Source organism: Oncorhynchus kisutch, linkage group LG11, assembly GCF_002021735.2.
Source record: "Oncorhynchus kisutch isolate 150728-3 linkage group LG11, Okis_V2, whole genome shotgun sequence".
In the NCBI taxonomy this organism is placed as follows: domain Eukaryota; kingdom Metazoa; phylum Chordata; class Actinopteri; order Salmoniformes; family Salmonidae; genus Oncorhynchus; species Oncorhynchus kisutch.
In genome coordinates this window covers 64665453-64731274 of record NC_034184.2, presented here as the reverse complement: position 1 = coordinate 64731274, position 65822 = coordinate 64665453, and the positions used below count along the sequence as shown (strand labels likewise).

Sequence of the window (65822 nt, the reverse complement as noted above, 5' to 3'; positions counted from 1 at the left end):
GTGTGTGTTTGTGTGCGTGTTCGTGTGTAGTTTGACTTTGAATCAATCAACCGATCCGCATTCAATTGTGCAGGGTGTTTGTTTTGCATCAACTGATAAAAGAGCCCACTGGATTACGTAACTCATTGATTTGATTTTTGTTGATCTACGTGGTGTTGTTCCCTCTGGAATTAGTTACCATTCAATGATTTACTACACAAGAAAGGTTCCGAAAAAGTAGTCACAGCACAATAACTGTGCGAGCTCTGAAACATTATTGCAAAGATGCATTTATTGATCACTTGAGGAAAGTTCATTGGAACCCGGTACTTACACGTCTAGATATGGATAAAGCATGGGACTGTTTTAACTGTATTTTTAAGCATTGTGGATATAGTGGCTCTATGGAAACCCGAAATAATTAAACCACGACCTGAACCTTGGATGAATCAGGAAATCCTTGAGGCCATTAAATACTGCATTTTTAGAATATAACAGAACCTAAGAGGAAGATTCACTAGACACTGAACCCTAAGGAACAAATCTAATCAGATGATTGAAGATGATTCAAAATCAGTGAGGGTAGGAATAATCCTAGGAAGTTGTGGCAGTCACTAAAACTGTTGGGATATGGTGAAGAACAGAAAACAAATAGCAAAAGCTTGGGTTTTGAGGTCAATGGAGAAATCATGTTTGACAAAGAAGTGGTAGATGACAATCTCAATACCTTTTTCACAACAGTTGCCTCAAATCTGGTTGAGAAGCTACCTGGTTGTAGTCGAGAGTATGGGGAGGGTCAGGTCTTAGGTTATTACTCCAAGATGGATGTACAATTCGATGCCTTTTCCTTTACAGGAGAGTCTCAGGCTGAATTGTCAAGAGACTGTCTGAACCTTGCTCCAAAGCTTAAAGCCTCGAAAATATCGCTGCCAGGTTTCTGAGAGATGGTTACTGAACTTATTGCCCCCTTGTGTCAACAATTTAATCAACATCTATACGGATATGAAACACAATACAGTAATCCCTATCCACAAGAAGGGCAGCAAAACAGACAAGGGCAACTATAGACCTGTATCAGTTTTGAGTGTGCTGTCTAAAGTGCTGGAAAAAAGTAATTTATTAACAGATAGAGGAAAATACTAGCAAGAATAATGTTTTATACAAACTACAATCTGGTTTTTAAAAATCCCACTCAACTCACACATCTATTGTTTTTAACTGACATTATCAGCAAAGAAGTTGACCCGGAGACATTTCTGTGGAATGGTAATGCTGGATCTGCAGAAGGCATGTGACATGGTTGATCATAGTATCATGCTCTACAAGTTTAAAGCCCTTGGTTTTATTAGCAGGGCCATGGCCATTGAGGTATACACCAAAAGGTGGATGTTAATGGGAAACATTCTAGTGTAAAGGATATTAGGTGTGGGGTCCCGCAGGGGAGCATCCTTGGCCCACTTCTGTTCCTCCAATATGAAATCAGTCTGCTCTCATAATTAGTGTTTGCATGTGGAGGGCTCTGCTCTACTGGTGTCCCGTAAGAACAAAGCCTCAGTAGAAGAGATATCCAATATCTGTAAATGGCTTTCAGATAACAAACTTTCTCTGCATCTTGGAAAAACAGAATCCATCTTCTTTGGTTTCAGAGTAAAGCTTGCAAGGTCTCCTGGTTTTATTGTCAAAGTGGGCAACTCAGTGGTTACAACAAAAAACCCAGTCAGCTACCCTTGGTGTGAATTGGATGGGTACCTGACTGGTGAGACTATGGCCCTAAATGTTTGAACAAAGATAAAGCAAAAAAAAATATTCCTAGCTCTGACCTCTAGTTCAGTGTCACTTCGATTACGCGTGCACATCATGGTTCACCAGCATCCCTAAACATCTACAGAATAGCCCAAACAAGCTGGTGAGAGTTGTACTTAAACCACACACCCGTACTCATCTGGTGTCATGCTGGCATGAATGGATCGGGAGACAGACGCAGGAATGCGTAATATTTTTTTTATTACACCCCAAATTACGGCATGCCGTGTAAGGGCACGGGGACGAAGAACAAGCAAACACGTTACAAAAACACAGGGTTGAAACCCAAACAAAAGAGCGAGGAGTACTTCGAAAAAATACACACGTACACAATGATTAACGCACAGGACGAGACCTGTAATCATCTGCGCAATCCACAAGGGCACGAAAACCCAAAACACACAGCACAGGTACTCATACGCACCAATGGACATTGTAACAATAATCGACAACCCAATGGAAACCAAAGGGCACACTTATACAAGTACTAATCAGTGGCAATAGGGGACAGGTGTTCGTAATGAAAGTTCTGGAGGGATCCGTGACATCTGGAGGTCGAGCATTTTAATTAGCTAGGCTGGCTATCAGTAGAGAAAACAATCATTTTAATTCAACTTGCTCTGGTCCATAGAATTACTACTGAATCAGCCCCCAGGTACCTATCGAATAATTGTACTTATTTTAGAGATGTCTACCAATAAAACACCAGAGCAAGAGACTCTGGTAATGCCTGTTTTAAAATTAAGAGTCTATCTGGTAAGAACACCTTTTTATACACCGGTTCTGTTGAGTGGAACAAACTACCACAGCAACTCAAAGCCATGCCGATCAAAAGCAGGCTAATAATCAGACAATATGATTGATATGATATTTTTTCTTTGTATCTGTATGTAGTTCTCTAGGCTATGACAATGTCGTCCTGTCCTTTGTTTAATTATTCTTTATACACTACCGTTCAAAAGTTTGCGGTCACAGAAAAGCTCATTTTCTAACCATTAAAATAACATAAAATGTATCAGAAATACAGTGTAGACATTGTTAATGTTGTAAATGACTATTGTAGCTGGAAACGGCAGATTTTTTATGGAATATCTACATAGGAGTACAGAGGCCCATTATCAGCAACCATCACTCCTGTGCCAGCATCCCGGAGTCGCCTCTCCACTGTTGATGTTGAGACTGGTGTTTGCGGTTACTATTTAATGAACCTGCCAGTTGAGGATTTGTGAGGCATCTGTTTCTCAAACTAGACATTCTAATGTACTTGTCCTCTTGCTCAGTTGTGCACCGGGGCCTCCCACTACTCTTTCTATTCTGGTTAGGGCCAGTTTGTGCTGTTCTGTGAAAGGAGTAGTACACAGCATTGTATGAGATCTTCAGTTTCTTGGCAATTTCTCGCATGGAATAGCCTTAATTTCTCAGAACAAGAATAGACTGACATGTTTCAGAAGAAAGTTATTTGTTTCTGGCCATTTTGAGTCTGTAATCGAACCCACAAATGCTGATGCTCCAGATACTCAACTCATCTAAAGAAGGCCAGTTTTATTGCTTCTTAAATCAGGACAACAGTTTTCAGCTGTGCTAACATAATTGCAAAATCAATCAATTGATCAATTAGCCTTTTAAAATGATCAACTTGGATTAGCTAACACAACGTGCCATTGGAACACATGGGTGATGGTTGCTGATAATGGGCCTCTGTACGCCTATGTAGACATTCAATTAAAAATCAGCCGTTTCCAGCTACAATAGTCATTTACGACATTAACCTTGTCTACACTGTATTTCTGATCAATTTGATGTTATTTTAATGGACAAAAAATGTGCTTTTCTTTTAAAAACAAGGACATTTCTAAGCGACCCCAAACTTTTGAACGGTAGTGTATGTGTAAACAAAGTATGGCTAGTAGGCTAGCTCTAATGTGTAGCCTAGAACTACTATGTTAATATTTGTTCATTTTTTAACCATTTATTTAAGAGGACCACAATGGAAATACTTTCAAACTTTTTGTATCATCATTGATGATTGTAAATGCATTATCCATGTGTGTGGTTGTTTTGTGTTATAAACTGTCAAACAAATCTATCTATACCCCCTAACCTCTTTGGGGCAATTCCAGTTTTAATGTGATGACATACCAATCAACCTTCAAAGCCAAGCAGCAAACCCACTTATTGCAACTTTAAGAGAACACTCTATAAAAGCACACTCTGTCTGTGCCACTACTGAAGTAATCCCACCCGATTGGTGGAACACCTGCATTAACCTATCCAATCATGTCTAATCAGTGATCACTTACACTGAGAAAACCTGTTGCACTTAATATATAATATATAAATATATATTTGGGTACAGTTACTTAAAGTTATTTTGTAGTCATTACTCAAACCGATAGAGTCAATATGACCCTGTAGGGGTCCAGATTTGAGTTATCAGCTTGAACATTTTGAGTAAGCCATGCCGCTAATATAATTTCCCAGTGTGCCTGGCCTTTGCGAGTAAATTGTAGCGTTACCACCCTTGACTGTATTTGTTATCATTATGGTAAATGTATATATGACAAAACATTACATATCTCATAAGGCCTTATTTTGAGGCCTAGTTTTACATTAATACAGCGGCCTGAAACTCATGGTTTACCGACCACATCAGGCCTGCATGTAGGTTTGCAAAATGTTGATAACTTCCCCAAAAATTCCCACATTTTCAAAAAATCTTCCAAATGGGATTTCTGTATAACCTGGGAAATGAATCAGAAATGTGCAACCCTACCTGAAAGTCACATTATCCTGGCTTGCAAAGTGATGTGTAATACTGGAACCAGGCCAAAGTTAGGATATCCAACAGTTGAAATTTGTATTCACCCGCACCCTGCATTCATAATGACTGCCAGGGTTAGGAACCGTGTGAGGAGACTTCTTAAGCCATTTAAATTGGAACAAGCATTTCACTACTTTGTAAGAACAATCTAACTAAATGTTTGGATTAGTTTTAGAAAGATTTATGTTATTTATCTTTGTGTAGTATTTAGATTGATCAATCACTCACTCAATGTACATGCAAAAACACAGATATTGAAAACAATTCCAAAACATCTACTTGCAGTAGAACATGCTGGGGGAAAAGTTCATTTGTTATCATAACTAAAAAAAATAGAGTTGATGTGACTTCTCATTTAGTTTTGAGACAGTACCATAAACATTTTAAGTAAGAATGACTTTGAGTAGAAAATGCCTTGGGGTTTACGGTGTATGCATTTCAACGTTAGAACACAGCCACAGTAATGGATGCCACTGAGATATGCTGGATTGTGGACGGCTGAATAGCTGGTGCTCGTCTGCATTGCATCGGAAGGTTGATTGAAATGAAGCCACTGATGAGGTCGTTGTGGTCACAGGTACGTGGTCGGAATGTCTGACTGCTCCAGCGTTGACATCACCGCCTGCCTGGCCATTATTGTGGAAAGCTATTGAGTAATGACTAACCCAGCTGTGGCAGATTGCAAAGATGAGCCACTTATAAACAGAGACGTGGAGTGTATTGGTGCACACTATTCTCAACAACGTCGTCATAAGGCTATCATAGCCATGTCATATGAAGTTCAATTTATGATGGCCAGCCATACAATAATGCTGTGAAGTATGAATACTGTAGAGATGGGGGCAGTGTTTAACCTAATTTAGAACTCACGTATCCGTATTTATGCTCCATAAACTATTTAGCTATTAAGGCCTAGATTCAATCAGATCTAGTGTTAACCTGCGCTAGCCGACACCCGCATAGCTGGTGTTTTGGTGTTGTTGGAAGTGTAACTGCATTAGAGCTTTCAATGGCTGCTCTTGTGGTCATTGTCACGAAGCCACACCTGTTGCACCTGCGTTTAAAGTTCAGAACGAGAAAACGGATGCTATATATAAATAATGATACTTAAACTGAAAATCATTGATAATTATCATTAACAAAATTATTAGGATTTATATCAGCCTAATCGAGGTATAGATCACATCACACATGCCTGTGGTCAAACTTGTAACATGGCTTGATGGGATTTCTACTAATGCGACTCGGTGCATCCAATGGCAATGTCTGCGATAGGTACAAAACCGGGTGCCACTTGTGGATTTGACAGCTCTCTCAGTATGAGGGTGTCGGGAAGCACGGATTTGATTGAATCTAGTCCTAATTATTATAACTGTTATTGGTAGCCTGTATTATAGGGAAAATTCACTTTCAAAACTGCAGTGTACAATGAGATAAGACAGGGAAACACAGTATTTACCTAAATATTTCAGTTTGTTAGTTATATAATTATTGGCAAATTATGATAATATTGTCACAAAATGTATTGCGCATCAAAAGAACATACCGCTATGCCAAAGGACCTAAGAGTGAGCTGAAGCCACAAACTACTTGACACTAACGGCGGCCCACTTTCATTGAGACCAAACTACTAGTGTGACATCTTACATAAGATGTAAATAAGCTTGATTCCCTGACAGGTAACCTTGAAACTGCTCCCTTTCTGTGTAATTGGAAGCGTATTTTCGCCCACTGCTGGAGCCTGTAGTATAAGCTAAGAAAGGGCGGAAGGTAGCCTAACGGTTAAGCTTGTTGGGCCAGTAACCAAAAGGTTGCTAGTTCGAATTCCTGAGACGACTAGGTGGAAAGTCTGTCGATGTGCCCTTAAGCAAGGAACCTAACCCTAGTCACTCTGGATAAGAGCGTCTGCTTAATGACTAAAATGTAATAAGAGGGACGTACAGTATTTAGCTAGTTAATTCAGTTTGTTGGTTATGGTTAATGAACTTAAAAGCCTTTAGGTAAAAATACAATTTAATATGGCGCAATGGTGAATGCACATCTTAAACATACACTGTACAAAATTATAAATGGAAAATGCAACAATTTCACCTTTACTCCACACACAGAGACGTATACAAAGCTCTCCCTCGCCCTCCATTTGGAAAATCAGACCATAACTCTATCCCCCTGATTCCTGCTTACAAGCAAAAATTAAAGCAGGAAGCACCAGTGACTCGGTCAATAAAAAAGTGGTCAGATGAAGCAGATGCTAAGCTACAGGACTGTTTTGCTATGACAGACTGGAACATGTTCCTGGATTCTTACGATGACATTGAGGAATACACCACCATCAGTCACTGGCTTCATCAATAAGTGCATCGACGACGTCGTCCCCTCAGTGACTGTACGTACATACCCTAACCAGAAGCCATGGATTACAGGCAACAGCCGCACTGAGCTAAAGGCTAGAGCTGCCACTTTCAAGGAGTGGGAATCTAACCCGGAAGCTTATAAGAAATCCCGTTATGCCCTCCGACAAACCATCAAACAGCAAAGCGTCAATACAGGACTAATATCGAATTGTACTACACCAGCTCTGATGCTCGACGGGTGTGGAAGGGCTTTCAAACTATTACAGACTACAAAGGGAAGCACAGCCGAGAGCTGCCCAGTGACACGAGAACACTAAGATAACCTGCCTAAATGACTACCGACCCATAGCACTCACGTCTGTAGCGATGAAGTGCTTTGAAAGGCTTGTCATGGCTCACATCAACACCATCAACACCATTATCCCAGAAACCCTAGATCCACTCCAATTTGCATAGAGCACCAACAGATTCACAGATGATGCAAACTCTATTGAACTCCACACTGCCCTCAAAAGGAACACATCCAGACAAAAGGAACACCTATGTGAGAACACCATAGTGCCCTCAAATCCCTAACCAGCACCCTGGGACTAAACACCTCTCTCTGCAACTGGATCGTGGACTTCCTCATGGGCCGCCCCCAGGTGGTAAGGGTAGGTAACAACACACCCGCCACACTGATCCTCAACACTTTGGCCCCTCAGGGGTGCATGCTCAGTCCCCTCCTGTACTCCCTGTTAACTCATGACTGCATGGCCAGGCACAACTCCATCACCATCATTAAGTTTGCCTAAAGGGAGGAGATCAGGGACCTGACCGTGTGGTGCAAGGACAACAACTTCTCCCTCAACGTGATCAAGACAAAGGAGATGTTTGTGATCTACAGGAAAAGGAGGACCATTCTCATAAACGGGAATGTAGTGGAGCAGGTTGAGAGCTTCAAGTTCCTTGGCATCCACAACACCAACAAACTAACATGGTCCAAGCACAACAAAACAGTCATGAAGAGGGCACGACAAAACCTATTCCACCTCAGGAGACTGAAAAGATTTGTCATGGTTCCTCAGATCCTCAAAAGGTTCTACAACTGCACCATCGAGAGCATCCTGACGGGTTGCATCACTGCCTGGTTTGACAACGACCACAAGGCACTACAGAGGGTAGTGTATACGGCCCAATACATCACTGGGGCCAAGCTTCCTGCCATCCAGGACCTCGATACCAGGCGGTGTCAGAGGAAGGCCCTAAAAATGTTCAAAGACTCCAGCCACCCAAGCCATTGACTGTTCTCTCTGCTACCTGCACGGCAAGTGGTACCGGAGCACCAAGTCTAGGTTCAAGAGGTTTCTAAACAGCTTCTACCCCCAAGACAAAAGACGCCGGAACATCTAATCAAATGGCTATCTAGACTATTTGCATTGCCCCCCGCCCCCCTTTTACACTGCTGCCACACTTTGTTATTATGTATGCATAGTCACTTTAATAACTCTACCTACATGTACATATTACCTCAATTACATCGACTAACCGGTGCCCCCGCACATTGACTCTGTGCCGGTACCCCCTGTATACAGCCCCGCTATTGTTATTTTACTGCTGCTGTTTAATTATTTGTTCGTTTTATTTTATTTTTTTGTGTATTTTTCTTAAAACTGCATTGTTGGTTAAGGGCTTGTAAGTAAGCATTTCACTGTAATACACCTGTTGTATTTGGCGCATGTGACAAATACAATTTGATTTGATTTGATACAACCACTGTCACTATCTTTGGTCCCTAAGACTGAAAAGCTCTGTGGGTGTAAACAAACCCAATGCTGCTGAATCATTCAGTACATGAATCACATAATGAGGACTACAGATACAGAACCGTCGTTGATATCCTCTGCCCACTCCTCTCCCATCCCACATAAACACAACTAGAGGTCTACTTGATGTGGTAGCTAGAGGCCCTCAAAAATGTAATTCAATGACTCATAGAAATCATTGAGAAATTTTTGCCCTCCTCAGTTGCATAAAAGTTCTATAGACTTGCAGTGCCCTCCCCTTGAGTGTGTGTGTTTGTGTGAGAGTTTGTATGTGTGTGTGCATGTGTGTGCTTTGGCCTGTAGAGTATCATATGCCGCATGCATCAGTTGGCATGGTTGGTGTAAGGGTTTGCACCATAAATTAAACAATTTTGCTACCAATTACTCTTGACCTAGGACAACACAATATATATCATTGATATTCCATGTTTTAGCATAGAATATAGCCTTATGGGAAAACCACATGATTTGATATGTTGAAAAACATTTTGGCACGGGTAAAATTGTCCTTCACACCTTTCCTTTCACATGTGAAACTATGTGGTTTTGGAACTCTTTACATGTGATGATATTTCACGTGGATTTTCACATAACTTTTCACATGTGGTTTAGAACACTGCAAACAAAATGTTTTCAATTAACATATTTGACAAACATGACTACATTGTGTATGTTTATACAGTAATTAGTATTCAACATGTCCTCACCTGGGATTTGAACTCACAACCTCTTGATTTATGGCATTCCCATTTTCCTGATACACCACCATGATAACTGATTTCACCTGTATTCTCAGCTTTCTCAGCTTTGTTGAAAATACACTCAAGAAAAACTATTATATTTATCATAGTGATTCAGGAGCAACATAAAAACATAATAATATTCCCTACCAACATTAGACAACTAAACAGAAATCCTCAAATTGCTGAAATAAGAACATTAAAAATGATGAGAGAATAGTCAGATTAACTGATAACTAAAAATTGCAGTGCAGACGTCACTCTTTTGCAGAGATGTATTGTAGTTAATGAATCTGTATGGGGACTTCTGAGAAGGCTACAGACTTTGTGACACAGCAGAAAGATCAGCAAACCCCAAATCCAGAGGTTGTGGGTTTAAATCACAGATAGGGTCATATTGAAAAGTCAGCACTAAGTGATCATGTCAAATAATATCATATTGATTATAGATGTTTACACTATTTTAGCTGAACAGTGTACCACTTACCTTAAAACCCCCATACCATTTAATGACTTCCCTAACAAAAAGACACATGTGAAATAGCAGCTGAAATGTTCACGTGAAAACAAAGGAGACATGTGAGGGGAGTTGTTCACATGTGAAAATCTAACTCTCCCATGTGGAAGAAAAAATAATTAAAATGTGAAAAACATTCAAATATTGTCACGTGTAGTTTCATGTTGTCACATGTTGTTTTTACATGTTATCACATGTTGTTTTACATGTTGTCACATGTTATTTTTAAATGTTGTCACATGTTGTTTTTACATGTTATCACATGTTGTTTTTACATGTTGTCACGTGTTATTTTTAAATGTTGTCACATGTTGTTTTTAAAGGTTGTCACATGTTGTTATCATATTAACGTCGCATGAGATCACATGCATGTGTTTTTTCCGTGGGTAAACAGTGGAACAAACATATAGGCTTCTGTATTGAGTGCCCGGAATAGACAGTTGTCCAGCCACCCTAACCTGTGGGTGCCCCCTTTTATTGTTGCTTTTTAAGTAAATTTAAATTATTTTATTTATTTATAAATACTTTCTAAAATGGCCTTGTTGTTTAAGTGCTTGTAAGTAAGGATTTCACTGTAAGGTTACTGTAAGTTTTGTAAGATTTTTACTGTAAGATTTCACTGTAAGGTTACTCAGGGGGCAGTGACTACTTAGTGACTACTTACATCTGTTGTATTCGGTGCATGTGACAAATATAATTTGATTTGATTTGATTTGGAGTATACCACCTCAGTCACCAGCTTTATCGATAAGTGCATAGACGACGCTGTCCCCAAAGTGACCGTACGTACATATCCCAACCAGAAGCCATGGATTACAGGCAACATCCACACCAAGCTAAAGGCTGGAGCTGCCGCTTTCAAGGAGCGGGACACTAATCCGGACACTTTGATGAACCATTAAAGAGGCATAGCCTCAATACAGGTGTCATAACTGTCCTGTGAGGATCCAGATGGGTTGGACCAGCTTTGCAGTGGATGACTTCGGCCAGACCCCCTCTCGCCCGCAGAGGGGGGGGGGGGGGGGGGGGGGGGGGAGCTGGTGGGGGGTTACCAGCTCACACCCTGTTGTAAATCAAGGACAAGAACATTCAGCTCTCTCTCTCTCCAATGTTCACCGCAGGAATGTGCCTTTGTTTCACAGACATTTTCCCACCGAAACCCACGTTCTAGAGCAAATTCTGGAACAATATTTCTGACATAGAATGTGGAGAATGGTCAGAGCGACCCAAAGACCACTAATGTAATTTTGGTTGTTGTTTTGTGATGTCATTAAAAATGTTATAAAGAAAATGCTGTAACTTGGAAAGTATACATACTATATGTGTGACGTGTCCATCCGATGCGTTGTGAATGAAATATGAAAAAGTATGAAAGTGTTTTTGTTAAGAGAGGGATGTGATTTTAGAAAGAGTGAATAAGAGTGAATAAGAATTCCCTCTATAAGAGTGAATTGTTTCACTTTGTACAACTAAGTAGTCACTGCCCCCTGAGTGAGGTCAGAGAGTGTGTCAACCTCATGGAACTACCCTTTTGAAGAACTGTATATAATGATGGGTGAAGAATTAACATATCAGACCAGAGAGACGTTGAGCTGCAACTCACATCCAAAGTGGTTTGAACTCTGAATCTCAACATGAGGTAGAGATGATAAAGTCACCTCCCGCAGACAATCACTGGTACGGCTGATTAGCTGTCCTAAGTAAAGTATCTAGAAAAGCTCATTTAAGTGGGACGATTCTACTACCCTTCTCAAATCCCCATAGTACGCTAGCTTATCTTCCAATAACCATCTTCCAGGGCAAATGGAAGGAGAATAAACTCCATAGTTCTGTTCAGGACTACACGACAAGTCACCGGATACCGGACAACAGCAGAAGAGAACAACAACAACAACAATCAACAACAATCAAAGCCTTACAAGAGTGCCGCAAAAAGGCCCAACACCCTTTCCAAGAAGGCCTGGTTCCAAGAGAAATACACGAAGAATCAAGACATTTCACATAAATACATTCATGATCTCTTACTAAAAGTGGGTGGCGGGTTTGTGTGCAAAGTATATGATTACTGTGAGAGTAGTCTCTAAATGTACCAAAGTATTGTGTCTCTGTCCCTCTTTGCTGCCCCCCCCCCCCCCCCCACTCCATTGCTTTTGTAACAAGCCGCCATATTGTGTCAGTCTGCTAGGGACCTGTTTCTAGTGTATTAAGTGTGTATGTTTATCCTGTGTTACCATTTAGTTAGCTAGTAAATAAACAATTATATCAATTTGTGTAGTACTGAATCATAAGTAAGGCTCGGGTTTTTGCAGATTGCAGATGCAGGAGGTTACGACTGTTCAGAATGATGATATGATACAAGGTTATGATTACTAAGTTGACTGTTTATGGATGTGATAGGTAATTTGGGAGAGATGTTTGGGAGATGGGAACTCTTTAAAGAACCACTCTCCTGGTGCCCCAAATTCTATTGAGTTAATTGTTACATTATTAATTTAATCGGGTAACAATTAAACATAGTTAGTTGGTTAGATAAATAACAGTCATCAGATTAATGAAAGTAAAGTCACAACACAGGACTCAGATTAAATCCTACTACACCGGCTCTGACGCTCGTCGGATGTGGCAGGGCTTTTTAAACTATTACGGACTACAAAATGAAACCCAGCCGTGAGCTGCCCAGTGAAACTAGCCTACCAGATGGGCTAAATGCATTTTATACTCGCTTCGAGGCAAGCAACACCGAAGCATGCATGAGAGCACCAGCTTTCCAGACGACTGTGTGATCACGCTCTCCGTAGCCGATGTGAGCAAGGCTGTGGGGCCAGATGGATTACCAGGATGTGAAGTCTAAGTCCAAAAGGCTCCTTAACAGCTTCTACCCCCAAGTCATAACACTGCTGAACAATTAATTAAATGGCCAACCGGACTATTGGCATTGACCCCCCCCCCCTTGTTTTTACACTGCTGCTACGCACTGTTTATTATCTATGCATAGTCAATTTACCCCTACCTACATGTACAAATGACCTCAACTAACCTGTACACCGCACATTGACTGGGTACTGGTACCCCCTGTATATAGCCTCGTTATTGTTATTTAATTTTCTTGTGTTACTTTAAAATATTTTTTTTAACTTTAGTTTATTTAGTAAATATTTTCTTAACTCTATTTTCTAAAAACTGCATTGTTGGTTAAGGGCTTGTAAGTAAGCATTTCACGTTAAGCTGTTGCATGTGACAAATACAATTTTTCGATTTGATTTGAGTATAGTGCAAAAGCCTTCAACATGCTACACTGTACCCTAAAACATGTGGCTGTCTCAGTGTGCTTATTGTGTGCCAGCCAGGACACCGACATTATCACAGTCACGCCGTTGCCTTTGGTTACGGCCAAACCTGTCATCTATCTGTGTTCCCCGGGTAATATGACAGCTCTGATTAGCTACTAATGGCAGCTAGAATTTAGAGGGAAAAAATCCCCCTTTTTCGTCCGTCATTAACTCCCTCAGAGAGAGATGGTCTAGTGGGCACGATCTGAATCCCCCTGTTGTCACGCAACACAAAAGAGAATATGGTACAGAGCTGGCAGGGTCCAGTCCAACATCTGACATAAGAAAAGAAAGAAATGAGCGAGTGACATATCGGATTTGTATTGTGTGTGTCTGGCAAGCGTACAGACGTGGGGTGCGGCTCCCAAAAACTGTCACTCTGCATTATGTGCTCCCTGAGCGTTTTCTTTTTTCCTCTCCTCAGACGTGCATTTGTGCCTCTACGTCACTCTATGGCTGGCCAACAGGATGGATGGGGGAATGGAGGCGTTCTCCTTCTTTTCTTCGCCCCACTTTTCTTTAATACAGTATGTTGGGTAGAATCATCTTCTCTCTGTCCCCTACTGCTGATCACATCACTCTCTAGCCTCTGAAACTGCTCTTTGTTGTTGCTGTCTGACTCACTGAATACTATCGTCAAACAGAGTTCATAGGATGCCGCATGCATTCTGCATATTGGGGCCACAAATAAAACACTTTTAAACCTAGTGTGCATGCTTTTTATCTTTATGCAACCATCTCCCATGAGGCACCTGTGCTGGTTTGAGGACACCTGGGGGTGTAAACAGGAGGTAGTGACCCTAAAAATAAAGGTGACTGTTTCTTTACATATTTTCTTTCTGTCCATGGAGACAGAGCAAGAGGTAAGCGTGAAGGGGCATTACACCAAGCCTTTCTAAAACAACAACAGACAAATCACATGGATCCTATCATAGGATGGTCAACCTGTAACACAGATTGTCAACTCATCCAATGAGCAATAATACACACGTGGAGCTATGATGTGGTCACTATGTACGAGGCTTTAGCCAAGCTCTATTGCTGAAGGTTGTATCTGAAAGCAGCCATCTTGTTTCTCCCAGGACAAAATTGCTCTCAGAGCGCATCATGACTCTCTGGCAGCGAGATGGCCCTCCCTGCAGCTACATTGAAACTGCTGTCTGTGCCTGACGCTTCTCAGAGAGAGAAAGAAAGGGAGCGAGATGGAGAGTGAGAGTGAGAGTAAAAGGCAGAGCCAGCCTGCTAAGGCCCCCTACTCCCACAGAATACATTATGCCCCCCGCTTTTAAGCTGGTGAGACTATTACCCAGAAGCCCCTTGGAAGTTCTTATCAGTGACAGCCAGATGGAAAGCACATGAGCAATGTCAATACCTCCAGACTTGATGATCGAGAGGGCAAAAAATTCAGCGGCTACAGATTTGCATCCGTTTCAATCAGCAAAATAAATTGCATTAATGACTATGTATTTGATCACTTTAATTTTTATACCAAGATGCTGGAAGGGGAGTGGTATGGTAGCACCAATGTATGTGTGCGATTTAAATGCTAGTGCCTTAAAAGTGGGAGGCTTGTTCTTCTATTTGAATTGTGCACAATTCCATTTGTAAGGTTTGTCTGTGTGTGAATGCCTTCCTTTGTGATAATGTCTTTGCATCTTTCTAGGTTTGTCTTCGAGACATTAAGATAATTAAAGGTGTAGGCACAACACGTTCCAAATGGAAACAGACATTGAATATCTCACATAAAACCCTCAGACAGAATCTAATAGGCTGTGGTAGGGCTGTGCATCCAGGTATGTCTATATGTGTCTGGCCAAATCAAATCAACACTGCATATTCTTCTGGATACAACAGTGCCCTCTAGTGCCACATTGATAAATAGTTGTCACATAGCCAAGTCAGTTACTACAGCAACCCTGCAGTTACCCAAGGGTGTTGTGCTCACTAGAGCGGATTCAGAGGCTGGCCATGAATCAAAAATGTCAATGAGGATGTTGTGACCCTGACTGGAGAAGACTGATAAGGATGATGCCTAGTTTGCTAGGTACAACGCTAACCTTTTCTTTATAACGCCACCTCAATCATCAAGGGGGTAAATACCCATAATGCACCACATGGTCCTTTTGTTTTGGATTGACGTCGACATGGTGCTCTGACCCACTTTCAGCAGTGGGCAGGTTATTTTAAGATTTCACAATGGAGAGCTGCCCACAGGGCAAAAAAAAGGTGGATTGCCTGGCCAATGACTTACAGATATGCAAAGCAGATGTCCATGTAAGGATGATCCTAATGAATACTAATGCAAAGAATGTACAAATTCGCTTGTGCGCACTCAGTCAAGAGTAATTTGTGAAACATTCAGCATTTACATATCTCTAAGAATAGCATTAAGTTATGACAAAACATGGACATGAGGACATCTGGTGTGCACAATGGCACAAAATGTCAAACTCGAGTCCCCAAATTACCTCAAAGATGTGGCGCTTCATTGTTCTATCAGGTGGCTTTAAATGGTCATTTCCAACCCACTGCTGACATGGCGATGAAATGACACGTCAGTTCAGCTCAGGGAGATACATCATAGGGGTCAAAGGTTGATCCTGTGGGCAATTCATCTGCAAAGACATGGAGAGGCGACAGACCACATCAGATAAATAACAGATTATCAGCTTTGAAACCCACCAAGAGAAAATAGAAAACCAATGGCAGCTACTCCATCAAAGAATGGCTGGGTGGGACTAGAAGCATTTGCATTGCTCTATTTCATCATTGCTTTACCAACTTATCATACCAAGGGCCATTTGATCTGTAAACATACTTGCTATCTTGCAAGAGTGATATTTTACTCTACATGACTGAACAGTTATCACATTTTCACAGTTTACACAAAAATATGGGAAACAAGTCCAGCTGTACAGTCAGTGACAGTCCCTTTCATATCGCAATTCTTTACATTGCCTTCACTGTAGGACATGTATTTATAACTAGAACCAACGTCCTGTCCCGTGGTTTATCAGCCTCTCACTTCTCTTTCATAGGTTATAATAGATCAGTGATGGCTTTAACATTCAGGAATCAATACCATTATGAGGACCAACTCCGTTGAAAGTCCTAGGTATCTGTAGCTGATTTAGGTATATGTCAAAATACCACAAGCTTGGACTTCTCATTTCATTCTTTTTCTTAAAGAGCATGAAAAAAAAATCAATGCTTGGCTTTAAGAACATAACTGAAACTATAAATACAGTATTATGTTGCTGCGTTGAAGTGTCAAAAAGTGCTACTGATATCTAATTTAAAAGACCGTACTTAAAATGAAAATGTAGCGAACTGGTGTCCCATCACAGTATTGAATACAGACAATTGGAAATCATATGTAATTAGAAGAATCTTGAATTCCAACCCTATTTTGATGGTAAACATTGCAATAACCCCATTAAAGCTAGAATCCTTAGTTGCTACATCCATATTTGGACTTAAGTTAATGATATATGCCCATTGATTCTTAAAGAATATAACTTATCAATGCCTCATGAGCTTAGTTCTCTCTCCAATGTTTGTAAACAATGTAAATGTAAACAAAAAATGTATCGCCTCAAAACATGGTTAAAACTACCATGTTGATATCATGGATGGTCAGTCCTTGCATCCATAGCTTTGTCTATGAATGTGAGAGTGGCTACATTTCTCCAGGCCCCTCCCTCAGCTTTTACCAAACAATTTAAATGTAACCTTTATTCAACTAGGCAAGTCAGTTAAGAGCAAATTCTTATTAACAATGACCAAAACAGAGGCGGGGTGTTCCACTTTGTTATTGTTTCAACTAAGGATTCTCCCTTTAAATGAAAGGAGCATGTATCTATGTTTATTGACATGCATCCCCATTATGTGTGCTTTTAATGTGCTATGAAATACTGAAAACTCCTGAACATGTTTAAGTATCCAATTACAAGCCCCGCATTAACCACTGCAGCACAACATACTATAATGAAACAGGGTTTTTGCTGTTACTCAAGTTATCTGACAGTAGAAGGCAGCAATGTCATTCAACTCTTATTTACTTGAAAGCTCCAAATCAATTGCTGAAGTGTAAACAGCTTATTTTCTCACATTTTGTCTTAGAATCCTTCCATTCTCCATTAGAAGCATTTACTAACTCATTTACTAACAAGTAACTGGTAAATACCAAGACTATAGGATCTGTCATGTGGCTGGAATTGTAACAAATCCAAACAATTGATCCCACAGTTACAGATCTGGTAGAGGGTATTTAGAGGTCATTATCAGCTCCCCTTAGCAAGTGCATGTAAATGCTTTCTATTCAACCATTAGCTTGGATCAGAAAGGGGGTGGGGCATCTGTCTGTTACAAAACTGGACAAGAGGAGGAATATAAACATCGCACTCATCAGGCACATGGGCCCCAGACCGTGCCATTGCACCTGCCATAAAATTCAAGTACCAAACAAACAACCACACAGCCACAAAGTGAAGTCCCAGCTGCACTCGGACCAACGTGAGTCAGAGAGCCAGAGAGAAGAGAGGGGATGCATCAGGCTCGATTAGGCCGACACCCATCACTGATCTCCTCCACTGCCCCCAGTCATTACTGCCACATACACAGCTGCCACTCTTAAAGACCGGCAGGTGGACATGTTGTTTATTTGCCTGTTTCTGGTCAATTGACCAACACCTGCAAACACATCTACAATATGGTATGAATATGTAGACATCTACAACATGGAATAAACATGTAGACATCCACACCATGGTATAAACATGTAGACATCTACAACATGGTATAAACATGTAGACATCTACAACATGGTATAAACATGTAGACATCTACAACATGGTATAAACATGTAGACATCTACAACATGGAATAAACATGTAGACATCCACAACATGGTATAAACATGTAGACATCTACAACATGGTATAAACATGTAGACATCTACAACATGGTATAAACATGTAGACATCTACAACATGGTATAAACATGTAGACATCTACAACATGGTATAAACATGTAGACATCCACAACATGGTATAAACATGTAGACATCTACAACATGGTATAAACATGTAGACATCCACAACATGGTATAAACATGTAGACATCCACAACATGGTATAAACATGTAGACATCCACAACATGGTATAAACATGTAGACATCCCCAACATGGTATAAACATGTAGACATCCACAACATGGTATAAACATGTAGACATCTACAACATGGTATAAACATGTAGACATCTACAACATGGTATAAACATGTAGACATCTACAACATGGTATAAACATGTAGACATCTACAACATGGTATAAACATGTAGACATCCACAACATGGTATAAACATGTAGACATCTACAACATGGTATAAACATGTAGACATCCACAACATGGTATAAACATGTAGACATCCACAACATGGTATAAACATGTAGACATCCACAACATGGTATAAACATGTAGACATCTACAACATGGTATAAACATGTAGACATCTACAACATGGTATAAACATGTAGACATCTACAACATGGTATAAACATGTAGACATCTACAACATGGTATAAACATGTAGACATCCACAACATGGTATAAACATATAGACATTTACAACATGGTATAAACATGTAGACATCCACAACATGGTATAAACATATAGACATTTACAACATGGTATAAACATGTAGACATCCACAACATGGTATAAACATATAGACATCCACAACATGGTATAAACATGTAGACATCTACAACATGGTATAAACATATAGACATTTACAACATGGTATGAACATATAGACATCTACAACATGGTATAAACATATAGACATTTACCACATGGTATAAACATATAGACATTTACAACATGGTATAAACATATAGACATTTACAACATGGTATAAACATATAGACATTTACAACATGGTATAAACATGTAGACATCCACAACATGGTATAAACATGTAGACATCTACAACATGGTATAAACATGTAGACATCCACAACATGGTATAAACATGTAGACATCCACAACATGGTATAAACATGTAGACATCCACAACATGGTATAAACATGTAGACATCTACAACATGGTATAAACATGTAGACATCCCCAACATGGTATAAACATGTAGACATCCACAACATGGTATAAACATGTAGACATCTACAACATGGTATAAACATGTAGACATCTACAACATGGTATAAACATGTAGACATCTACAACATGGTATAAACATGTAGACATCTACAACATGGTATAAACATGTAGACATCCACAACATGGTATAAACATGTAGACATCTACAACATGGTATAAACATGTAGACATCCACAACATGGTATAAACATGTAGACATCCACAACATGGTATAAACATGTAGACATCCACAACATGGTATAAACATGTAGACATCTACAACATGGTATAAACATGTAGACATCTACAACATGGTATAAACATGTAGACATCTACAACATGGTATAAACATGTAGACATCTACAACATGGTATAAACATGTAGACATCCACAACATGGTATAAACATATAGACATTTACAACATGGTATAAACATGTAGACATCCACAACATGGTATAAACATATAGACATTTACAACATGGTATAAACATGTAGACATCCACAACATGGTATAAACATATAGACATCCACAACATGGTATAAACATGTAGACATCTACAACATGGTATAAACATATAGACATTTACAACATGGTATGAACATATAGACATCTACAACATGGTATAAACATATAGACATTTACCACATGGTATAAACATATAGACATTTACAACATGGTATAAACATATAGACATTTACAACATGGTATAAACATATAGACATTTACAACATGGTATAAACATGTAGACATCTACAACATGGTATAAACATATAGACATTTACAACATGGTATGAATAGCTTGTCTTAAATTACTTTTTTTCCTGTTGGTTGTGATTACGATCATATGCCAATACAATTGAGGAAAATATCCATCTAAAATGTAGGATACATCTCATATTTGACTGGAGGAGGAAGCCATTTGTGACATTTCTGTCCCTGAGGAAGTGAGGAGAGATGAGAGCTGGCCGAGCTGTATGCCTGCCCCTTCCCCAGTGCCTCCCACAATACCAGCATGCACCTGCCACCTCAGGTTATAGTGTGTGGGCTCTCTGTGATGTTTGCTCTTGCCGGCGCGACTGAGACGCCTGGCTGACCACAGCAATACCGCTCCACCTCCTCCTGGCCCCTCATCCACAATCAGCTCTATTGTTAGTGAAGGAGGGAGCGATAGAGAGAAAGAGAGGTGAAAAGGAAGAGCGTTGGTTGAAAGGGCAAGAGAATAAATGGGCAAAATAAAAAAGAAGGGGAAAGAAACACAAGGCCTACAGACAAAATGATCTCCAAACAAGAGACAGAAATGAAGGAAATTGGGACTGATACAACCGGGTTGGGAGGAGAGACAGCGAGTGAAACAGGGGGTGGGGTGATTTAGGGCAGACAGAATTACGGACTGAGGGGGACGTGAGAGTGAGAGATAGGGAGGGCCCGTGTGTGAATCAGAGTGACAGTGAGTCACGCGCAAAGATAAACAGCCCGGGTGCAGCCCTGTAATGGCTTTGCACTGGTCATTTGTCACTCAGATTGAATAGCAAACAGCGGGGTAGGCAATGGCAAGGCTATGCACTGCCACTTACTATTGCCCAAGGATGTCTAATAGCGAACAGCCCAATCTGTCCATGCAAGCACTGCAGATTATTCTGGTCACAGGACAAACAAACAAAATGGCCCCCCATTGAAGGAACACTTCCAAGACTCAGAAAAGCTTAAGCAAGTATGAAGTGCATAACTTATCCACAAGGTGGGAAAACAAATTAGTACACAAGTGAGCACATTTGATGGTATGGAATGGGCTTGATATTGCACATGTGGACATAAAAAATACAAATAAAGCCCACAGGTCTGAGTACTCTACTGTAGAACTCTAATGATTGGTCATGAGATCATGTTGATGTGATGTCACAAATACAAGGAGGTACAGCCAAGAACATTCAAAACTGCATGAGAGTATTGCTAAAAGCTTTATTTCTCAAACCATTCAAAGAATTAAAATATGTTTTGAAGAATCATAGTTTGAGAGATAAGTGAACAAACTTGAAACAAAAAGTGAATATAGCCCAGTGTCAACAGAAGAATTGTCCATATTAGCAATTATAATTCACAACAGTACATTGGATATCCCATCCCTAGGTAGGACTAACAGTAGTTCAATGCTTGTTCACACCATCAATTATTAGCAGGTATTCTATTTATTCTCCTAAATTCTGAAGGTTGTGAGTTAAAACACCTAAAAAACGCAATATTTTACTAAGCTAAGTCAATGTGTAAATCACAGCCCTAAAAATGGCAGCATGTTCCAAATGCATCAGTATACACATACCAACTGTGTTGTTTTCAAAATATCAAACCAAATAAATACTTAGGTGCAAGAAATAAAATAATATCAAAGCGCTCTCTGGAAGCAGACATAGTGTCCACCATTTTGGAAAAATACTCCTGGAAAATGTACTCAGGATTACAGAAGTAGTGGTGTAAACATCCATTGAAGTGAGTGCAGTGCCATCTGGTGGATGTTTCTCATCACATATTTCTAGTCTCCGTTTCTGACCATCACAATGAGTTTACTGTCTATTTGTCCTTGGGTCTGCAAGGGAAAGGGCAGCGATATGGAATCTTCAGATGAGTTATTATCAACATTAAGTCAAATATAGAGGGATACTTCCAGGGAAAAACACTGTCAAACAAAAGTCACTACTTCTAGTCATGTATGCTACAGGGAAAACCCATTCTGTGGCTATGGCTAGCTGCTACCGTGTCTGTTCAGTACCGTGTTTGTTCAGTACTGTGTTTGTTTAGTACCGTGTTTGTTCAGCACAGACCACTATGAATGAATGGCAATTATTGAGTGAGGAAAATTCCTAAGCAAAAAGTCATGGTCTTCTGGGAACATGTGTGAAGTGTCCCCGCTTAAACCTGTTGAATATTTTTTCATACGATATCAAAAAACGATAGAAAAACAATCATTACTTTTAAAGAAGGCATTCTAGATACACTAATAGTTACATTACAATAAATAAAGAGAGGCAGAGAAATCCTTCTCATTGTGATTATATCAACCCAGGACCCCAATTTTAAATTAAATATGTCTCCAATCTCTCAAACAATTGTTCTTCACTTCCAGTCCAACTCACCCCTCAAAGCCCCCTAGCTACATCATCAGCCCATTAATAGGCTCTCAGCGGTGCCCCCTAGCTGTTGGTGAGCAGAGTGCATGACCCTAGCCTTTTTCACAGTGATGGGCAGGAGCTCCCCTGTGGCTTTCATCTGCTCAATCTTCCTGGCTAACGCCACGTCAGTCTCAATGACTAGGGCACACTTCTGGGCGTAGCTCACCAGGGTCTCCTCTCGTGGGCGGAACATCCCCACCAGCGGCAGGGTTTCCTTGGCTGCCAGGTAGAGCTCAGCGATGGACGCTGTGTTGGCAATGGTGTTCCTGTCGATGCCGTAGTGACGGAAAGCGCCACTCATGCTCTTCTTCTTGATGAAGGCCGAGAGGACTTGTTTGTAGCGGTGGATCACGTACTGAACACCAGTGGCTGAGGAGAAGAGAGAGAAACAATGAGGAAGGGGAAGATGGTATGTCCGTGCGAGAAGTGCTGAACTGTATGAAAACTGATTTGGAATGTGGGGATTGAAGAGTTGAAAAATTGTTAAATGTTGAGGAAGACAACTTACCCTTTTGTCTTAAAGAAAATAGGTATTGCATGCAGTCTCTGTGGATCCAGTCAAAAAAAATCCAATTGCTCTTTTTAGTTGCTGCTATAATTTGCAACTACATTTCACTAAAAGGCTTTGGCTTGATTTCTCAAATCAATATTTTAGTATAAAAACATATTCTGAACATTTAATTCTAACATTATTATAACAATTATATGATGAAATGTTGAATATAGTTCCTGACGTTTTGATACTTTTCAAACAATAACTATTTTTACAAGGTAAATTGACTGACATTTACAGCAATGACCTGGGGAATAGTTACAGGGAAGAAGGGGGAGGTTGAATGAGTCAATTGGAAGCTGGGGATGAATAAGTGGCCATGATGGTCTGAGGGCCAGATTGGGAATTTAGCCAGGACACCGGGGTTAACACCCCTACGATAAGTGCCATAGGATCTTGAGTGACCACAGACATTCAGGACCCCCGTTTAACGTCCATCCGAAAGACGGCACCCTACACAGGGCAATGTCCCCAATCACTGCCCTGGGATATTGTTATTTAGAACAGAGGAAAAAGTGCCTCCTACTGGCCCTCCAATACCACTTCCAGCAGCATCTGGTCTTCTATCCAGCGACCGACTAGGACCAACCCTGCTTAGCTTCAGAGGCAAGCCAGCAGTGAGATACAGGGTGGTATGCTGCTGGCTAACTGAGTCAATAATAGAATTATCAGATGGATTTGTTTTATATTTGTGGGCAGAACGATTTAAAAAATGAATGGGAAAAGTACAAACCGATCAGATGCTGAAAGCGAACTTGTACAGTACTCATAGGCATGATAAGAATACCCTTTTTTAGCATACCTCTCTTCCTGCTGTAGTCTTTCCCTTTCTTTCCTCTCCTCCTGTCCTTGTGGTGTCTCCGCTTCTTGTGGTCGCTCGAGGCTCCGGACATAACGGTGGAGACAGACATTTCTGAGCCACTTTCATTACTGAAGGAAGAGCTGGATGATGCAACCCTCTCTCTCTTCCGGGGTTTGGGTTCGGAATACAGTGACTTCCCCGCTTTAGGTGCTGTGATGAAACAAGACGGAGTGATCCGCTTTTATTCCCACCTTTCACTTATTTCTTACATTATATGGAGATACAGTATAAAATAGAGGTAAATACATATTTAACAATGAATTAGGTCCTTATGATAACATACAAATCCCCATTTAAATAATACATACAGATTCCACTGTCCAGTCCACTGTAACTACAGCACCATTCAGGACTGGGGGCACTGACCTTCAGCGGCTGACGTGGCGGTGGTAGTGAAGGTTGGGACAGAGCGCTGGCTGGTCAGGTTCTCAATCTGGCTCCTGAGGAACTTCCTGTCCTGCTGCAGGTCCTCCACCTGTCTCTCCAGGGCAGCAATGCGCTCCTGTTTACCTTCCAGCATGCACTGCAGCTTGGTGATGGTCAGCATGACCCGGGGAGGCAGGCTGCCCTCAGGCTGGGAGGCCGCTGGAGGAACACCCAGGGGTGAAAATAAGGTGAATTACAAAAAATAAATAGTGGTAGTATGCCGTACCGGTATAACATGAGCATATCATAATCATTAAAACAAAATGTCAAGAAAACTGTAGACTATTACACCACTTTTTATCTTTACCCTATGTCAGAGGCATGAACAGTTAGCGAATGGACTTTAAAATGGGTGGTACAGCCTACGCTCCAAAATGCGATGTGGTTCGACAACATTTTTAAAAACATTTTGCCAAGGCAAAGATGAGTGGCCGACACGAAGATGCGCAACGACAGCAGTGGACGCATAAATTCTGGCCTAATGACGCTTGCCTTTTGGTGTTCTGTGTAACAGATATGTTTACGATTAGGCCCACTATTGATTTAATATGGATTCTATATGTAATTCTATGATTAGGCCCATAAAACATTTTTGTTATGTCTACTTTCACCCCTGGGAACATAATACATTTAGTAGTGAGAAATAGAAGCTAGCTGCACACTGACGCAATACATGGATTATTAATGAACCAAAGTATTATTATACAGTAGTCATACAGTAGTATTATTGGACATATCAGCCACCAGTGTGTGAATACACACAACCCACTGGAAGATCTAGGACAATACATGGATTATGGGTAATAAAGTCATCTTAAGGCATTCTTACTGGATACAGCACTGCTGGGTGTGTTGTCCTGCTCCACATCGCTAGTTGCCCCAGAGGTCATGCTCTCCCACTTGACAACTTCCAGGTCATGCTCCTGCTTTAGCCAGTGCTGTGAGGAACCCACCCGGGCCTTCCTCCTCACGGTGCTGGAATCGATCTCTACACTGGGGGAGTACACTATCGGCTCCTGTTGCCACACAGAGGACATCTCTAGTCTCTACTTGGGAGGGAGATAGGGAAGAAGAAGGCATGGCCAGTGTTGCAATGCACTGTTTGGTATAACTTTCTAAAATAACACATAAAATTCCCTCTGAGTAATAACTTTAAACCTCCACTAACCTTGACCCCAGGCATGTGTCTGGTGCACGCGCGCACACACACACACACACGCTTGAGGTTTCCATGGAGATGTCTACCCATACACCTACCTAGAGATTTGTCAAATTTACTCAGATGCTCAAATTCATAAAAGTAGTAAAACCAGTAAAAATATAGGCTTTTACATTACAGTCAGTGAGTCATTATTAATCATTAACTATTCATTAGTTACACAGTTAATTATTACAACTGAAAGTTGCGTACAAAGGACAATGCATTTGATCTTTCAGTAATAATTTACTTACTATAGCAGTATATTCATTACGTAGGCGTTTTTAATATAAACAAGTCTGTCAAATGACTATGTTTTAAGATATGACTTTAAACCGTTGGTTGTATTGTGTCAACGCATTATAATATGCAACCATTTCTTTATGAGCGATAATTAACCTTTCAAGATGGATGCAAATGGCTGCAAACTAGGCAGCAAAATAGAGCCACTAATGAGCCTTTGTGACCTTACCGTCTTGAAAAACCTTTTACTTCCAGATATTTTAACACTACAAACCGAGGTTTGGCAGTTTGCAGGTTACTTCTTTCCAAAATAGTAGTTTCGTCATGCAGGTGTCCAATGCATGCGTCTCAGCAGATAAGAGCATCCTTCGTAGTAGCTTAGCCTGAATAGCCGCTTGTGGTCGCTATATATCCGTTTTTTTTTACGGATACACTATTGGAGGTGACGCGAGCTGCTGTCTCTTTGTAGTGGTGTCAAAGACAAGGAAAAGGTTATAGTGCTATCCAAGATCCGTGGAGCGTCCCTACCCTACCCTGACCTTAACCCCTACCCTTAACCTAACTCTAACCTTAATCATAATCCTTACTTTAACCATTTTAAATGTCCATTTTAATGGGGTGATGGCAGAAAAATGCTATTTGACCTGTGACAATGACAAACATGAGCACCTAGGGAGTTTGAGTGTAAAATTGCCAAGTCTACACTAATGTTATACACACTACCAGTCGAAAGTTTGGACACACTTACTCATTCCAGGGGTTTTCTTTATTTGTACTATTTTCTACATTGTAGAATAATAGTGAAGACATAAAAACTATGAAATAACACATATGGAATCATGTAGTAGCCAAAAAAGTGTTAATCAAATCAAAATATATTTTATATTTGAGATTCTTCAAATTAGCCATCCTTTGCCTTGATGACATCATTGCATTTCAATTGACAGATGCACCTTGTTAAAAGTTAATTTGTGGAATTTCTTTCCTTCTTAATGCGTTTGAACCAATCCGTTGTGTTGTGACAAGGTAGGGGTGGTATACAGAAGATAGACATGGTCACGCCCTGACCTTAGAGATCCTTATTTATTCTCTGTTTGGTTAGGTCAGGGTGTGACTCGGGTGGGAAAACCTTTGTTGTTTTTGCCGAGTGTATCGCCGTCCAATGGAGCAGATGAAGGCAGCGAAGGCGGAACGGTGACGATACAAAAAGTTACCTCAACGACAGAAGTGCATCGCCGTCCAAGGGAGCAGATGGAGGCAGCGAAGGCGGAACGGCGACTATACGAAGTTAGCTCAACGACGGAAGCACGGGAGATTGCCGGAGGTAGGGTTTAGACCGGAGCCAACTCCCCATGCTTATCGTGGGGAGCGTGTGACTGGTCAGGCACCGTGTTTTGCGGTGATGCGCAAGGTGTCTCCAGTGAGCGTTTACAGGCTGTTGCGCTCTGTGCCAGCGCCCCGCATTTGCCGGGCGGAAGTGGGCATCCAGCCAGGACGGGTTGTGCCAGCTCTACGCTCGAGACCTACAGTGCGCCTCCACGGCCCAGTGTTTCTGGTGCCTTCTCCACGCACCAGGCTTCTAGTGCATCTCCCCAGTCTGGTGAGACCTGTTCCGGTACCACGTACCAGGCCTCCAGTATGTCTCACCAGCATGGTAAGCCCTGTGGCAGCTCCACGAACCAGGCTTCCAGTGCGTCTCCTCAGTCCGGTGAGACCTGTTCCGGCTCCACGTACGAAGACTCTAGTGATGATCCATGGCACGAAGCCTCCAGTGACGATCCATGGCCAGGAGCCTCCAGTGATAATCCATAGCCCGGCGCCTGTAGTGATGATCTATGGCACGGAGCCTCCGGTGATGATCCATGGCGCGATGCCTCCGGTGATGATCCATGGCCCGGAGCCTGCAGTGAAAATCCAGGGCACGGAGCCTCCAGCGACGGTCCCCAGTCCGGAGCCTCCAGCGACAGTCCCCAGGCAAGAGCTTGCAGCGATGATCTACGGTCCGGAGGTTCCGGCGACGATCCCTGCACTGGAGGCGCTGGAGGTGGGTACTGTCACGCCCTGACCTTAGAGAGCCTTATTTATTCTCGATGTTTGGTTAGGTCAGGGTGTGACTCGGGTGGGAATATCTGTTTTTGCCGCGTGTGATTCCCTATCAGAGGCAGCTGTCTACCGTTGTCTCTGATTGGGGATCATATAAAAGTTGTGATTTTCCGTTTGGGTTTTGTGGGGTGTCATTTTCTGTTTAGTGTCTGTGCCTTGATGGAATTGTTCGCATTGGTTTTTCAATTTGTTATTTTTGTTTGAGTGTTTCTTGAAAATAAATATCGTGAACACTTTCCACTCTGCGCTTTGGTCAACTCTTCCTTCCAACCGCCGTGTCTTTGTGAGAAGCAGAGTAGGTGAACAGATGAGCTCCGCATGTGTGGTTTCCACCGTGAAGCATGAAGGAGGTGTGATGGTACTTTGCTGGTGACACTGTCTGTGATTTATTTAGAATTCATAGCACTCAACCAGCAGGTCTACCACAGCATTCTGTAGTGATACGCCATCCCATCTGGTTTCCACTTAGGACTATCATTTTCCTTTCAGCTGGACAATGATCAAGAAACACCTCCAGGCTGCATAAGGGCTACTTGACCAAGAAGGACAGTGATGGAGTGCTGTGTCAGATGACCTGGCCTCCATAATCACCCGACCTCAACCCAATTGAGATGGTTTGGGATGAGTTGGACCGCAGAGTGAAGCAGCCGACAGGTGCTCAGCATATGGGAACTCCAAGAGTTCATGAAGATGGTTGAGAGAATGCCAACAATGTGCAAAGCTGTCATCAAGACAAAGGGTGCCAACTTTGAAGAATCTAAAATATATTTATTTGTAACACTTTTTTGGTTACAAATGATTCCATATGTGTTATTTCTGAGTTTTGATGTCTTCGCTATTATTCTACAATGTAGAAAATAGTTTTAAAAAATAAAGAAAAACCCTTGAATGAGTAGATGTGTCCAAACTTTTGACTGGTACTGTATAAATAATTGAAAATGTGATTATATTAGGCTTATGTTCAAAGACACACACGCACAGAAAAATGTTTATAAACATACATTTTATTCTGTAATTGTCAAGTGGTTATTTGTTACCAAACACATTCTTTGGCTGATACAAAGGCAAATATTGGTCCCTATTCCATATCTTTCCATAAGGGCAGGTGTGCATGGCCTAAACCCTGTTAACATTTCCTCTCTTAAATTAAATTCACATCAGTAGTCAGCATTATAAATTGCTATAAATACAGGTATCTGAAGTTGTTCAGCTGAGATTACAGGACTTTCTAATATGACCAAAAGCCTAATATGTTGTTACGCAACACACAATTGACTATTCATAGTGTCATAAGAACACATACCTTCTGACATTGCCTCAAATACCTTCCCCAACACCTTTTTTGTGGCTATATCTGTAAACACATTTATTGAATATATAATATTGTCGTCTAAATAAAAAAAAGGTAATATTTTAATACCCTAGCTAACAGTTTATAAACACTCGTTAATACTGGAGATGGAGATTGGTGTGGAAGATACTGGCACTGGATCGATCAAATCTATATAGCGTCTCATTAAACATGGACCAAATGTTTTGCTGCCCGTTTAAAATGCAAGGGTAAAAATATGAACCATTACATATTTGTACACAAGTTCCCAGGTGGGTCAAAAATATTCGTTATGACTGCTCTAGGGCAATGCAGTTTTATCGGCAATGCAAGTCATGTTGAAATAGAAATGATTTATAAACTGCCACATATCTGTGCACTACAGATCCTATCAAATGTACATGCTGCATTGGACATAGGTCTTATCTGTATAAGACTGATAAGTTCAATACAATGCTCTACTGTAATCTTCCAGCAACACCCTGTTCCAGTTCCTACAAATGCCTTTTTGTGTGCAGACTGACCTTCCTACCAAGCACTGAACCACCTGATCCTACTGAACTTCACTTAACCAATTTCACTGCAGCAAAGAGAATGTTGGGAACTTTGATATCTAGAGATAACTTCAAGGACTAGAGCCACTATATGTTCCAATGGTAAAATGGATTGTTGGTCTAAAGTATAGTATGTTAAGTCTCTATACTAGTCCTAGCACTCCTCTAGATCAAAACGAATCATGTCACATGCACACAACTGTCTTTAGTATACTCAGGGAACCTAGACATCAATGCAAAAATCAGGAGAACAGAACCAGCTGGATTTGAGCTATCTCCAGTTCCACCCCCTGCCCTATCCGAGAATGTCGCATGATTGGGGACAGTAGGACTGATTGTAAGTAGTGTTAGTTTGTCCACGAGTGAGCAGCAGCACCCTCGGTCCCTTTTAGGCACCCTGATCTCTCGCCGCTCTCTCAATGGCAAACAGCCAGCAGGAGACGTTTGAAGTCTCCACCACACTCAGATTTGATGGCATCCTTCAGGGACATGTCATACTTCTCCAGGTACATGTCTTTAATGGTCTCCAGGTCGTACTGTTGAACAGAAAACACATCTCATCAGCTGACCTCTGTCTGCTTTTAGATTAATCGACCGATTCCAGTAGTCTAAAAGGGGCATTTTCTTAATGATTTCCCTGAGCCATGTATAATGCATTTGCAATAGCTGACGAGGTAGTCTGCAAAATTAGCATAGTCTCTTTGGATGACATACCCACAAACTATTTTCATGTCATTATTTGCATGGTTTACAAATGTGACCATAAAGTCAAGTATTTAATATACATTTTATGCATGTAGTCAAACATATTTGGTGTCTTTGATAGAACAAAGCACGATCCTAAGACTCTGTCAGAGTGCATGTCCATACATTACCTCAGAGCGGCATATGACGATGCGGATGAGGGTGTCCTCATCAGTGCCTGCTCCTTTCATGGCTTCATTCAGTCGCCGGGCGAAATACAGCTGAGGGTTCTTAGCAACCCTCACTGAAAATAGAAAATGCCTTAAAAATACACTGATTTTCTCAACCAAAATAAAGATAGCTATTTGTAAGGCACCTGACACATCGTATTCAAGTGAGTAACTTTTTAATCTAGTTGAATGTACTGCTTTTAAGTTGTGTACACACCAAGTGTGATGTAGCAGCCCTTCAGTGTCCCAGAGACCTCATTCTCAATGGCATCCAGAATTTCCGTTCCAGAGAGCTGGGACAAACGAAACAGGGTTAGCATAACACTAAGCATACACAGCAGTACAGAGGATAGATCACATGGAGCCTTCTGTGCATACAAAATAAAGAGACTGATAACAGATATAAGCTGCTAACAGTGGACCCACCTGCTCATACACCTTGAAGGTGGCCTGAAGTTGCAGATAGTTTCTTTTGGCCAGGATAAAGTTGAACGTGGATTCATCTGTCCCAAAACATCCCTCACCAGCCTAAATAGTAAATATGATTGAAATAAAACAGGTAAATCTACTTTTTAATATTATTGTTTCTTGAATGTACTTCTCCGTGCCATACCTCAAACAGGGCGGTGGCATCTGCTTCAGCCAGACCCTCATCCACATCGTAACTCTCATCTCTGGTGCCCTAGAACAGAAAGCTTTCACTGACTTCTGTGGTGAGATGAAATGTAGCCTTTCTGTCTGGCTCAGGATATTGTATCTGGCCTCCATTTTACTAATGAAAGGACATTGGAAAAGCAGGCAGGCAGACAGCCAACGTGTGTGTGTGTGTGTGTGTGTGTGTGTGTGTGAGAGAGAGTGAGCGAGAGACAGAAAGAGAGAGAGGCGTAGGGTTAAGAGAGAGGCCAGGCAGAGGGAGCTTGATTTCAGTCCAAAGAAGGGAAGGGAATTGTGTTACATGGCAAGAGTCCAAGAGTGAAACCATGGGGCCACTTACCTGTAAAAGAGCAGTGAGCAGGTTTCTCACATCTCCACTAGTGTCCCCATCAATATCTGATTCCAGGTCCCGTTCATGCACTAGAGAAGTCACAGAGAAACAAAGAGAGAGAACGCAACAGAAAAATTGGGAATATACTGTTAAAGGCTGATGTAACATTGAGAGGCACCGAGGAATAGGTGTTCCCTTGTTGTCATGACAACTGATATCATTATTCTATCTAAGCCAAAGGGGAATAGGCATGGTGGAAAACCCACCCATAACAACAAGATATGTCTTTTAATCACAATCCCAAATCAGAACAGAATCAGCAGTGCAGAAAACAACAGGATGAGCAGAATAAGGTGACCAGTGTGGTTGGGATGGCAAGCCTATGGACTTTACGGGTCATGCAATCTATGAACCCTTGCCCTAAACTAGCCAAATGAGTTAGGTTCACTTCATGGCTTCTTCCTGTTAGCCTTTGTCAACTTTAGTAAATATCATATAATGAATAATCATGCAAAAAGACACTTGATTAAGTTAATGGGGAAAAATATATATATTTTCAACCTTATATTCAACACAACCTCTAAGGCAGACAGAGAGAGTTGCCGTAACTGCAGGAAACAGAGATTACAGAGTGTGTGGCTCATTATGGAGTGTGCTGCCATCTGTTACAGATGTAGGGTTTTAAGTTGGTCACTCTTTTGTTGCAGAGAATTTTCCTGCTCAGCAGGAAATGCTAACGTGTAGTGTATTGAAGGTTTTAAAAGGCTTCAAAAGTTTTTAATTTCCATTTTAAAGTGTCAGACCATGACAAAACAAATTCCATGATTTATAATCCACATATTAATTCACATGTCCTGTTGCTGCAGGATTATTAATCCGTTGTATTATACTGGCTCAAATGAAGATCCTACATCTGTAGTTATCAGTCAAACTACGGAAAACTGAAACTAACCTTGAGGGTTAAGTTCAGGCATGAATTCCAAGTGGGTAAGGTTAGGGTTAAGGTGTTGGTCAGGGTTAGAATAAAATTACAATTCAAAAATGAGTGCCTAGCACAGGGATTGAAACCCGCAATGTTCGGAGCTGTATCTTACGGTTTAGCCCATCCTCAACACCCTAGCTTGACGCGAGCCAACTCGATGTTAAGACACTCGCGTTGCCCCTAGTAGACGGTTGGAAATTGACATGGAAATAAAACGACTAGCCATCACGTAACCTCACCATTCTAATAATGGCTTGACAGCGCGTAATCCACTGGAGTTTGGGCAGCTCATAATTCATCATCTCCAGCACCACCCCAACATCAACACATGTGAAAACAGTGAGTTTCTCTGTTTTGCAAGTGAAAAAGATGCACACCAGATTTCCACGTCATCTGGTATGAATCATGTGATTTTAGCCATCTATGAGCGGGTAAAGGTTAATAAAGTAACTGGTGGAGTAACCTTTGCCTACTCATAGTTGGTTAAAATCACGACATACCAGATGATGTCAGTGTTTGCGTATGATGTCATCAGAAACACTTGTCTTTTCACATATGTCGATGTTGGGGTGGTGCTGGAGATTATGAATATGAGGTCGTCCCTTCAAAGATGTCATGCCCGGTAGGGGGAAACTGTGCCACTGGCCGCCCAACTACAGTTGTTATTGTTTTTGTTCCCGAGCTGAGGAGCATGACTCTTGGTAAAACAAAATGCGCAGTACATATTGTGCTTTCTATCACACGTGCAATGATGTCCGAGATTTAAAAAATGTGTTATTTGCAGTCATTTCTTTGTTGATGTCATATCTCAATTGGATGTGGCTGTTTCCCCATTAAGGATGCCAGCTTTAAGGTGCAGTGTGAGGGCGAAATTGATACTTACCCTGAAAGTAGCATTCTTTTAACATGTGAATATCCTGTTGGGGAAAAAAAATAAAAAATAAGGGGATTGAGGGGAAATAAATACATATTAAGACGACCGTTTTTCTTCTAATCTTGAAACTGAAGCCGTACAGCGTTTGTGGCAGTGCACAGAATCTCCACCAGAGTATCCTCATCAGTGCCTGCTCCCTTCATGGCCCTCCTGAGCTCCTTCACTGCATAGACGACTGGAGGGTCCAGCATGGCCACGACGGCATTCTCAAAGTTCCCCCCCAGCTCACTCTTCAGCACATCCACCAACTCCTTCTCCAGAGAAAGAGAGAAAGAGAGAGAGATGGGTGTGGTTGGCTGGTTTCATCAAATTAGCCACACATTTCTGTTATGCAAAACGACATATTTCTTGGTGCGGTATAAGATGTAAATTTTTCCTTTAGTATAAAATGAATTAGTTTAGTACTCACATTCTTATACTTGTCAAAATAGGCCTGTTTAATTTCCATGCGCTGGGCTGCACAGCGGTTAGTAAGTATGTCAATGATGACCTGTTCATCAGTGCCTGTACGACAAAATATAACCATAAAAAAACACAAATACCACCCGTAGGCCCTATTTGGACTATGGCACAATGTTGTGCCATTAAAATAGCTTGGGCACAGCTATTTGTTCATTGTAAGTAAACCCACACAACTCACTCATTGAGCAGAAACATCCCTGGAATGTTATAAATTCACAAAAAATATCGCAACTTACCCAAGCCTTTGCAGGCTTTGCTTAAGGCCTTTATGTCAGCCGCAACATCAAAGTCCTCGCATGGCATGATTGTGGGCTAAATTAACAAAGATAATCGTTATGGCATGATCTACAGACTAGCTAATAGCCACATTTAAAAAAAACACCTTAATACAAACGTTTTAGGAGCAGTTTGATGCATGATTTCCCTTATATAGTAGCCTGGTCTAGTCTACCCTCCCTTCCAATCCTAGTAAGAAATAAACTATTTAACATCACATTAGTTTAAAAACATTGAAATCAGTAGGCCTTTTCAGGTATGTATTATGTAATAACACTGTAGCATTAGAAACAACGTAACATGACATGGGGGAGGGGAGAATATATTGAACTGAAATGGCAAGAAACACACTGGCTCAGGAATTTGGCGGCGGATGTGTGTTAATCAAACAGTAGATGGGCGCAGCGCCCCATAGCCGAAACTGAGACATGACGATGGAAACACCCCATAGAAAAATACAGAGGACTCTAGATGGACATAACCGTTTTAACACGGACAGTGCCATTGAGGGCTTTCACCATTTTATAATAGTCAACTGGGTGGGGATTCCTATGGGTTGGGAGTGATCAGCCAATGATCACAACATTGCATTCTTCTTCAAATTTAGTTGCCAATGGTTAGTAAATGGCTTAAAGCTACCGGTATATCACTGCCACCTAGTGGCAACAATAACTTAACGCATCAGACTTGGTTCAATCCCCAATATTAGCTTTATGCTTCTTTCAAACACAAAATAAGAATATTGACTACTTTAAAATAGAGAGTCTCAATGGCGTTGCCCATGATGTCGCGGACTCCATATTAGCAAAGATAAGTCATCTATCGATCTCTATGAAACACCCTCATGCTCTGCTCCCACCCGTACCCTTCCTCTCTGATTCACTCGTTCATTATTTAGGTTAATCTAAACGGGATTGTGATGAATTCCGCAGAGGAGTGGCTGCTTCCTCTGCGTTTCCCCAGGCCTGTCACATGCGCTGGTTTGTAATTTGTAGGGCACTTGGATTTAATAAATCACGGTGACAGATTTGACCCAATATGTCAATCTGTATAAAAATTGCATAATCTATTATAATTCTACATTCAGTTGTGGTACAGTGTGGAATGTCGGAAACAAACTCAAAATAGTTTTCTGATGGCGTTATAACATTATAATCCGTTATAATCCACTTTACAATGATAATTGACCAACAAATAAAAAACATATTGGCCTACATAGTAGCCTAGATAATATTCACAAATGCCTATCATTTCCAATCGACCTGCCCCGGTTTTACTTCATTTTATCACATCTTTGTAAAATTATAAAACAATGGTAGGTGTCGGTACTTACTTGGCAGTTTCCCATTTTTACAGATATTTGTCCCGCTGCGTTGAGATCACTGAGGTATATAGTTGAGATATCCTCGTATTTACCAGATGTGGTAGCGGACATTCATGTAAACTCGCGAGATCAACTACGATTTAGCAAGGCTAAAATCAAAGATGGTGGATAAATAAAGACAGTTCACTCAGGCCGTTTACAATTGAAATAAATGTGTGAGATCCGGTCTACTTAACTGGGTGTGTCTCCCATAGACACCAATGAAATAGCAGCTGGGTCTGGTTTACTTAGTTCAGGGATGTGCAACATTGATGGGGTTTGCAGTGGCTCACAGGTCTACCTACCCACACATGTAGACAGAGCTAGCCCGAGCCTTTTGGGGGCCCTAAGTGAAATATGATTTAGTTAATTGACTTTCATTGAACCAGAAAAAACAGCGTGTGGGCTGTCTCACTTCCTCTTCTGTCTCTGGCTAAAACCACAGAGTTTCTAAACTTATCTTTGGTAAAACTATAAACCATAAATCTCCTGGTTTTTGATCCTCCCGTGTACTTGATTGATAAATTAAGGTCACTAATTAGTAAGGAACTCCCCTCACCTGATTGTCTAGATCTTTAATTGAAAGAAAAAAAGGCAACCCAGCAGACACTAGGCCCTCCATGGAATTAGTTTGACACCCCTGCTCTAAGCCCAGACAGAGAGGAAGCGGCGAAGCATGAGCGTTTACTCCGCCCAAAATTTGTCCACGTTAAGCAGATTGTTATTAAGCAAGTGAGACGTTTTGTATGGGGGAAAACTAGCGAGTGTCAAATTTAGTCAAGATAAAAATGAATTGCTATTTTGATACGTGAGGCTCATTTGATCTAATATAAGTTTTTTAATGTTGTTTCGAGTTTACTGATATAAGTGTGATGCACGTGACCCCGCAACATTGAGAAAAACACTTTATATTGGAGTTGTCCCTGTTGAAATTCGAGACGGCCTATGCATATTCATGAGTATAGCATAGCATCTCACTCTTCATTGAGTACAGGTGGCTGACGTCAACACACATTGAATATTCAAAAAAGGGGAGAACGACTGCCACCTCTCATTGATGAAGCCCCGGAAGATCAAGGCTGACCGCGATACTCCAGGCACTGTTAGCAGAAAACAGGATCCCCATTATAGTGAATGGAAAAATGGCAATCTTTGTGGTCAATCTTCGCATACATAAATACAACGTTGAAGAAAATCATGGTAACAATAATTACTTCTAATACACAAGATGTATGTCCTTGAACCGATTATATTAAAATCGCACCCAGAAGAATAGATATTCATAATGTAGTTGCAAATTGCAGTCTGCAGTACCCAATTCAGCCTTCAATTTGAGTTACTCAATGAGAGGGGGCAGCACTGAGCTTGCCTGCAACGTCACTTCCTAGAATATCTTAAACTGAGCATTTTATGTCTCCATGAGACGCCATCTTAACTGACTTCATTTGGCTTCAATGCGCTTTTCAGTCTTCACATAGGAATTAATGGTTTCAGGTGATCAATGGCTTTGTCCATTCATATACAGTCATTGCTCTGAGCAGAGGAACACAACCCACAATATAGCAATCTGGTCTCTGACAGAACAGTCGATGAGGTGGCATGCAACCATTGGTTGATGCATGTAACATCTAAGGACGGGAACACGACCAAAGATTCATCACAGAGAGCATGAAACAAACTGTATTTGAAGGACAGGAGGTTGAATATTAAGGTTGTCTTCCCTGTACAGTCTATAAATCACATCAACTTTGAAACATGAGCACTTTGCAGTGATTGTAACATTTCCCCTTTTACACTAATGATATTTATGTATCCCTATATCTAGGCCAATAAACATTGAATAGGTACAGTAAAATATGATTCCATAAACATGTTCACAAAAAAAATACAAAAAAATAATTTTAGATCAATTTTATTCTGTAATTTGCATGTAATATTTTGCTGATACAGAGGCAAATATTGGTCCCTATTCCATATCTTTTCATAAGGGCAGGTGTGCACGGTCTGAAACCTGTTGACATTATCCTCTCTTGCATGGAATTCATAGTAGCCTAGCCAGCATTATAAAATGTTACAAATATCTCAAGTTATTCAGCTGAGATTACAGGACTTTCTAATATGACCTAATTCCTAATATAGGAATATGTTAAAAATACTGCTGCCATTATGGGACACAGAAGTGACAGTGGTCGTAACATTTTAGACCATGCTATTCAAAGAGTTTAGATACTTCATAGTTACAAGTCTAAATCTTTTCTCAAATACCTTGCGAGACCTTTTCAAATACCTTCTTGTGGATAAAGATTTACTTTAAACACATTTGAATGATATATAATACTGCAGTCTTAATGCAGTTAATAGTTTTAGTGTTAGTCTTGCAATACAAACATTTTATGAGGTGTTTGAAGATTTGTCACAGCAGTTTCCCTTGCAACATATTGAAGCATGAAGTCAATACATAGTTAGTTTAAATTAAATAACTGTTTTTGACTAACACCGTGAAGATTAATCAGACAGTAGAATTACAATGTACTTATCTTTGGAGTGGTAGTGTTGATTATTTTAAAATAATATCAAAATTATATGTGCATTGATTCATGTCATATAAAATACCATTGCTTCATAAGGACACTTTCATTTCTCCTTCATTTAAGTTATAACTTCAAGGTAGATGGACAGATTGCACATAACTAGCTAGCTAACAGTTTATAAACACTTGTTAATACTGAAGATGGAGTTTGGGGTGGAAGGTACTGGCACTGGATAGATCAAATCCAAATTGGTGTCTCACTAAGCATGGACAAAATGTTTGCTGATCATTTTAAATGCAAGCTCAAAAATATGATCACTGCTCAATGGAATAGGTCTCATCTGTAGAAGACAGATACGTCCAATACAATGCAGAACCATAATCTTCCAGCAACACCCTGTCCCAGTTCCTACAAATGCCTTTTTGTGTGCAGACTGACCTTCCTACCAAGCACTGAACCACCTGATCCTACTGAACTTCAATTTAACTGCAGAAAAGAGAATTTAGGATCTAGTCACACAACTGTACATAGTAAACAGAATTTCAAGGACTAGGGCTACTAAGTTTCACTGGTAATGTGGAGCTCTGGTCTAAGGTAAGTCTCTAGTCCTAGCACTCCTCTCGATCAAAACCAATCACACCACATGGTATGTTATGAGCATCCAACTGCCTTTAGATAAGTAGATCAAATATAGCAGCCACATATTGATAACACTTTTGTAGGGAACCTAGACATCAATGCCAAATCAGGAGAACAGAACCAGCTGGATTTGAGCTATCTCCAGTTCCACCCCCTGCCCTATCCGAGAATGTTGCATGTTTGAGGACAGTAGGACCGATTGTAAGTAGTGTTAGTTTGTCCAGGAGTGAGCAGCAGCACCCTCGGTCCCTTTCAGGCACTCTGCTCTCTCGCCGCTCTCTCAATGGCAGATAGCCAGCAGGAGACGTTTGAAGTCTCCACCACACTCAGATTTGATGGCATCCTTCAGGGACATGTCATACTTCTCCAGGTACATGTCTTTAATGGTCTCCAAATCATACTGTTGAACAGAATACACATACCTATTTAGCTGACATTTGTCTGCTTTTAGATTTCAAGTCAAGTAGTCTAAAAGGGGCATTTTCTTATATGATTACACAATTCCCTGAGCCATGTAAACTCAGCAAAAAAATAAACGTCCCTTTTTCAGGACCCTGTCTTTCAAAGATAATTCGTAAAAATCTAAATAACTTCACAGATCTTAATTTTAAAGGGTTTAAACACTTTCCCATGCTTGTTCAATGAAAAACAATTAATGAACATGCATCTGTGGAACGGTCGTTAAGACACTAACAGCTTACAGACGGTAGGCAATTAAGGTCACAGTTATGAAAACTTAGGACACTAAAGAGGCCTTTCTACTGACTCTGAAAAACACCAAAAGAAAGATGCCTAGGATCCCTGCTCATCTGGGTGAACGTGCCTTAGGCATGCTGCAAGGAGGCATGAGGACTGCAGATGTGGCCATGGCAATACATTGCAATGTCCGTACTGTGAGACGCCTAAGACAGCGCTACAGGGAGACAGGACGGACAGCTGATCGTCCTCGCAGTGGCAGACCATGTGTAACAACACCTGCACAGGATCAGTACATCCGAACATCACACCTGCGGGACAGGTACAGGATGGTAACAACTGCCCGAGTTACACCAGGAACGCACAATCCCTCCATCAATGCTCAGACTGTCCACAATAGGCTGAGAGAGGCTGGACTGAGGGCTTGTAGGCCTGTTATAAGGCAGGTCCTCACCAGACATCACCGGCATCAACGTCGCCTATGGGCACAAACCCAACGTCGTCAGACCAGACAGGACTGGCAAAAAGTGCTCTTCTCTAACGAGTCACGGTTGTGTCTCACCTAGTGTGATGGTTGGATTCGCGTTTATCGTAAAAGGAATGAGCGTTACACAGAGGCCTATACTTTGGAGCGGGATCGATTTGGAGGTGGAGGGTCCGTCATGGTCTGGGGTGGTGTGTCACAGCATCATCGGACTGAGCTTGTCGTCATTGCAGGCAACCTCAATGCTGTGCGTTACAGGGAAGACATCCTCCTTCCTCATGTGGTACCCTTCCTGCAGGCTCATCCTGACATGACCCTCCAGCATGACAATGCCACCAGCCATACTGATCGTGCTGTGGGTGATTTCCTGCAAGACAGGAATGTCAGTGTTCTGCCATGGCCAGCGAAGAGCCCGGATCTCAATCCCATTGAGCACGTCTGGGACCTTTTGGATCAGAGGGTAAGGGCTAGGGCCATTCCCCCCCAGAAATGTCCGGGAACTTGCAGTTGCCTTAGTGGGAAGAGTGGGGTAACATCTCACAGCAAGAACTGGCAAATCTGGTACAGTCCATGAGGAGATGCACTGCTGTACTTAATGCAGCTGGTGGCCACACCAAATACTGACTGTTACTTTTGATTGACCCCCCCCCCCCTCCGTTCAGGGACACATTATTCCATTTCTGTTAGTCACATGTCTGTGAAACTTGTTCAGTTTGTGTCTCAGTTGTTGAATCTTGTTATGTTCATACAAATATTATGTTAGTTTGCAGAAAATAAACGCAGTTGACAGTGAGAGGACATTTCTTTTTTTCTTTCTTTTATAAACTTTTTTTGCTGAGTTTATAATGCATTCAAGTGTTGCCACGGTAGTCCACAAAGTTAGTATAGCCTTGCTTGATAGCATAGCCTCCCCCGGTTTTATAAATGTGCTATGGAGAAATGATCACGTGTCCATAACAGAAACTTTTTTTTTTTTTTATCACTTAAATGCATGCAATCACAATGCAGTCAGTGGTCACAAATGATTTGGTGTCTGATAGACCCAAGAACCATGCTAAGGTTGTCAGAGAGTTTGGATCCATAGGTTACCGTACCTCAGAGCGGCATACAAGGATGCGGATGAGGGTGTCCTCATCAGTGCCTGCTCCTTTCATGGCTTCATTCAGTCGCCGGGCGAAATACAGCTGAGGGTTTTTAGCAACCCTCACTGAAAATAGAAAATCAAAAAGGCATTCAAATATACTGTCAGTTACTTCTAATTCGTTACTGGTTTATAGGCCTGTATTGTAAAACACCATTTGACATTTTGAACAAACGCAGGCTAGCTAGAGGAAATTCTGAACAGCCACCCACACAACCAACTAAATACTGAGTAATACCCACTTTACTCAAGTCACATGCATCCCTTCGGTGTCTCTGGCCTCAGATCTCTGCACCCATACGCAAACACGCCAACTTGTATACATACCAAGTGTGATGTAACAGTCCTTCAGTGTCCCAGAGACCTCATTATCAATGGCATCCAGAATTTCTGTTCCAGAGAGCTGGGGAAAGCAGGGAGGGAATGAATATAAGCATAAACACTGGTACAGAGGATAGCTACAGCAAAAGGAGCCCGATGTGCTTCCAATTAAATAGACTTACCACAGGTTCTAAATAAAATACATTGAAGTATAACCATTTATTATTATTTATATCTATAAATATTCAAGGCACTTGTTTCAGCTTGTGTGAACAGACATAGGCTGCTAATAGCAGACCCACCTGCTCATACACCTTGAAGGTGGCCTGTAGCTGAAGGTAGTTTCGGTTGGCCAGGACGAAGCTGAAAGTGGATTCATCCGTCCCAAAACATCCCTCACCAGCCTAAATAGTAAATATGACTTAAATGAAACAGGTAAATCCACTTCTTGATATTTTGGTTTCTTGAATGTACTTCTCCGTGCCATACCTCAAACAGGGCGGTGGCATCTGCTTCAGCCAGACCCTCATCCACATCGTAAGTCTCATCTCTGGTGCCCTAGAACAGAAAGCTTTCACTGACTTCTGTGGTGAGATGAAATGTAGCCTTTCTGTCTGGCTCAGGATATTGTATCTGGCCTCCATTTTACTAATGAAAGGACATTGGAAAAGCAGGCAGACAGCCAATGTGTGTGTGTGTGTGTGTGTGTGTGTGCGTGTGTGAGAGAAAGAGCGAGAGAGAGACCGAGGGAGAGAGACTTAGGGTTAAGAGAGAGGTCAGGCCGAGGGAGCTCGATTTCAGTCCAAAGAAATCTAATTGTGTTACATGGCAAGAATCCAAGAGTGAAACCATGGGGCCACTTACCTGTAAAAGAGCAGTGAGCAGGTTTCTCACATCTCCACTAGTGTCCCCTTCGACATCTGATTCCAGGTCCCGTTCATGCACTAGAAAAGTCACAGACAGGCAGACAGAGATAATATGAGATTAAGGGCAGAGGAACGGGAGTTGCCTTGTTATTTATATAACTGCTGATGTCATTCTATTTGAGCCATTGTGGAAAGTGGGTGTCATTCTGTTAAGATTTTTCTGTACTGCTGATTAACTTCTGATTCAGGATTGTGGTAAAAAAAAGAAAACGTGTTTTTATGGTTTTTTAAAATTTTTATAAGGTGTGTTTTCTTATTTATTTATATACAGTGCCTTGCGAAATTATTCGGCCCCCTTGAACTTTGCGACCTTTTGCCACATTTCAGGCTTCAAACATAAAGATATAAAACTGTATTTTTTTGTGAAGAATCAACAACAAGTGGGACACAATCATGAAGTGGAACGACATTTATTGGATATTTCAAACTTTTTTAACAAATCAAAAACTGAAAAATTGGGCGTGCAAAATTATTCAGCCCCTTTACTTTCAGTGCAGCAAACTCTCTCCAGAAGTTCAGTGAGGATCTCTGAATGATCCAATGTTGACCTAAATGACTAATGATGATAAATACAATCCACCTGTGTGTAATCAAGTCTCCGTATAAATGCACCTGCACTGTGATAGTCTCAGAGGTCCGTTAAAAGCGCAGAGAGCATCATGAAGAACAAGGAACACACCAGGCAGGTCCGAGATACTGTTGTGAAGAAGTTTAAAGCCGGATTTGGATACAAAAAGATTTCCCAAGCTTTAAACATCCCAAGGAGCACTGTGCAAGCGATAATATCGAAATGGATGGAGTATCAGACCACTGCAAATCTACCAAGACCTGGCCGTCCCTCTAAACTTTCAGCTCATACAAGGAGAAGACTGATCAGAGATGCAGCCAAGAGGCCCATGATCACTCTGGATGAACTGCAGAGATCTACAGCTGAGGTGGGAGACTCTGTCCATAGGACAACAATCGTTGTATATTGCACAAATCTGGCCTTTATGGAAGAGTGGCAAGAAGAAAGCCATTTCTTAAAGATATCCATAAAAAGTGTTGTTTAAAGTTTGCCACAAGCCACCTGGGAGACACACCAAACATGTGGAAGAAGGTGCTCTGGTCAGATGGAACCAAATTTGAACTTTTTGGCAACAATGCAAAACGTTATGTTTGGCGTAAAAGCAACACAGCTCATCACCCTGAACACACCATCCCCACTGTCAAACATGGTGGTGGCAGCATCATGGTTTGGGCCTGGTTTCTTCAGCAGGGACAGGGAAGATGGTTAAAAATGTATGGGAAGATGGATGGAGCCAAATACAGGACCATTCTGGAAGAAAACCTGATGGAGTCTGCAAAAGACCTGAGACTGGGACGGAGATTTGTCTTCCAACAAGACAATGATCCAAAACATAAAGCAAAATCTACAATGGAATGGTTCAAAAATAAACATATCCAGGTGTTAGAATGGCCAAGTCAAAGTCCAGACCTGAATCCAATCGAGAATCTGTGGAAAGAACTGAAAACTGCTGTTCACAAATGCTCTCCATCCAACCTCACTGAGCTCGAGCTGTTTTGCAAAGGAATGGGAAAAAATTTCAGTCTCTCGATGTGCAAAACTGATAGAGACATACCCCAAGCGACTTACAGCTGTAATCGCAGCAAAAGGTGGCGCTACAAAGTATTAACTTAAGGGGGCTGAATAATTTTGCACGCCCAATTTTTCAGTTTTTGATTTGTTAAAAAAGTTTGAAATATCCAATAAATGTCGTTCCACTTCATGATTGTGTCCCACTTGTTGTTGATTCTTCACAAAAAAATACCGTTTTATATATTTATGTTTGAAGCCTGGAATGTGGCAAAAGGTCACAAAGTTCAAGGGGGCCAAATCACAACCCTAATCAAAAGTGAATCAGCAGCACAGAAAACAACAGCATGGGCAGGATGGAAACAGAATGGCCCTGATTCAGTTAGAACGTATCCAAACCCAAAAACCTGGCTAGACGGCAGTTTGCGATTGCTGTTTATGGACTACGGCTCAGCCTCCAACACCATAGTGCCCTCAAAGCTCATCACTAAGCTAGGTACACTGGGACTGAAACTCTCCCTATGCAACTAGGTTCTGGACTTCCTGACGGGCCGACCCAAAGTGGTTAAGGTAAGCAACAACACCTCTGCCACGCTGATCCTCAACACGGGGACCCCATACGGGTTCATGCTTAGCCCACTCCTGTACTCCCATGACTGTGTGGCTACGCACGTCTCCAACTCAATCATCAAAATTTGCTGACAACACAACAGTGGTAGGCCTGATTACCAACAATGAAGAGACTGCCTACAAGGAGGTGGGGAGAGTCCTAACCGGAGTGGTGCCAGGAGAATGACTTCTCCCTCAACGTTAACAAAAACGAAGGAGCTGCTCGTGGACTACTGGAGACAAAAGTGAGAGCACGCCCCCATCCACGTAGACGTGGCCACAGTAGAGGTTCAAAAGCTTCAAGTTCCTTGGTGTGCACGCCACTGGCAACCTAAAAGGGTCCATTCACATGGACAGCTTGGCCTCACAAACGTCTACAGACGCAGCATTGAGAGCACCCTGTCAGGCTGTATCACCGCCTAGTACAGCAGGTACCACCTGCTTTAGAACTTTAGTCACTGTTCTAGATTTTGATCATGTGACCTGTATGCTACAAAGCCTTATGGGTCTCTCAAGTTATGCCAACTATTAACTGGAGCCCAATGAGTGTCCTCCTGCGTTCACAACCCTGGTAAGTATTCTGTTAGAAATAATTACGTAAAAAGACAACTTGATTGAGTGAGGGGTAGCATTGGTACTGGCTGGATGTGGCTGTTTCACCATTAATAAGGATGCCAGCTTTAAGGTGCAGCGTGAGGATGAAATTGATACTTACCCTGAAAGTAGCATTCTTTGAACATGTGAATATCCTGTTGGGAAAGAGTGAAAAATAAATCTTAAGCAGACCGTTGTGTTTTTAAATATTGAACAGCATTTTCTATTTCCCATGACTTATAGGATTCTATTCAGAATGAAACTGAAACCGTACAGCGTTTGTGGCAGTGCACAGAATCTCCACCAGAGTATCCTCATCAGTGCCTGCTCCCTTCATGGCCCTCCTGAGCTCCTTCACTGCATAGACGACTGGAGGGTCCAGCATGGCCAGGACGGCATTCTCAAAGTTCCCCCCCAGCTCACTCTTCAGCACATCCACCAACTCCTTCTCCAGAGAAAGAGAGAAAGCAAAAGAGAGATTGTAGAACACATTGGGGGGGGTCTCTGACCATTCTTTCATACAGAATCTTTCCAGATCCTTGATATCCTTCATCTGTGTTTATGGACTGCCCTGTTCAATTCAAACCACAAGTTTTCAGTGGGGTTCAAGTCCAAGACCAAGGCAAAATGTTGATTTTGTGGTCAATTAACAATTTCTTTGTGGATTTTGATGTGTGCTTGGGGTGGTTGTCTTGCTGGAAGATCCACTTGCAGCAAAGTTTCAGCCTCCTGGTAGAAGCGACCAGGTTTTGGGCTAAAATGTCCTTGTACTTCAAAATGTCTTAGACCTTAACATAGGCATCAGCACAAGTGAAAGCAAAGTAGCCTCATAACATCAGAGATCCACCACCATATTTTACAGTAGGTATGAGGCTCTTTTCTGCACATGCATCGCTTTTTCAACACCAAACCCACGACTGGTATGTGTGACCAAAGACCTCTATTTTCATGTCATCTGACCATAGCACCGCCTGGAGTTTGCTAAACGGCATTGGCACTTGGATTGGAACCGGTGCAATGGTCAGATTCTTCTACTTTTAATAAAAATGTGTTTGATACTCACATCGTCATATTTATCAAAATAGGCTTGTTTAATTTCCATCCGCTGGGCTGCACAGCGGTTAGCCAGTATGTCAATGATGGCTTGTTCATCAGTGCCTGCACAACAGGACACAATCAATAAATAAACTGGTGCCACACTGTACCTTTAAAAAGCATTTGCACAGATATGTTACTTATAAGTAAACATAATGCCATAATTATAAATTAACTAAAAAGATTGCAACTTACCCAAGCCTTTACAGGCTTTGCGTATGGCCTTTATATCAGCCATAACATCAAACTCCTCATATGGCACGATAGTGGGCTGAAATTAACCATTTGTTTTTGTTATGACATAAACAAGACAATAAAATGCTCATATCAACACAACCATCACCATTGTATCTCAATGTTGTGTTTTTTTTTTTTTTTAAACACACATTTAGTAGGCCTAATCTATTGTAATTTCTGCTTTCCCTTAATAGGAGTCATCATGTCTGCCACCCCTCAAATCAACAAAAGATTGGACATCTGAAAAGTTTTGAATCAATTGTTCACATATGTAATAAAACTGCCGTAAGCCTATTAGAATGTAACATGACATGGGAGGGGGAGAACGCAATGGCAAGAAATGCACTGGCTCAGGAATTTGGCCGCTGCCGTGTTTTAACCAAACAAAGTAGAAGGGCGTAGCGCCCCATAGGCGAAATTGAGAGGACAATGGAAACACACTCACCGCCCTAATCCCACCCATAGCCTTCCACTCGGATTCACTCATTGTTTAGGCCTACATTAATCTAACGGGATTGTGACGAATTCCGCAGTGGCGACTTCCTCTGCGTTTCCCCTGCCTCACTGTCACATGAGTCGCATGTGTGACATGTCAAGGGCTATGTGGATTTTTTTACATTTTAAATCAACCTCAGAAAGTGATCCATAACCCCGCATTCAATTGTGGTAGTGTGTAAATCTCCCGTGGCCACACATTCTGCAAGCAGTTGACCAAATTACGCGAGATTTGTATTTGAGATTAGTGTGGAATGTCGTTTGGATAATCGTTTTGATGTACATGTCCACATCCCTTACAATTAAACATTTACACAGCAATTGTAAAAATGCATTCAACGTATTTTATAGGCCTATACTTTTCAATAGATATGCTTTATTTTACTACGTTTTTCCCCACATCTTCGAGATGTTTTTTTCTGACCATAGAGTAGGGCCTAAATTTTAACATTATATTCGCTTTTCTAGCCGCAATTTCAGCATTCGCACAGGCCTACGTTTGGTGCGTAAAAAAAACAAGCATGGTACTCACTTGACAGTTGCCCATTTTCGAAAGGTTTGTCTCGCTGTTGTGAGTCTTGGGCTGCTGAAGAGAGTCGGATTCTTTACCGTAGTTGTGGAAGGACTGGCGAGTAAAACGAATGTGCAACGTCATCGCGCAGAAATATAACGGAATTGAAAGCACCTCCTTCAGTTAACCATTTACTTACGTCGGAGATACCGACTCGAAAGGCGAACATCTAAAATCGTCATCCTTAAATTTGAAATGTTATGAACACAAAACTACATTTACGATTACTATGGGGATATTATTATTCTCCAAACTATGTTATACTCAAAGATGATTCCAAGAGACTACATTGATACATATGCTACTCAGTATAATAAAGATATGAACTTTGTGCTCAAATTGTCTATACTAGTAAATATGGATTTATCAATAATTACTAAAAATATACCCAAGTAAATCAAGTAGCCTAAGAGCGATGAACGCAAATCGAATTGGCGCTAGACCTGCTAAAACATTCCAAAGAAAATGTCGATTGAATCAAATTCAACCAGCTGACATTATTGAAGTCTGTGCGTGCCCACTGTCCACCCACATTACCGAATAGAACAGTAAGATCAGGATTTATGTCCAGGGTATCACAGTGACAACTAGACACCTTTTCACAGCCACCTCTCCTGTTGATGAGGCAGGCTGCTGTTCATTGAAATTACAAACCTGGTAGCTTACAGTTTAATCACAGCTTCTTCCCTGCACTTTAGAATTGTCTCTTTGTTAATTAGCCACCCACTGGAGGAAAATAATGCTGTCCCCACTGAAATTATACCCAGTTGGCCTAAAAAACCTTGGGACAATTAAATATTCCAATGCCACTGCAACAGAACAGTGCAATTAGAGAGTGACTCACCCTCTTGGATTTTAATGTGCAAGCCAACCTGACAGCACCAATAGGAACAACCTATTCAATGTTATCAACTTTACCTTAATTAATTACCCTTACAGGAAGTTTGCAGATGACAATAAGGCATTAGAACATACATTTAATATGTATTTGATAATGGTCAATCAGATATATTTTATACAGATAAAATACCTATAGTCGCATATTATGTCAACATTGTAGTTGCTTCTACTTAACCCCGCCTGCTAACTTTAAACGCTGTGTCTCCCGTGTGCTAGCGTAGTAATGACTACGCCGCGGCTTCCCTGCTCCATCTATTGCTGTTCACTATACCATATGATCACTTGGCTACATAGCTGATGCCTGCTGGACTGTTCGTTTATCACAGTACTCCATTTTGTTTATTTTTTTTATCTGTTGGCCCTAGCCCCGAACTCAGGCCCTGTGTGTAGCCCATTCATCGCCATTTTACCTGTTGTTGTCTTAGTTGATTAGCTGTTGTTGTCTTACCCGTTGTCTTAGCTAGCTCTCCCAATCAACACCTGTGATGGCTTTATGCCTAGCTTTATGTCTCTCTCAAATGTCAATATCCCATGTATACTGTTGTTTAAGATAGTTATCATTGTTTTAGTTTACAGTGGAGCCCCTAGTCCCACTCAACAACTTTGTCCCACTCCCCACACATGCGGTGACCTCACCCAGTATAACCAGCACATCCAGAGATGCAACCTCTCTTATCATCACTCAGCGCCTGGGCTTACCTCCACTGTACCCGCACCCCACCATACCCCTGTCTGCACATTCTGCCCTGAATCTATTCCACCACACCCAGAAATTTGCTCCTTTTACTCTCTGTCCCCAATGCACTAGACAACCAGTTTTGATAGCCTTTAGCCGTACCCTCATCCTACTCCTCCTCTGTTCCCTGGGTAATGTGGAGGTTAACCCAGGCCCTGCGTGTCCCCAGGCACTCTCATTTGTTGACTTCTGTAAACGAAAAAGCCTTGGTTTCATGCATTTTAACATCAGAAGCCTCCTCCCTAAGTTTGTTTTACTCACTGCTTTAGCACACTCCGCCAACCCTGATGTTCATGCCGTGTCTGAATCCTGGTTCAGGAAGGCCACAAAAAATTCTGAGATTTTATATCATACCAAACTACAACATTTTCTGTCAAGATGCAACTCCTCACCCTTTGGCAGTTCTAATATACTGCAGAGGCAGCTTGCAAAGTTCTGGCATACTTTCCAGGTCTATGCCCAAACAGTTTGAGCGTCTAATTTGAGCAGCTAAATTGATTTTATTGATGCATTATATTAAGTAAAAATGTATTTATTTTACCTTTATTTAACCAGGTAGGCAAGTTGAGAACAAGTTCTCATTTACAATTGCGACCTGGCCAAGATAAAGCAAAGCAGTTCGACAGATAAAACGACACAGAGTTACACATGGAGTAAAAACAAACATACAGTCAATAATGCAGTATAAACAAGTCTATATACAATGTGAGCAAATGAGGTGAGAAGGGAGGTAAAGGCAAAAAAGGCCATGATGGCAAAGTAAATACAATATAGCAAGTAAAATACTGGAATGGTAGTTTTGCAATGGAAGAATGTGCAAAGTAGAAATAAAAAAATTATGGGGTGCAAAGGAGCAAAATAAATAAATAAATTAAAATTAAATACAGTTGGGAAAGAGGTAGTTGTTTGGGCTAAATTATAGGTGGGCTATGTACAGGTGCAGTAATCTGTGAGCTGCTCTGACAGTTGGTGCTTAAAGCTAGTGAGGGAGATAAGTGTTTCCAGTTTCAGAGATTTTTGTAGTTCGTTCCAGTCATTGGCAGCAGAGAACTGGAAGGAGAGGCGGCCAAAGAAAGAATTGGTTTTGGGGGTGACCAGAGAGATATACCTGCTGGAGCGTGTGCTACAGGTGGGAGATGCTATGGTGACCAGCGAGCTGAGATAAGGGGGGACTTTACCTAGCAGGGTCTTGTAGATGACATGGAGCCAGTGGGTTTGGCGACGAGTATGAAGCGAGGGCCAGCCAACGAGAGCGTACAGGTCGCAATGGTGGGTAGTATATGGGGCTTTGGTGATAAAACGGATTGCACTGTGATAGACTGCATCCAATTTGTTGAGTAAGGTATTGGAGGCTATTTTGTAAATGACATCGCCAAAGTCGAGGATTGGTAGGAAATAAGTGTTCATTCAGTATTGTTGTAATTGTCATTATTACAAATGAATAAATAAAATTAAAATTGGCCGCTTAATCAGTATCGGCTTTAAAAAAATGTTTTTTTATTTTAATTTTACCCCAATTTAGTGGTATCCAATTGTTTTAGTAGCTACTATTTTGTCTCATCGCTACAACTCCCGTACGGGCTAGGGAGAGACGAAGGTTGAAAGTCATGCGTCCTCCAATACACAACCCAACCAAGCCGCACTGCTTCTTAACACAGCACGCATCCAACCCGGAAACCAGCTGCACCAATGTGTCGGAGGAAACACCGTGCACCTGGCAACCTTGGTTAGCGCGCACTGCGCTGGCCCGCCACAGGAGTCGCTGGTGCGTGATGAGACAAGAATATCCCTACCAGCCAAGCCCTCCCTAACCCGGACAACGCTAGGCCAATTGTGTGTCGCCCCACGGACCTCCCGGTCACGGCCGGTTACGACAGAGCCTGGGCGCGAACCCAGGGTCTCTGGTGGCACAGCTGGCACTGCAGTACAGCGCCCTTAACCACTGCATCACCCGGGAGGCCCGGTATTGGCTTTTTTGGTCCTCCAATAATCGCTATCGGCGTTGAAAAATCATAATCGGTCGACCTCTACTACGTACCTCATCCCCATATTGTTTTTATTTACTTTTATGCTCTTTTGCACACCAGTATCTCTACTTGCACATCATCATCTGCTTATTTATCACTCCAGTGTTAATCTGCTAAAATGTAATTATTTCACTACTATGGCCTATTTATTGCCTACCTCACGCCATTTGCACACACTGTATATAGACATTATTTTTTTCTATTGTGTTATTGACATGTACGCTTGTTTATTCCATGTGTAACTGTGTTGTTTGTGTCGCACTGCTTTGCTTTATCTTGGCCAGGTTGCAGTTGTAAATGACAACTTGTTCTCAACTAGTTTACCTGGTTAAATAAAGGTGAAATGAAAAAAAAACATTGTATATACAAATGTTAGTGGCCACCTGAAGAGAAGATTACTGTGTCAGTGCATCGCTCCTCATGTTGAAAAGCTTTTTGTAAACACTATAGTTACACTACCCATTGTTTCTTGGTGAATCATTCAACCCAAATATCAGGTCAATATCAGAGGATAGATTTCCACATCACTTCACCTACAAAGCATTGACATTAAGACTTTCTCAATTCTTTCCACCCACTCTCTTTATCTGACAGGAGGGTTTTATTTCACTACAAGTCTGGCTTCAATATATATACAAAATTACTCATATAAACCGTTAAAAATATGATGAAAAAAAAAGAAGAATTTTTTGACTGTAGGCAGACAGTCAGTATCTTTCCGCTTTCACGACCAGCTTGTTTTGTGTACAATCTTATATTTGGTGAGCCACTGTTTCTATTCATTATCTCACCATGCTATTGATCTGGCAATTACCACTGTAACATTTATGTGTGTGTGTATGTGTGTGTGTATATATATATAACTGTTTATGTGCATCCCTACCATCACAACTGATTTGAACACCATCAGAATGTGTGGATCCAGAATTGTTTTGAGTGTGGTTATGCACATATGGGAGTTTGAAACAGTAAATTAATCAATTGATGACTTATCACCTATGGGACAAAAGTCAGCAGAGCGCAGAGTTTGGTCTACTACTGCGTTAGTTTAATGGGTTTATCAGTTGTCTGAGCTGAGCATCAATCGTCTGGGCTGGGGGGGACCATAAAATGGCCATCATTTGACATGCAGATGAAAAGGGATCCCGCTGAAGCCTTTACAGCGGAGCTGAGGAGAGAACAAAGACAGCATTCAGAGGTCCAGCTATCCACCAAAACAGGGTTCAATGGGCACTATGAATCAGCATCCAGACTATGTTATGACCTCAAACAACGTGCTATTCAAAGTGCTCTGAACAAATTAAGGGAATCGTTCACAAACATTGGCACATTCTAAGATCTGATGACAGTATCTCTAATGTGTTTTTCGGACCCTCCCTTGGTTGTAGTCTCAGAGATCAATTGGTAAACACAAATTTAACACCCCCAAAATACCCCCGTACAACGTCTATTTGCGCCTCTACCCGATGGAAACTACAAGTGTAATGGCTCTTACAAATGCAGATCCTTTAAACACCCTCAAACAGGGAAACAGATCCCAATCAAAGGCGTTATCACGTACTGAACTCCACTAAGGCATTTCTTTATCTTGTAACTTGTCCTTGTGGTAAAAAATGATGTGGGTGAAACGAAGCGCGAATTATAAGTAAGAATCTCAAAAGCACCACTAGGTGCAAAAACTCTACATACCCAGTTGCGGCCCACTTTTTGGAAGCAAACCTCTATTTTGTCCGTTTGTTATATCGGCATCGAACAAGTCCCCTTCCCTAGGAGAGGGGGTGACCTTGAAAATGTATTGTTAAAACGAGAGGCTGCCTGGATCTTTAATTTAAAGACCCTTGCTCCCGTCGGTCTCAACGTAGACTTTGATCTGAAGCCATTCTTGTGATTTTGCTATTCATTGTAAATGTTTGTAGGCTTATGTAGCCAAATTGTATCTATGATCGTATGTTATCCGTTCATGCTTTTTAAAATGTTCTATTTATATCTGTAAATTAACCAATAAAATTAAGCCACACCCAGTCATGATTACAGACACCTGTGTCCCTTGAAACTATATAAACTAGTGACCCACAGTGCTTGTCATTATACCCTGATGACGACAGCTTGTCTGTCAAAACGTTGGCTCCTAGAGTATTGCGGTTCTCCTGTTCCTTTTCAAATGACCTCAAACAAGACTTGCTTTAAGTCTAGGTAACTCCTGGTGCTATATCATCTATAATAAAAGTGTCATGTTTCACTGGCTTCTTTAAATCTCTAAAATATTTAAGGAGGAGGGGGGGGGATTGTGGAATTGTTTCGAGGTGGTGATTTAAAATGAGTTTGTAGCTCAAATGGTTCGGACACGACAGACAGAAGTTGGCACATCAGCGTTACCAACTTCAGATGAGTCACCATCGTGTTCGTGAGAGTCTCCCTTTCCCATAGAATAGAAAGGTCAAACCGTAGGCCAAACCGTTTCCTGAGAAGACCGATTTTCAGGATGTCTCATGGTCTGACAAACACCGCTGTAGCTCGGCAACCTTCCACCACAGATGCGGAAGGCCGCCAGGCGGATGCTGCTTAAATTGACGGATTCTTTACAAGGCACAGTTGTACAGTGCATTCGGAAGGTTCAGATTAGTATTTGTAATACATTTGCAAAAAAAATATTATTATGGGTTTTGTGTCAAACCGTATTGATGAGGGGAATTCTTTTTCAAATTAATTTCAGAATAAGGCTAGAAAAATGTTGAAAAAGTCAAGCAGTCTGAATACTTTCGAATGCACTGTATAGTGGATATAATCTCAGATCCACAAATGGTCTTGAAGTAAGAGTGCTGGTCTGGGATGAGATCCCCCCTTGTCCATATAATCTTATTAATTATGTAAAAAGGCTCAACTTATTCTCACCTAAGGAAAAAAATAAAGGAAAAAAATAAATAATTAAAACTGATTCTAGATCAGTGCTCCAACTCAGACATCTTGTGAATATGGGCCCTGTTAACAAAGGTTTACCTGCTTCTATGTAGTGAATGGTAGTGGGTTAGACCGGGGTACAAAGTAACACGGGCACAAAGTAACTAACTCAAATTATAAATAACTTAGACAGCTGTTATTCAATGTGCTAATGTTTGGTTAGTGTAGCTACAGTACCTGCCTTGGAAATTTTGCTTAAATCCATAAATAATTGTTTATATATAGTTGATGACAATAATTATGAAGACTCGGATTAGAGTTGTAATGGAGGTTAATTGTAACATTTGTTACAATTAAATCCTTACCTAAAATTCTAATCCTAACCCATATTATTTTCATACTAAGCAAAAGCCTAAAACTTTTACTTTGTTCTCTGGTCTCCTCTACTAAACATAAACGTCATGTTGATATGTTACCTGTTCCTGGGGTATAATTTCTGTGGAACTGAACTTGTTCCTTCTCACAGAGTCCAGGTGGTAGTTTGGGGCTCCGCTCCCTGGCATCCCCCAGGTGAAGAACTGCATTGTCTCATTGTGCTGCCAATGACAAGGCGATTGAAGTGCAATCTGTCAATGTCAGTCCTTCCAACTGAGTCAATCACTATCAGTGACCATTGGTGTGTATAATTATTCCAAACAATCATGAAGATAATGGTTTAGGATCCATTGGACTACTTTGAGGTAGGGTATAATGAGGATCATGTGACTGAAAAAGGTGACACGTTCCTGTCCGATCTCTATATAGAAGGTATGGGTAACATAGAATAATTATGCTTGCGATGACTCACAGTTTGTTCGGCGGTGGTAATCCTTCTCCTCTCCCTCGCTTTTTGTTGTCTCTTCTCCTCCACCTGCTGACACAGGTCTTTGTAGTAGTGCCTCTTTCTTTCCTATAAGTTACAGCATATTGGTCATGGAGTATGGTTCAACATGTTTTTTAAACTGCAAAATTAGCATGATCTGCTCTTTTAATACGGACAAAAGCCTATTTTGGGGGGCACAACAGTTTATAAAGTGATTGCCTCTCTGATGATGTCAGAATGGTTCCTGGTTACTACTGGTGGGATCCTGGTGTCAGGTCCTGGCTGAGAGGAGGTTGATGGTTTACCCTAGATTAAAGATGTCAATATATTTTGTTATGGCAGAGCCTATCCTATGTGCTCGACATATGAATAAGCTGAGCATGTTGGATGAATGTCAAATGTAGAGCAACACTGTCCTCCTGTGTTTAATTGAAGCTAGTACATGTACCACTACTGGCTCATTATTAACGATGTCAGTTAAAAAAAAGGCAACGGCTATATAAATGTCGCTTAGTTTATTCAGGACTATAAAACGTTAATGACATTCTTACTATATCAATACCAACATAATATGAATAAAGGGTTCTGATACCTTTGTGAGTCTGGGTGAATAAGCAAATGAATCCGTGTTGTTGCTTCCATCACTGTTGGTTAGACTTGCATTGCCTTTCAGCATTAGTAAAGGCCTACCGACTAAAGTGGGAACAAGAACACAAAAGTTACAGTTTACAATTGGGTATGTCCAGTGTGTTTCTTTGTACATTAAAACGGAGGGAATTAGTATAGGATCTTACCATGATCTTTTCTGATCACCGTCATCTGATCAATTGATTGTTCCCTTCTCTGAAAAATAAGGTAAATACTGGTTACCACTGTACCATTGTGTGTGTGTGTGTGTGAACATCATCTCAGTTACAGTATATTCCTCACCTGGCTGTACCTAGATGTGGATACATTGAATCCCTTCCGTACTGGAAGGGCTGGTTTAACACATTGGTTTAGATTGGAACCACACCTTGAAACATCTGAAATGTGGCATCATTTGATTAATTTAATCTCTAGTACAAAGCATGTGAAATAAAAAAAAAGATCATACTGCTATACTTATATACAAATATATTTTCTGGTATTAATCCTGAACGCCTGTGACCGATTATGACTGAATAGGGCCCCAGGCCTTTCCAATAGATGCTATCCTATCTGTCTCTTTGTTGTAGCGTTCAATACATTTTATTTCCAAATCCCACTATCAGGCTGACTCACCGGGCTTTTTGTCTTTCATGTTCGTGACTGTGTAGTCAAACACATGCTTGGTTTTCCTGTACAGTATGTCCCCCAGGCTTTCCGTAGGGGAGAACAGCGAGAAAGGAGGTCCTGATCTTCTGCAGAGCCTTCGCACTGCAAAACACAGGAAGCGACAGAGGCCCATGACACAAGCCAGGTGGCTTCACAGAGGAAACCTCCATTAAGACAATCCATCATCATGATAGTACCAAAACACAGACATCATGGGATGACTCAATGGGAGGCAGATATTTCATAAAAATGATCTATGATTATTTGTAATTATACTGATTAAACGACAACAGCCGGGGGACGATCCATCTTCAACCTCCCTTAGTGTCATTTATCATTATCAATGTTTGAGACTCAGATCTCTTGAAACTAAGTTATGTCATCAATGTGATTTATGATAACGCATACCTCCATTTGTAACAGTAATGTTTAAATTACTTAGTATAATAATAATAATAATGACTGAATGATCTCACTTCTGTCCCTGAGGAATGCAGCCTCATATCCCTCACTGAAAGGCTTTAGTGGTAACTGAAAGCAGATAGCGTAAACACAGTGAACCACAGCGGCCCCAACAGCAAGGGCTTTCAGTAGGTTTTGAGAAATCTCAACTGCAGTACTTGGCTAGAGCCTATCTACATCAAGCATAGAACATGAAACAGAAAGTATGGCATAACCTTAGGTAACGAACAAGTTTTTTTGAAACGTATTATAACATACAACGTTCATGCTGAAATTTCAGAGAAAATACAAGGGAAAAGAGTGTATAATGACGTACGGGTGGGAATTATGAGCACTTGTCCTTGATTCAGACAGTACGTTGCAGAGGAGCCTGGAGGGAGGAGCTACACGAGGACGGCTCATTGAAATGGCTGCAATGGAGAAAAAACGGAACGTATCAAACACATTAAACATATGTAAGTCACATGTTGGTCTCTGTTCCATTCACTCCATTCCAGTCATTACAATAAGCCAGTCCTCCGATAGCTCCTACCACCAGCCTCCTCTGGTACGTTGTGACTCACCAGTATCTTGGCCTGATCTTTCATCCTTGTCTGTGTTTCTGGTACACTCATCCCTTATAAAATAAAATGTCATGCTTTTTCAAATGCCAACATTTACAGTATACTGTATGAGAGCAGTTTTAATTGTAGAAGTTATAGGCCAAGTACTGCAGACTAACATTCTGAGGACATAAGCTAGTTCTTTCTTTGACTGAAAACAAAACAAGTGTCAGTCTGCTTTAGGTAGTTCTTAGTTGGCATGAGAGATTATAGGTAGTTGTTGATTTAACAGAACATCATGATTATGTCTACAGTGTACACTGTACCTTTATCACTTTGGAGCTGAATATATTCTTTTGGAGACTCACATTTCTGAAATTCAAATCAATTCTATTTATGTATATGTTTGAATTGTTCAATTAATTCTATATTTTCGTGTCTGTGTCATGGGAGGTCCTTGTTCTTGTTTACCGTTCTTGAGGTCTCCTTTTTATGAACTGGTAACTCTGGGAGTTTTGCCCCCATGACTGACATCCATTCTAAACACAGAAGCAAACAGACTGTAATTGAGAGAAGTGTCAATAACTGATACATTATTTCCACTGCCTATTTATTATCTGTTATGCTAGTGGTATTATTGAGTGAAATAATTAGTACCTTCTGTGACTTCTGGTTTTGTTGTATGTTCAGCGATTCCCTCTGTATCATCATAGTCATCACCATCATTATAATCCAAGGTCACAGTCCTGAAAGAAGTCTCTTGATTCATAATGCCGTGTTCAAAACAACTGGGAACTCGGAATTCTCCAACTTCCAACGTCATGATATGACATCGTTTCTCCCGAGTTCCCAGTTGTCTAGAATGAACCAGTACATGGCCTATGCTGGCCAATCACTGTAAGTACTAACATGAGAAAGGGATAGCTGCAGCCCGATATGGCGGCCAGAGACTGGGTGTGTCGAAAGAAAGTAGGCGTATCGAAAGAGCACATGTATTGGTCTGACTTTCTGTCAGCGAGTGCAGAGACTTGTGGAAACATGACTGCGCATCGAAATTAATTTGAGGACGTTTGGGAAACTCAGAATGGTGGTGTCGTGAAATAACTCAGGCAGTGGAAAAGCATTGCATGTAAATACACGTATCTTAACATGCTTTCATGTTGTGAACATTTTACATGTATCCCATTTCATTGCAATTGTATAGGCTAGTATACGCAATGCCATTATTAAACTTGTCGATGCCCCATTTCTAAACACAAGGGCAGACATGGGTTGATGACCAATTGACGAAGTGAGCTTCCCGGGAAAATTGCCTACACTGACACCCGTCTGATACTACGCGCACGTTACAAAATCAGGAGATTACAATTAGGTTAACCTGAAGGCAGGTGTTCATGTTTCGTCACGATTGCTTTAATGCAAGTTAGAGGTGTGTATGTGAAAAGTATTTAAGACTGAACAATACTGTTCATGGCACTTAGTACAACGGTAACAATTTGCCATGTTTGCTTTCATAAAAGTTTGAGTTGTATGTGATTAAAAATGCTTTAGCATCCCTCATGCACTTCCAGAAAGCGACTGAACAAAATAGACTACTCTAAAACGGTGGCACTGGCAAAAACCCTGTAAAAAAAAAAAAATTAAATCCCATTTCTTTCGACACGTCTACTACTCCGGGACGCTGCTATCTACACTTAAACTAGCATGCCAATAAACGGGAAGTACTCACCTGCGCAGCACAGATTCACTCCCTTTGCAGTGTCCAGGAGCGTGGCTGCTCCTCATACTGGCTCCACGTATTGACACACTCACCCTCCCTTGGTCTGTCTCATCAGTGAGACAGAAGAACTCCTTCGCGACACTTTTCATCTCCACACTTCGCCTGCCCTTCATCCAGTGCACAGACAACATTTTAATGGTCAATCAGCACAAAAAAAACAACAACAAGAGGGCACAAATGTCATGTAAGTCATCATGTGCATTCACAGATGAATCAGTTGCAAAATCAAGTCGGTTTCTAAACAAGGAAATGGTTATGGGTGTGGCTAGGGAATGACCAGGGTGGACCCCACAGCCTATACACATCCCAACCATGGAACCTTGTGGTTTACAACATTAACATTATACGTTTATTGTCAACCAAATTCAAGTCATAGATTTGACTATCGAAAAAACTCTTCATTTCCTGAAATGAATTCTGTCGGTCTATTATTTCTTACAGAACTTTATTTTGTCTTTATGTAGGGTGATCACTGATTTAACATGGGCAATGGCATAAACATCACTCCATGTGGTTTCCTACAGTATGAATGAGGGAAGCATAGCAAGGACATTGCCTGCCCTACAGTACGCAATCCCCATGCATGTGGAATAAATACACACCACAGTTGATGGACACTGCATTTCCTGAGTATGATTGAACTGGTCACTTTCCGGAGTCTCCATACCTTCCCTTGATGGTAGATCTGATGTAGGCCAACTTTTGAAACAAACCAAGTCATGAGAAGTAATTCAGTAGCCTACAGCATTAATCAAGGGGATATTTCATTGATTTATGAGAATAAATCAAAATGCAGGCAGACTGCTTAACTATAGCGGTCATAATAAACATATTTGAGAGCTTCTTCATTAGATAAAACAAAACAAAAAAAGTAACTTAAATTCATACAGTCAATACTTACAAGATCTGATCTTATATAACACTCGCACATAAAATAATAATTTTGGACCGCAGACGACTCAGACGATAGAAACCGATCAGAAATGGGAATTTGGGAGAAAGCGACAACGATGGTGTCGCGAATGGCGCTAAATTGATATAGAACAGTGCGATCTACTTTATCATTACGTCATAAATGCCGAATGCCATGACAACGCGCGTCTCTGATTTCTTCATCAAGTAGGCCTAAACTGCGCACTGCTTTCATTCATGTTTTCCTCGTTTCTGTGACAGTAGCCTACTGGTTGTATCCACGAGGGGTCAGTGCACAACCACTGATTTCCCTCAGGTTGAGGACCCGTTCTAGCAAAGTTGATGTGCGAAAATGTAATATTATACTAAACAACGCTCTTGAAGCGAGGATGCAAGTGTAATAGATTAGAAAATAGCCAACTGTGGCTTAAAGGCTACAGACATTCACATCCTTTACTGCAGCACGAAACAGATAGCCTATTGGTATTGATTGCAAAGGGTCATAAGCTCCACACGATTCAAGTCCAAACTACTAACAATAAAGGCTTACGTCAAATAATCATCACTTTATAACCCTAATAGAAGCCATTTCAATCTAATAGCAATAAATAGGCAACTGACTGTAAGCCAAATGCCCCCCTCTCTCTCACACACTCTCTCACACACTCTCTCTCTCTCACTCACTCTCACACACACACACACACACACACACACACACACACACGCACGCACGCACGCACGCACGCACGCACGCAGGCAGGCAGGCACACACACACACACACACACACACACACACACACACACACACACACACACACACACACACACACACACACACACACACACACACACACACACACACACACACTATAGGCTTACCCTACACAATATTATAAAACTGGTGCGGGTGGAGAAGGTGTGGGTGTGCTTCCAACGAGCAGACAGTATTTTCTGGCAGGCGCACACAGATATTCCTCACAGAAATGGTCTTCTCTCCACACAAGACAAGAGGCTGCTGAAAGGAGCTTTTAATTGGGGGAAGGTGCCACAGGGGCATGCAGTTAATCATAGCAAAGTGAAGGAGAAAGACAAGACAGAAGAAAGATGATTTGGGAAATAGTCACCATTCAATGAGGAGTGTGGAGACTTTTGAGTTTGGCCTGAGGAAATCATGACCCAGCATGTTCTGTTCATGTTCTAATTGGAGTCTATAGACTACTATGTGTTCAGTTCATTGACTTGTGTATGTCAATCTAACCTCTAAGCTTCCTCAATTCCTGAATCAATGCTATATGTGTTAATTTGCTTATTTGAACACGACAATCCCTCAATGACCTCCCAAACAGTATAGATAAAAAACAATAGTCTTACATTTTTATTGGTCAGACACTGACCCCACCATATAAATCTATTGCATGTTTAAAACAGATTTTGATAATGACAGTAAGTTAGTCTATAATCATATTTAATCTAGACAATAGCTCACATATTATATTCATTGTTATTGAAACTGCTAAATTAATTTGGTAGATTGCACCTGTTGCCTCTTGAACACAGAGATAGACATGGTACTTTTTTGTGGAAATTACATTCAGCAAAAGTCCTCCATTATCACCAGAGAATGGACATAAATAAAGATGATGTCTGATTGTACATCTCGGCTCAGATAATAACTTATTATCATGCACAAAATACAATGTCTCACAACTTTTACATGGGGGGGTTATTGATGACAAGTGAAAGTGGTTGGCTGAAAAGGTGTTACCAACCATGTTTTATAACTAACCATTCAAGCATAATAAGCTGGTCTCAAAATCCCAATGAATATGCATCAGGCTATTAATTTCAATAAGTCTTGGTCCTCCTTTTGTTGATTTGATGTGCAGTATTGCAAAGGTGTGCTATAGTGTTTACAATATGAGGCCAGATAGTACTAAGTAGGGTAATAGCCTATGTCCTGTCGTGTTACATGATAGGCCTATATAATCTGCTATGTCATGTCATCACTTGCAATCACGATTATTGATTCATTTCTGTAAACCACACATCCATATCATTATTATGGCCTCACGGTTAAGGACATCCAGAAGATTGAAGCATCCAATGCAGATAAATGTATTATTTTAATGGCGTGTGAAGCCTACAGATGACTATGGCCCATACACACACGTGTTGCTTGATGTGTTTGTTTTCCCTTGCAGCGTGACACAGGCTAAACACCTACATGTGCGTAATAGGAGGTCAACATGACATTACCCAAAGCATCTGATTTCCAGCAGTTCGTCTCAATTTAACACAATCGGGCCAAACCTTGTCATGGAGAAATAATGGGCAAATAGATTACACATTCATTACTTTAACAACGGCGCTGTCTAGTCGCGGGCGGAGGACGGGGGTGCTCAACAATGGAGCGTGGTGAGTCATGGAACCCCTACGCAACACGGGGGACCCTCTAGTAGTGATGACAGCGGTGCTGAAAAAGCTGTGTAGGTGTCCGGACCAGAATTGGGATTTGTTGAGGATAAAATGAAGCGCTATACAGATCTCTGTGGGTGGCGGTCTACCCACTGGCAGTGCCGGTTACGTTAATACTATACGGATTTGATTATTTGAATTATATTACTCTGAGATGTTAGAATCCTATTTATTGAATAGATAATCCAATGGACTATGAGATTTACCCATAAATGATTCCAATTGCCAAGAAAATCCTCAAAGAATTTTTTTTTTTATAAAAACACAAGCAGTTAATCAGAAAAGCATGATCACCTTGAGCATTGTAGGCGTATCGTTCCAAACAATTACGGGCACCGGAAATGTATGGTTCAATCACTTGCAGAATAATTTCCTATTATTTACATTTCTCAAGGTTTGGGTTGAAAAATGTAACAAAGCTGCAGCAGGCTAGCTGTACTAAGCTTGAGATTCGCCGAGTGTGGACGGGTTGCAACAGACGGCTACTGTCCACTATTTTGTGGTACTGAATGCCATCATTTTGTGCTGAATCTCATATCGCTGCTATAAACCATATATCTTGTTTGTTTAATCAACACCAGATCCGGATCTTTTACTTCTGTAACAAACCCACTGGGCAAAAACGGGTTGAATCAGCATTGTTTCCACATTATTTCAAACCAAAACATGATTTATCCGGACACACCATTCATCTTTGTGATATCGCTGAATCGAAGGGGAAAACTGATTGGATTAGCAAAAAGTAATCAACTTCACAACATTTGGTATTTTTTTCCCCACACAACTTTTAACGTAAATCCAATGACATGGGGATCTTTTGTTAATTTCATGTTGAATTCATGTTAGTTGAAAACACAACCAAGTATAAATTAAAACTAAACTGACATCTGTGCTCAGTGGGAAGTCACCTTGAGCACAGTCCAGCTTCAGTGTCATAACAGACATTGTTAGACTGTTAGGATTGGAAGTCTACAGTCCACTGACTGTAGCCACTTGCCTCCTGCTGATGTCATGTTTAGCCTCCAGCAGAAAAGTGTTGCATCTGATTAGAGGATGCAAAAGTTGGCCTCTGTTTGCAGAAGGGGAGGGACTTTCTCCAACTATTTGCTCCAACTATTTGCAGACAGCTATGATTCAGTACTAAAACCTCCCTCAAGCCAGTGTGTGGGCTACATGCATAGAGTGCAGGGGTGTTATAGTAATGTCACGTGTGCGTGTGTGTGCCATCCTGCTGCCCCTGCCATGCATGCACTGAGCCAAGGCGTGTGAGTCATGAGCCAGCCACGAGACGTGATGACCTCATTGACCCTGGCTCCCTCCCTCCCTCGTTCCCCACCCCTCACCACCATCGCAAAAAGAAAGATGAGTCAGTGACACAGCCTGGCCTGGGCCTAGCGATCAGATTTCACCCATCTCCTGTCCTGCTCCCTCTCTCCTTCTCTCCCCCCCCCCTCTCCCCCCCCCCCCACACGCACCCCACCACAAAGGGTATATGATTCATCCGGACACACCAATCATCGTCTGAGGTTTAAAAATAAATCCTGCCATTCAGAATGATGTTTCCCCATAAAGACAACACGCAGAGACACAACATCCCATCAGTCTGGCCAATTGAACCGCTGTGTTCACATGCAGCACACACGAGCAACAGGAGAGGAAGAGTGGGAGGCCTGTGATGCAAAGAGGAGGAGTGGGGCTCAGCACAGGCGAATTCCCTCAAGACATTGCACTCTAGGTGGGAGAGAAATCAAGATGAAGAGAGGCCCGAGGAGAGAGATCCATGTGTAGCGTGTTATAAGATGAGACCAGGGGGCCTCAGAGGCATAAAGACTAATCAGATCACCACTCGCTGTCTCAATCATATGGATGAGCAGGTTGCTCATGGGAATTTTACTTACTCAAACATGTTCTTAGAGAATAAAGGATTATGATTGGTTGTGTCAGGCAACCAATGAAAATGGAGAGGTGACAGGAATACCAAACAGAGTGGTGGGGGGAGTTGGTGTTCAATATAGCTAGCAAGTTGTTCATTTTGCACATCAATGTCCTGTTTCCAGCTAGTCTAAATAATTGATTAAATATTAAATGTGATGCAAGCTGGAGTTAGTTAGCTAAAATGTGTTTTTCGAGCTAATGTCGTTAGCTAGCCAACTGTTAGGCTAGCTAGCTAGCTTGGTAACTAAGGCTAAACTGTTATAGTTTATCCTTAGTTACCAAGCTAGCAATCTAGCTAACTCAACAGTTTTAGCCTTAGGTTACCAATTTAAGCATGCAGGCTAGCTAGCCAGATAAATATGTTGCTGTTATAGTAGAAGCATGAATGAACAGGGAGCACTGCTGCTCTTGGAGCAGAACTGTGTCAACCACAGCAGATATTGCTGCTCTGAGACCAGTTTGAGCCAACAGGGTCTTCTGCTACTCTAAGAGAATAATTGTACTGTGTCATCTTTTATGTTGCTGTTCTGGGAGCAGCATTAGTATACTGGTAGCACTGTTGCTCTTTGAACAGAACCGTGTCAACAACATTTAACTGAAATATATATACAACATGTAAAGTGTTGGTCCCATGTTTCATGAACTGAAATAAGAGATCCCAGACATTTTCCACATTTGTTTACATTTTCCACATTTGTTTACATCCCTGTTAGTGAGCATTTCTCCTTTGACAAGATAATCCATCCACCTGACAGGTGTGGCATATCAAGAAGCTGATGAAACATCATGATCATTACACAGGTGCACCTTGTGCTGGGGGACAATAAAAGGTCACTCTAAAATGTGCACAACACAATGCCTCAGTGTGTCAAGTTATGAGGGAGGGTGCAATTGGCATGCTGACTGCAGGAATGTCCACCAGAGATCTTGCAAGAGAATTGAATGTTAATTTCTCTACCATAAGCCACCTCCAACGTCTTTTTAGAGAATTTGGCAGGACATCCAACTGACTTCACAACCGCAAACCATGTGTATGGCGCTGTGTGGGCGAGTGGTTTGCTCAACGTTGTGAACAGTGTCCCATGGTGGCGGTTAGGTTATGGTATGGGCAAGCATAAGATATGGACACTGAACAAACTTGCAATTTATCATTGGCAATTTGAATGTACAGAGATACCATGCCATTTATTAGCCGCCATGACCTCATGTTTCAGCATGA

At 41.3% G+C, this 65822-nt stretch overlaps 3 protein-coding genes across 8 annotated transcripts; all 3 read right to left on the bottom strand.

Annotated features, from left to right (window-relative positions):
* Nucleotides 1-21459: 21459 nt before the first annotated feature.
* On the bottom strand, nt 21460-26349 carry LOC109899032 (coiled-coil domain-containing protein 106). 2 transcript variants are annotated; one of them, XM_020494080.2, is made up of 5 exons: nt 26190-26349; nt 25349-25565; nt 24460-24678; nt 24034-24243; nt 21460-23047 (listed from the first exon to the last, which is right to left on the bottom strand). In XM_020494080.2, exons 2-5 carry the CDS (start codon nt 25554-25556, stop codon nt 22668-22670), a joined length of 1017 nt encoding a protein of 338 aa, XP_020349669.1. In that variant the 5' UTR covers nt 25557-25565; nt 26190-26349; the 3' UTR covers nt 21460-22667. The 2 variants fall into 2 exon arrangements, with proteins under 2 accessions (XP_020349669.1, XP_031691963.1); XM_031836103.1 differs by lacking the exon at nt 26190-26349 and having other exon boundaries at nt 25349-26169.
* A 2698-nt stretch (nt 26350-29047) lies between these two features.
* Nucleotides 29048-36204, bottom strand: LOC109899411 (annexin A13-like). The gene is made up of 11 exons (XM_020494625.2): nt 35834-36204; nt 34461-34536; nt 34172-34266; nt 33843-34013; nt 33712-33745; nt 31856-31935; nt 31475-31543; nt 31288-31389; nt 31079-31154; nt 30823-30935; nt 29048-30483 (listed from the first exon to the last, which is right to left on the bottom strand). Exons 1-11 carry the CDS (start codon nt 35933-35935, stop codon nt 30364-30366), a joined length of 1038 nt encoding a protein of 345 aa, XP_020350214.1. The 5' UTR covers nt 35936-36204; the 3' UTR covers nt 29048-30363.
* Nucleotides 36205-37759: 1555 nt separating this feature from the next.
* On the bottom strand, nt 37760-59500 carry LOC109899033 (annexin A13). Of its 5 annotated transcripts, none has more exons than XM_031836099.1 (23): nt 59231-59500; nt 58159-58247; nt 57973-58040; nt 57828-57873; nt 57523-57575; nt 56974-57028; nt 56465-56599; nt 56132-56226; nt 55996-56044; nt 55794-55894; nt 55421-55507; nt 55187-55288; nt 54816-54935; nt 46671-46746; nt 46444-46538; nt 45655-45828; nt 45502-45535; nt 42540-42619; nt 42165-42233; nt 41978-42079; nt 41682-41757; nt 41308-41420; nt 37760-39433 (listed from the first exon to the last, which is right to left on the bottom strand). In XM_031836099.1, the coding sequence occupies exons 1-23, from the start codon at nt 59410-59412 to the stop codon at nt 39314-39316; spliced, it is 2121 nt and encodes a 706-aa protein (XP_031691959.1). In that variant the 5' UTR covers nt 59413-59500; the 3' UTR covers nt 37760-39313. The 5 variants fall into 5 exon arrangements, with proteins under 5 accessions (XP_031691959.1, XP_031691960.1, XP_031691961.1 ...); XM_031836100.1 differs by having other exon boundaries at nt 45655-45825; nt 59231-59497; XM_031836101.1 differs by lacking the exon at nt 55421-55507 and having other exon boundaries at nt 59231-59499.
* Nucleotides 59501-65822: the final 6322 nt, after the last annotated feature.

What these genes read in the sequence shown, in the direction of transcription:
- LOC109899032 (XM_020494080.2), bottom strand. Translation starts at nt 25,556, where the DNA reads ATGTCCTCTGTGTGGCAACAGGAGCCGATAGTGTACTCCCCCAGTGTA. An exon ending in ACCCAGCAGTGCTGTATCCA is followed by an intron (nt 24,679 to 25,348) that starts GTAAGAATGCCT and finishes GTGTTCCTCCAG; the next exon opens with CGGCCTCCCAGCCTGAGGGC. An exon ending in CGCCACGTCAGCCGCTGAAG is followed by an intron (nt 24,244 to 24,459) that starts GTCAGTGCCCCC and finishes GTTTCATCACAG; the next exon opens with CACCTAAAGCGGGGAAGTCA.
- LOC109899411 (XM_020494625.2), bottom strand. Translation starts at nt 35,935, where the DNA reads ATGTCCGCTACCACATCTGGTAAATACGAGGATATCTCAACTATATAC. An exon ending in ATTTTGACAAGTATAAGAAT is followed by an intron (nt 34,014 to 34,171) that starts GTGAGTACTAAA and finishes TCTCTGGAGAAG; the next exon opens with GAGTTGGTGGATGTGCTGAA. An exon ending in ATGCCACCGCCCTGTTTGAG is followed by an intron (nt 31,390 to 31,474) that starts GTATGGCACGGA and finishes TTTACTATTTAG; the next exon opens with GCTGGTGAGGGATGTTTTGG.
- LOC109899033 (XM_031836099.1), bottom strand. Translation starts at nt 59,412, where the DNA reads ATGTTGTCTGTGCACTGGATGAAGGGCAGGCGAAGTGTGGAGATGAAA. An exon ending in ATTTTGATAAATATGACGAT is followed by an intron (nt 45,829 to 46,443) that starts GTGAGTATCAAA and finishes CTTTCTCTGGAG; the next exon opens with AAGGAGTTGGTGGATGTGCT. An exon ending in CCTTCAAGGTGTATGAGCAG is followed by an intron (nt 41,758 to 41,977) that starts GTGGGTCTGCTA and finishes TGCTTTCCCCAG; the next exon opens with CTCTCTGGAACAGAAATTCT.